We start from the raw sequence: 70,951 nt of genomic DNA, 5'->3' as shown, positions 1-70,951 counted from the left end.
TCGTCCCTGTGCTTTGGGGAGCCAGAGGGACACCTGAGGCCCTCGGCCCAGAGACCTCTTTGCAAAAAGCCGGCTTCCCACGGAAACAGTTTTCCTGAGGTACAGACCCTATCCCAAGAGGTTGTGGCAAGGTAAAGCAAATGCCCTCCACTTCTCTGGAAGAAACCACAGTGCCCAGCCATGTTCTAAGCCCTCTCATCCTCCCTGGGCTTCTGGCAGCAGGAGTGAAAAGAGAGGAGCAGAGCACTGGGACCTGTTTGACAAAGACCGGCTTCCCACGGGAAAGTCTTTCTCCACGTGCAGACATGCTCCCAGGTGCCTTTGGCAAGGGGAAGGAAATGCCATACACTGACCTGGAAGAGACCACAGGGCCCAGGCACAGTCTGAACACTTCCCTCATCCCGGCGGTTTTGCTAGCAGGCGTTCAACCCCAACGAACACAGCCCGGAGACCCCTGGGGTAAAAACGGCTTCCGACGAACAATAGGTGCTTGCTGTGGAACACCTATCCCAAGTGGGGGTAGCCAGGTAAACTATGCCACACACCCAGGTGTAAGAAACAACATTGCCCAGGCATGGTCTAAGCCCCTCACCTCGTCCCTGTGCTTTGGGGAGCCGGAGGGACACCCGAGGCCCTGGGCCCAGAGTCCCCTTTGCAAAAAGCCGGCTTCCCACGGAAACAGATTTCCTGATGTGCAGACCCTATCCCAAGTGGTTGTGGCAAGGTAATGCAAATGCCCTCCACTTCTCTGGAAGAAACCACAGTGCCCAGCCATGTTCTAAGCCCTCCCATCCTCCCTGGGCTTCTGGCAGCAGGAGTGAAAACAGAAGAGCAGAGCACTGGGACCCGTTTGACAAAAACCGGCTTCCCACGGGAAAGTCTTTCTCCACGTGCAGACATGCTCCCAGGTGCCTGTGGCAAGGGGAAGGAAATGCCATACACTGACATGGAAGAGACCACAGGGCCCAGGCACTCTCTGAACCCTTCCCTCAACCCGGCGGTTTTGCTAGCAGGAGTTCAACCCCAAGGAACACAGCCCGGAGATCCCTGGGGCAAAAACGGCTTCTGACGAACAATAGGTGCTTGCTGTGGAACACCTATCCCAAGTGGGGGTAGCCAGGTAAACTATGCCACACACCCAGGTGTAAGAAACAACATTGCCCAGGCACGGTCTAAGCCCCTCACCTCGTCCCTTGCTTTGGGTAGCCGGAGGGACACCCGAGGCCCTGGGCCCAGAGACCCCTTTGCAAAAAGCCGGCTTCCCACGGAAACAGATTTCCTGAGGTGCAGACCCTATCCCAAGTGGTTGTGGCAAGGTAATGCAAATGCCCTCCACTTCTCTGGAAGAAACCACAGTGCCCAGCCATGTTCTAAGCCCTCCCATCCTCCCTGGGCTTCTGGCAGCAGGAGTGAAAAGAGAGGAGCAGAGCACTGGGACCCGTTTGACAAAAACCGGCTTCCCACGGGAAAGTCTTTCTCCACGTGCAGACATGCTCCCAGGTGCCTGTGGCAAGGGGAAGGAAATGCCATACACTGACCTGGAAGAGACCACAGGGCCCAGGCACAGTCTGAACCCTTCCCTCAACCCGGCGGTTTTGCTAGCAGCAGTTCAAACCCAACGAACACAGCCCGGAGAACACTGAGGCAAAAACGGCTTCCGACGAACAATAGGCGCTTGCTGTGGAAAACCTATCCCAAGTGGGGGTAGCCAGGTAAACAAAATGCCGCACACCCAGGTGTAAGAAACAACATTGCCCAGGCATGGTCTAAGCCCGTCACCTCGTCCCTGTGCTTTGGGGAGCCGGAGGGACACCCGAGGCCCTGGGCCCAGAGACCCCTTTGCAAAAAGCCGGCTTCCCACGTAAACAGATTTCCTGAGGTGCAGACCCTATCCCAAGTGGTTGTGACAAGGTAAAGCAAATGCCCTCCACTTCTCTGGAAGAAACCACAGTGCCCAGCCATGTTCTAAGCCCTCCCATCCTCCCTGGGCTTCTGGCAGCAGGAGTGAAAAGAGAGGAGCAGAGCACTGGGACCCGTTTGACAAAAACCGGCTTCCCACGGGAAAGTCTTTCTCCACGTGCAGACATGCTCCCAGGTGTCTGTGGCAAGGGGAAGGAAATGCCATACACTGACCTGGAAGAGACCACAGGGCCCAGGCAGAGTCTGAACCCTTCCCTCAGCCCGGCGGTTTTGCTAGCAGGAGTTCAACCCCAACGAACACACCCCGGAGAACACTGAGGCAAAAACGGCTTCCGACAAACAATAGGCGCTTGCTGTGGAACACCTATCCCAAGTGGGGGTAGCCAGGTAAACTATGCCACACACCCAGGTGTAAGAAACAACATTGCCCAGGCATGGTCTAAGCCCCTCACCTCGTCCCTGTGCTTTGGGGAGCCGGAGGGACACCTAAGGCCCTCGGCCCAGAGACCTCTTTGGAAAAAGCCGGCTTCCCACGGAAACACTTTTCCTGAGGTGCAGATCCTCTCACTAGTGGTTGTGGCAAGGTAAAGCAAATGCCCTCCACTTCTCTGGAAGAAACCACAGTGCCCAGCCATGTTCTAAGCCCTCCCATCCTCCCTGGGCTTCTGGCAGCAGGAGTGAAAATAGAGGAGCAGAGCACTGGGACCTGTTTGACAAAAACCGGCTTCCCACGGGAAAGTCTTTCTCCACGTGCAGACATGCTCCCAGGTGCCTTTGGCAAGGGGAAGGAAATGCCATACACTGACCTGGAAGAGACCACAGGGCCCAGGCACAGTCTGAACACTTCCCTCATCCCGGCGGTTTTGCTAGCAGGAGTTCAACCCCAACGAACACAGCCCGGAGAACACTGAGGCAAAAACGGCTTCCGACAAACAATAGGCGCTTGCTGTGGAAAACCTATCCCAAGTGGGGGTAGCCAGCTCAACAAAATGCCGCACACCCAGGTGTAAGAAACAACATTGCCCAGGCATGGTCTAAGCCCCTCACCTCGTCCCTGTGCTTTGGGGAGCCGGAGGGACACCTGAGGCCCTCGGCCCAGAGACCTCTTTGCAAAAAGCCGGCTTCCCACGGAAACAGTTTTCCTGAGGTGCAGACCCTATCCCAAGTGGTTGTGGCAAGGTAAAGCAAATGCCCTCCACTTCTCTGGAAGAAACCACAGTGCCCAGCCATGTTCTAAGCCCTCCCATCCTCCCTGGGCTTCTGGCAGTAGGAGTGAAAAGAGAGGGGCAGAGCACTGGGACCCGTTTGACAAAAAACGGCTTCCCACGGGATAGTCTTTCTCCACGTGCAGACATGCTCCCAGGCGCCTGTGGCAAGGGGAAGGAAATGCCATACACTGACCTGGAAGAGACCACAGGGCCCAGGCACTCTCTGGACCCTTCCCTCAACCCGGCGGTTTTGCTAGCAGGCGTTCAACCCCAACGAACACAGCCCGGAGACCCCTGGGGCAAAAACGGCTTCCGACGAACAGTAGGTGCTTGCTGTGGAACACCTATCCCAAGTGGGGGTAGCCAGGTAAATTATGCCACACACCCAGGTGTAAGAAACAACATTGCCCAGGCATGGTCTAAGCCCCTCACCTCGTCCCTGTCCTTTGGGGAGCCGGAGGGACACCCGAGTCCCTGGGCCCAGAGACCCCTTTGCAAAAAGCCGGCTTCCCACGGAAACAGATTTCCTGAGGTGCAGACCCTATCCCAAGTGGTTCTGGCAAGGTAAAGCAAATGCCCTCCACTTCTCTGGAAGAAACCACAGTGCCCAGCCATGTTCTAAGCCCTCCCATCCTCCCTGGGCTTCTGGCAGCAGGAGTGAAAAGAGAGGAGCAGAGCACTGGGACCTGTTTGACAAAAACCGGCTTCCCTTGGGAAAGTCTTTCTCCACGTGCAGACATGCTCCCAGGTGCCTTTGGCAAGGGGAAGGAAATGTCATACACTGACCTGGAAGAGACCACAGGGCCCAGGCACAGTCTGAACCTTTCCCTCAACCCGGCGGTTTTGCTAGCAGGAGTTCAACCCCAACGAACACAGCCCGGAGACCCCTGGGGCAAAAACGGCTTCCGACGAACAATAGGCGCTTGCTGTGGAAAACCTATCCCAAGTGGGGGTAGCCAGCTCAACAAAATGCCACACACCCAGGTGTAAGAAACAACATTGCCCAGGCATGGTCTAAGCCCCTCACCTCGTCCCTGTGCTTTGGGGAGCCGGAGGGACACCCGAGGCCCTGGGCCCAGAGTCCCCTTTGCAAAAAGCCGGCTTCCCACGGAAACAGATTTCCTGATGTGCAGACCCTATCCCAAGTGGTTGTGGCAAGGTAATGCAAATGCCCTCCACTTCTCTGGAAGAAACCACAGTGCCCAGCCATGTTCTAAGCCCTCCCATCCTCCCTGGGCTTCTGGCAGCAGGAGTGAAAAGAGAGGAGCAGAGCACTGGGACCCGTTTGACAAAAACCGGCTTCCCACGGGAAAGTCTTTCTCCACGTGCAGACATGCTCCCAGGTGCCTGTGGCAAGGGGAAGGAAATGCCATACACTGACCTGGAAGAGACCACAGGGCCCAGGCACAGTCTGAACCCTTCCCTCAACCCGGCGGTTTTGCTAGCACCAGTTCAACCCCAACGAACACAGCCCGGAGAACACTGAGGCAAAAACGGCTTCCGACGAACAATAGGTGCTTGCTGTGGAAAACCTATGCCAAGTGGGGGTAGCCAGGTCAACAAAATGCCACACACCCAGGTGTAAGAAACAACATTGCCCAGGCACGGTCTAAGCCCCTCACCTCGTCCCTGTGCTTTGGGTAGCCGGAGGGACACCCGAGGCCCTGGGCCCAGAGACCCCTTTGCAAAAAGCCGGCTTCCCACGGAAACAGATTTCCTGAGGTGCAGACCCTATCCCAAGTGGTTGTGGCAAGGTAATGCAAATGCCCTCCACTTCTCTGGAAGAAACCACAGTGCCCAGCCATGTTCTAAGCCCTCCCATCCTCCCTGGGCTTCTGGCAGCAGGAGTGAAAAGAGAGGAGCAGAGCACTGGGACCTGTTTGACAAATCCGGCTTCCCACGGGAAAGTCTTTCTCCACGTGCAGACATGCTCCCAGGTGCCTGTGGCAAGGGGAAGGAAATGCCATACACTGACCTGGAAGAGACCACAGGGCCCAGGCACAGTCTGAACCCTTCCCTCAACCCAGCGGTTTTGCTTGCAGGAGTTCAACCCCAACCAACACAGTCCGGAGGACCCTGGGGCAAAAACGGCTTCCGACGAACAATAGGTGCTTGCTGTGGAACACCTATCCCAAGTGGGGGTAGCCAGGTAAACTATGCCACACACCCAGGTGTAAGAAACAACATTGCCCAGGCACGGTCTAAGCCCCTCACCTTGTCCCTGTGCTTTGGGGAGCCGGAGGGAAACCCGAGTCCCTGGGCCCAGAGACCCCTTTGCAAAAAGCCGGCTTCCCACGGAAACAGATTTCCTGAGGTGCAGACCCTATCCCAAGTGGTTGTGGCAAGGTAAAGCAAATGCCCTCCCCTTCTCAGGAAGAAACCACAGTGCCCAGCCATGTTCTAAGCCCTCCCATCCTCCCTGGGCTTCTGGCAACAGGAGTGAAAAGAGAGGAGCAGAGCACTGGGACCTGTTTGACAAAAACCGGCTTCCCACGGGAAAGTCTTTCTCCACGTGCAGACATGCTCCCAGGTGCCTGAGGCAAGGGGAAGGAAATGCCATACACTGACCTGGAAGAGACCACAGGACCCAGGCACAGTCTGAACCCTTCCCTCATCCCGGCGGTTTTGCTAGCAGGAGTTCAACACCAACGAACACAGCCCGGAGACCCCTGGGGCAAAAACGGCTTCCGACGAACAATAGGCGCTTGCTGTGGAAAACCTATCCCAAGTGGGGGTAGCCAGCTCAACAAAATGCCACACACCCAGGTGTAAGAAACAACATTGCTCAGGCATGTTCTAAGCCCCTCACCTTGTCCCTGTGCTTTGGGGAGCCGGAGGGACACCTGAGGCCCTCGGCCCAGAGACCCCTTTGCAAAAAGCCGGCTTCCCACGGGAACAGTTTACCTGAGGTGCAGACCCTATCCTAAGTGGTTGTGGCAAGGTAAAGCAAATGCCCTCCACTTCTCTGGAAGAAACCACAGTGCCCAGCCATGTTCTAAGCCCTCCCATCCTCCCTGGGCTTCTGGCAGCAGGAGTGAAAAGAGAGGAGCAGAGCACTGGGACCCGTTTGACAAAAACCGGCTTCCCACGGGAAAGTCTTTCTCCACGTGCAGACATGCTCCCAGGTGCCTATGGCAAGGGGAAGGAAATGCCATACACTGACCTGGAAGAGACCACAGGGCCCAGGCACTCTCTGAACCCTTCCCTCAACCCGGCGGTTTTGCTAGCAGGAGTTCAACCCCAACGAACACAGCCCGGAGACCCCTGGGGCAAAAACGGCTTCCGAAGAACAATAGGTGCTTGCTGTGGAACACTTATCCCAAGTGGGGGTAGCCAGGTAAACTATGCCACACACCCAGGTGTAAGAAACAACATTGCCCAGGCATGGTCTAAGCCCCTCACCTCGTCCCTGTGCTTTGGGGAGCCGGAGGGACAGCCGAGGCCCACGGCCCTGAGACCCCTTTGCAAAAAGCCGGCTTCCCTGGGTAACAGATTTCCTGAGGTGCAGACCCTATCCCAAGTGGTTGTGGCAAGGTAATGCAAATGCCCTCCACTTCTCTGGAAGAAACCACAGTGCCCAGCCATGTTCTAAGCCCTCCCATCCTCCCTGGGCTTCTGGGAGCAGGAGTGAAAAGAGAGGAGTAGAGCACTGGGACCCTTTTGACAAAAACCGGCTTCCCACGGGAAAGTCTTTCTCCACGTGCAGACATGCTCCCAGGTGCCTGTGGCAAGGGGAAGGAAATGCCATACACTGACCTGGAAGAGACCACAGGGCCCAGGCACAGTCTGAACCCTTCCCTCATCCCGGCGGTTTTGCTAGCAGGAGTTCAACCCCAACGAACACAGCCCGGAGACCCCTGGGGCAAAAACGTCTTCCGACAAACAATAGGTGCTTGCTGTGGAACACCTATCCCAAGTGGGGGTAGCCAGGTAAACTATGCCACACACCCAGGTGTAAGAAACAACATTGCCCAGGCACGGTCTAAGCCCCTCACCTCGTCCCTGTGCTTTGGGGAGCCGGAGGGACACCCGAGGCCCTGGGCCCAGAGACCCCTTTGCAAAAAGCCGGCTTCCCACAGAAACAGATTTCCTGAGGTGCAGACCCTATCCCAAGTGGTTGTGGCAAGGTAATGCAAATGCCCTCCACTTCTCTGGAAGAAACCACAGTGCCCAGCCATGTTCTAAGCCCTCCCATCCTCCCTGGGCTTCTGGCAGCAGGAGTGAAAAGAGAGGAGCAGAGCACTGGGACCCGTTTGACAAAAACCGGCTTCCCACGGGAAAGTCTTTCTCCACGTGCAGACATGCTCCCAGGTGCCTGTGGCAAGGGGAAGGAAATGCCATACACTGACCTGGAAGAGACCACAGGGCCCAGGCACAGTCTGCACACTTCCCTCATCCCGGCGGATTTGCTAGCAGGAGTTCAACCCCAACGAACAGAACCCGGAGAACAGTGAGGCAAAAACGGCTTCCGAAGAACAATAGGCGCTTGCTGTGGAAAACCTATCCCAAGTGGGGGTAGCCAGGTCAACAAAATGCCACACACCCAGGTGTAAGAAACAACATTGCCCAGGCATAGTCTAAGCCCCTCACCTCGTCCCTGTGCTTTGGGGAGCCAGAGGGACACCTGAGGCCCTGGGCCCAGAGACCTCTTTGCAAAAAGCCGGCTTCCCACGGAAACAGTTTTCCTGAGGTGCAGACCCTATCCCCAGTGGTTTGGCAAGGTAAAGCAAATGACCTCCACTTCTCTGGAAGAAACCACAGTGCCCAGCCATGTTCTAAGCCCTCCCATCCTCCCTAGGCTTCTGGCAGCAGGAGTGAAAAGAGAGGAGCAGAGCACTGGGACCTGTTTGACAAAAACCGGCTTCCCACGGGAAAGTCTTTCTCCACGTGCAGACATGATCCCAGGTGCCTGAGGCAAGGGGAAGGAAATGCCATACACTGACCTGGAAGAGACCACAGGGCCCAGGCACAGTCTGAACCCTTACCTCATCCCGGCGGTTTTGCTAGCAGGAGTTCAACCCCAACGAACACAGCCCGGAGACCCCTGGGGCAAAAACGGCTTCCGACGAACAATAGGCGCTTGCTGTGGAAAACCTATCCCAAGTGGGGGTAGCCAGCTCAACAAAATGCCACACACCCAGGTGTAAGAAACAACATTGCCCAGGCATTATCTAACCCCTCACCTCGTCCCTGTGCTTTGGGGAGCCGGAGGGACAGCCCAGGCCCACGGCCCTGAGACTCCTTTGCAAAAAGCCGGCTTCCCACGGGAACAGTTTTCCTGAGGTGCAGACCCTCTCACAAGTGGTTGTGGCAAGGTAAAGCAAATGCCCTCCACTTCTCTGGAAGAAACCACAGTGCCAGCCATGTTCTAAGCCCTCCCATCCTCCCTGGGCTTCTGGCAGCAGGAGTGAAAAGAGAGGAGCAGAGCACTGGGACCCGTTGGACAAAAACCGGCTTCCCACGGGAAAGTCTTTCTCCACGTGCAGACATGCTCCCAGGTGCCTGTGGCAAGGGGAAGGAAATGCCATACACTGACCTGGAAGAGACCACAGGGCCCAGGCACAGTCTGAACCCTTCCCTCATCCCGGCGGTTTTGCTAGCAGGAGTTCAACCCCAATGAACACAGCCCGGAGACCCCTGGGGCAAAAACGTCTTCCGACAAACAATAGGTGCTTGCTGTGGAACACCTATCCCAAGTGGGGGTAGCCAGGTAAACTATGCCACACACCCAGGTGTAAGAAACAACATTGCCCAGGCACGGTCTAAGCCCCTCACCTCGTCCCTGTGCTTTGGGGAGCCGGAGGGACACCCGAGGCCCTGGGCCCAGAGACCCCTTTGCAAAAAGCCGGCTTCCCACAGAAACAGATTTCCTGAGGTGCAGACCCTATCCCAAGTGGTTGTGGCAAGGTAATGCAAATGCCCTCCACTTCTCTGGAAGAAACCACAGTGCCCAGCCATGTTCTAAGCCCTCCCATCCTCCCTGGGCTTCTGGCAGCAGGAGTGAAAAGAGAGGAGCAGAGCACTGGGACCCGTTTGACAAAAACCGGCTTCCCACGGGAAAGTCTTTCTCCACGTGCAGACATGCTCCCAGGTGCCTGTGGCAAGGGGAAGGAAATGCCATACACTGACCTGGAAGAGACCACAGGGCCCAGGCACAGTCTGCACACTTCCCTCATCCCGGCGGATTTGCTAGCAGGAGTTCAACCCCAACGAACAGAACCCGGAGAACAGTGAGGCAAAAACGGCTTCCGAAGAACAATAGGCGCTTGCTGTGGAAAACCTATCCCAAGTGGGGGTAGCCAGGTCAACAAAATGCCACACACCCAGGTGTAAGAAACAACATTGCCCAGGCATAGTCTAAGCCCCTCACCTCGTCCCTGTGCTTTGGGGAGCCAGAGGGACACCTGAGGCCCTGGGCCCAGAGACCTCTTTGCAAAAAGCCGGCTTCCCACGGAAACAGTTTTCCTGAGGTGCAGACCCTATCCCCAGTGGTTTGGCAAGGTAAAGCAAATGACCTCCACTTCTCTGGAAGAAACCACAGTGCCCAGCCATGTTCTAAGCCCTCCCATCCTCCCTAGGCTTCTGGCAGCAGGAGTGAAAAGAGAGGAGCAGAGCACTGGGACCTGTTTGACAAAAACCGGCTTCCCACGGGAAAGTCTTTCTCCACGTGCAGACATGCTCCCAGGTGCCTGAGGCAAGGGGAAGGAAATGCCATACACTGACCTGGAAGAGACCACAGGGCCCAGGCACAGTCTGAACCCTTACCTCATCCCGGCGGTTTTGCTAGCAGGAGTTCAACCCCAACGAACACAGCCCGGAGACCCCTGGGGCAAAAACGGCTTCCGACGAACAATAGGCGCTTGCTGTGGAAAACCTATCCCAAGTGGGGGTAGCCAGCTCAACAAAATGCCACACACCCAGGTGTAAGAAACAACATTGCCCAGGCATTATCTAACCCCTCACCTCGTCCCTGTGCTTTGGGGAGCCGGAGGGACAGCCCAGGCCCACGGCCCTGAGACTCCTTTGCAAAAAGCAGGCTTCCCACGGGAACAGTTTTCCTGAGGTGCAGACCCTCTCACAAGTGGTTGTGGCAAGGTAAAGCAAATGCCCTCCACTTCTCTGGAAGAAACCACAGTGCCAGCCATGTTCTAAGCCCTCCCATCCTCCCTGGGCTTCTGGCAGCAGGAGTGAAAAGAGAGGAGCAGAGCACTGGGACCCGTTGGACAAAAACCGGCTTCCCACGGGAAAGTCTTTCTCCACGTGCAGACATGCTCCCAGGTGCCTGTGGCAAGGGGCAGGAAATGCCATACACTGACCTGGAAGAGACCACAGGGCCCAGGCACTCTCTGAACCCTTCCCTCAACCCGGCGGTTTTGCTAGCAGGCATTCAACCGCAACGAACACAGCCCGGAGACCCCTGGGGCAAAACCGGCTTCCGACGAACAATAGGCGCTTGCTGTGGAAAACCTATCCCAAGTGGGGGTAGCCAGCTCAACAAAATGCCACACACCCAGGTGTAAGAAACAACATTGCCCAGGCATGGTCTATGCCCCTCACCTCGTCCCTGTGCTTTGGGGAGCCGGAGGGACAGCCGAGGCCCACGGCACTGAGACCCCTTTGCAAAAAGCAGGCTTCCCACGGAAACAGTTTTCCTGAGGTGCAGACCCTATCCCAAGTGGTTGTGGCAAGGTAAAGCAAATGCCCTCCACTTCTCTGGAAGAAACCACAGTGCCCAGCCATGTTCTAAGCCCTCCCATCCTCCCTGGGCTTCTGGCAGCAGGAGTGAAAAGAGAGGAGCAGAGCACTGGGACCCGTTTGACAAAAACCGGCTTCCAACGGGAAAGTCTTTCTCCACGTGCAGACATGCTCCCAGGTGCCTGTGGCAAGGGGAAGGAAATGCCATACACTGACCTGGAAGAGACCACAGGGCCCAGCCACAGTCTGAACACTTCCCTCATCCCGGCGGTTTTGCTAGCAGGAGTAAAACCCCAACGAACACAGCCCGGAGAACAGTGAGGCAAAAACGGCTTCCGACGAACAATAGGCGCTTGCTGTGGAAAACCTATCCCAATTGGGGGTAGCCAGCTCAACAAAATGCCGCACACTCAGGTGTAAGAAACAACATTCCCCAGGCATTGTCTAAGCCCCTCACCTCGTCCCTGTGCTTTGGGGAGCCGGAGGGACACCCGAGGCCCTGGGCCCAGAGACCCCTTTGCAAAAAGCCGGCTTCCCACGGAAACCGATTTCCTGAGGTGCAGACCCTATCCCAAGTGGTTGTGGCAAGGTAATGCAAATGCCCTCCACTTCTCTGGAAGAAACCACAGTTCCCAGCCAAGTTCTAAGCCCTCCCATCCTCCCTGGGCGTCTGGCAGCAGGAGTGAAAAGAGAGGAGCAGAGCACTGGGACCCGTTTGACAAAAACCGGCTTCCCACGGGAAAGTCTTTCTCCACGTGCAGACATGCTCCCAGGTGCCTGTGGCAAGGGGAAGGAAATGCCATACACTGACCTGGAAGAGACCACAGGGCCCAGGCACAGTCTGAACCCTTCCCTCAACCCGGCGGTTTTGCTAGCAGGAGTTCAACCCCAACGAACACAGCCCGGAGAACACTGAGGCAAAAACGGCTTCCGAAGAACAATAGGCGCTTGCTCTGGAAAACCTATCCCAAGTGGGGGTAGCCAGGTCAACAAAATGCCACACACCCAGGTGTAAGAAACAACATTGCCCAGGCATGGTCTAAGCCCCTCACCTCGTCCCTGTGCTTTGGGGAGCCGGAGGGACACCTGAGGCCCTCGGCCCAGAGACCTCTTTGGAAAAAGCCGGCTTCCCACGGAAACAGTTTTCCTGAGGTGCAGACCCTATCCCAAGTGGTTGTGGCAAGGTAAAGCAAATGCCCTCCACTTCTCTGGAAGAAACCACAGTGCCCAGCCATGTTCTAAGCTCTCCCATCCTCCCTGGGCTTCTGGCAGTCGGAGTGAAAAGAGAGGGGCAGAGCACTGGGACCCGTTTGACAAAAACCGGCTTCCCACGGGATACTCTTTCTCCACGTGCAGACATGCTCCCAGGTGCCTTTGGCAAGGGGAAGGAAATGCCATACACTGACCTGGAAGAGACCACAGGGCCCAGGCACTCTCTGAACCCTTCCCTCAACCCGGCGGTTTTGCTAGCAGGAGTTCAACCCCAACGAACACAGCCCGGAGACCCCTGGGGCAAAAACGGCTTCCGACGAACAATAGGCGCTTGCTGTGGAACACCTATCCCAAGTGGGGGTAGCCAGGTAAACTATGCCACACACCCAGGTGTAAGAAACAACATTGCCCAGGCATGGTCTAAGCCCCTCACCTCGTCCCTGTGCTTTGGGGAGCCGGGGGGAAACCCGAGTCCCTGGGCCCAGAGACCCCTTTGCAAAAAGCCGGCTTCCCACGGAAACAGATTTCCTGAGGTGCAGACCCTATCCCAAGTGGTTGTGGCAAGGTAAAGCAAATGCCCTCCAATTCTCTGGAAGAAACCACAGTGACCAGCCATGTTCTAAGCCCTCCCATCCTCCCTGGGCTTCGGGCAGCAGGAGTGAAAAGAGAGGAGCAGAGCACTGGGACCTGTTTGACAAAAACCAGCTTCCCACGGGAAAGTCTTTCTCCACGTGCAGACATGCTCCCAGGTGCCTGAGGCAAGGGGAAGGAAATGCCATACACTGACCTGGAAGAGACCACAGGGCCCAGGCACAGTCTGAACCCTTCCCTCAACCCGGCGGTTTTGCTAGCAGGAGTTCAACCCCAATGAACACAGCCCGGAGACCCCTGGGGAAAAACGGCTTCCGACGAACAATAGGCGCTTGCTGTGGAAAACCTATCCCAAGTGGGGGTAGCCAGCTCAACAAAATGCCACACACCCAGGTGTTAGAAGCAACATTGCCCAGGCATGGTCTAAGCCCCTCACCTCGTCCCTGTGCTTTGGGGAGCCTGAGGGACAGCCGAGGCCCACGGCCCTGAGACCCCTTTGCAAAAAGCAGGCTTCCCACGGGAACAGTTTTCCTGAGGTGCAGACCCTCTCACAAGTGGTTGTGGCAAGGTAAAGCAAATGCCCTCCACTTCTCTGGAAGAAACCAAAGTGCCCAGCCATGTTCTGAGCCCTCCCATCCTCCCTGGGCTTCTGGCAGCAGGAGTGAAAAGAGAGGAGCAGAGCACTGGGACCCGTTTGACAAAAACCGGCTTCCCACGGGAAAGTCTTTCTCCACGTGCAGACATGCTCCCAGGTGCCTTTGGCAAGGGGAAGGAAATGCCATACACTGACCTGGAAGAGACCACAGGGCCCAGGCACAGTCTGAACCCTTCCCTCATCCCGGCGGTTTTGCTAGCCGGAGTTCAACCCCAACGAACACAGCCTGGAGAACACTGAGGCAAAAACGGCTTCCGACAAACAATAGGCGCTTGCTGTGGAAAACCTATCCCAAGTGGGGGTAGCCAGCTCAACAAAATGCCACAAACCCAGGTGTAAGAAACAACATTTCCCAGGCATGGTCTAAGCCCCTCACCTCGTCCCTGTGCTTTGGGGAGCCGGAGGACACCCGAGGCCCTGGGCCCAGAGACCCCTTTGCAAAAAGGCGGCTTCCAACGTACACAGATTTCCTGAGGTGCAGACCCTATCCCAAGTGGTTGTGGCAAGGTAATGCAAATGCCCTCCTCTTCTCTGGAAGAAACCACAGTGCCCAGCCATGTTCTAAGCCCTCCCATCCTCCCTGGGCTTCTGGCAGCAGGAGTGAAAAGAGAGGAGCAGAGCACTGGGACCCGTTTGACAAAAACCGGCTTCCCACGGGAAAGTCTTTCTCCACGTGCACACATGCTCCCAGGTGCCTATGGCAAGGGGAAGGAAATGCCATACACTGACCTGGAAGAGACCACAGGGCCCAGGCACAGTCTGCACACTTCCCTCATCCCGGCGGATTTGCTAGCAGGAGTTCAACCCCAACGAACACAGCCCGGAGACCCCTGGGGCAAAAACCGCTTCCGACGAACAATAGGTGCTTGCTGTGGAACACCTATCCCAAGTGGGGGTAGCCAGGTAAACTATGCCACACACCCAGGTGTAAGAAACAACATTGCCCAGGCATGGTCTAAGCCCCTCACCTCGTCCCTGTGCATTGTGGAGCTGGAGGGACAGCCGAGGCCCTCGGCCCTGAGACCCCTTTGCAAAAAGCAGGCTTTCCACGGAAACAGTTTTCCTGATTTACAGACCCTCTCACAAGTGGTTGTGGCAAGGTAAAGCAAATGCCCTCCACTTCTCTGGAAGAAACCACAGTGCCCAGCCATGTTCTAAGCCCTCCCATCCTCCCTGGGCTTCTGGCAGCAGGAGTGAAAAGAGAGGAGCAGAGCACTGGGACCCGTTTGACAAAAACCGGCTTCCCACCAGAAAGTCTTTCTCCACGTGCAGACATGCTCCCAGGTGCCTGTGGCAAGGGGAAGGAAATGCCATACACTGACCTGGAAGAGACCACAGGGCCCAGGCACAGTCTGAACCCTTCCCTCATCCCGGCGGTTTGCTAGCAGGAGTTCAACCCCAACGAACACAGCCCGGAGACCCCTGGGGCAAAAACGGCTTCCGATGAACAATAGGCGCTTGCTGTGGAAAACCTATCCCAAGTGGGGGTAGCCAGCTCAACAAAATGCCACATACCCAGGTGTAAGAAACAGCATTGCCCAGGCATGGTCTAAGCCCCTCACCTCGTCCCTGTGCTTTGGGGAGCCAGAGGGACACCTGAGGCCCTCGGCCCAGAGACCTCTTTGCAAAAAGCCGGCTTCCCACGGAAACAGTTTTCCTGAGGTGCAGACCCTATCCCAAGTGGTTGTGGCAAGGTAAAGCAAATGCCCTCCACTTCTCTGGAAGAAACCACAGTGCCCAGCCATGTTCTAAGCCCTCCCATCCTCCCTGGGCTTCTGGCAGTAGGAGTGAAAAGAGAGGGGCAGAGCACTGGGACCCGTTTGACAAAAACCGGCTTCCCACGGGAAAGTCTTTCTCCACATGCAGACATGCTCCCAGGTGCCTGAGGCAAGGGGAAGGAAATGCCATACACTGACCTGGAAGAGACCACAGGGCGCAGGCACAGTCTGAACCCTTCCCTCATCCCGGCGGTTTTGCTAGCAGGAGTTCAACCCCCTACGAAAACAGCCCGGAGACCCCTGGGGCAAAAACGGCTTCCAACGAACAATAGGCGCTTGCTGTGGAAAACCTATCCCAAGTGGGGGTAGCCAGCTCAACAAAATGCCACACACCCAGGTGTAAGAAACAACATTGCCCAGGCATGGTCTAAGCCCCTCACCTCGTCCCTGTGCTTTGGGGATCCGGAGGGACACCCGAGGCCCTGGGCCCAGAGTCCCCTTTGCAAAAAGCCGGCTTCCCACGGAAACAGATTTCCTGAGGTGCAGACCCTATCCCAAGTGGTTGTGGCAAGGTAAAGCAAATGCCCTCCACTTCTCTGGAAGAAACCACAGTGCCCAGCCATGTTCTAAGCCCTCCCATCCTCCCTGGGCTTCTGGCAGCAGGAGTGAAAAGGGAGGAGCAGAGCACTGGGACCCGTTTGACAAAAACCGGCTTCCCACGGGAAAGTCTTTCTCCACGTGCAGACATGCTCCCAGGTGCATGTGGCAAGGGGAAGGAAATGCCATACACTGACCTGGAAGAGACCACAGGGCCCAGGCACAGTCTGAACCCTTCCCTCATCCCGGCGGTTTTGCTAGCCGGAGTTCAACCCCAACGAACACAGCCTGGAGAACACTGAGGCAAAAACGGCTTCCGACAAACAATAGGCGCTTGCTGTGGAAAACCTATCCCAAGTGGGGGTAGCCAGCTCAACAAAATGCCACAAACCCAGGTGTAAGAAACAACATTTCCCAGGCATGGTCTAAGCCCCTCACCTCGTCCCTGTGCTTTGGGGAGCCGGAGGACACCCGAGGCCCTGGGCCCAGAGACCCCTTTGCAAAAAGGCGGCTTCCAACGTACACAGATTTCCTGAGGTGCAGACCCTATCCCAAGTGGTTGTGGCAAGGTAATGCAAATGCCCTCCTCTTCTCTGGAAGAAACCACAGTGCCCAGCCATGTTCTAAGCCCTCCCATCCTCCCTGGGCTTCTGGCAGCAGGAGTGAAAAGAGAGGAGCAGAGCACTGGGACCCGTTTGACAAAAACCGGCTTCCCACGGGAAAGTCTTTCTCCACGTGCACACATGCTCCCAGGTGCCTATGGCAAGGGGAAGGAAATGCCATACACTGACCTGGAAGAGACCACAGGGCCCAGGCACAGTCTGCACACTTCCCTCATCCCGGCGGATTTGCTAGCAGGAGTTCAACCCCAACGAACACAGCCCGGAGACCCCTGGGGCAAAAACCGCTTCCGACGAACAATAGGTGCTTGCTGTGGAACACCTATCCCAAGTGGGGGTAGCCAGGTAAACTATGCCACACACCCAGGTGTAAGAAACAACATTGCCCAGGCATGGTCTAAGCCCCTCACCTCGTCCCTGTGCATTGTGGAGCTGGAGGGACAGCCGAGGCCCTCGGCCCTGAGACCCCTTTGCAAAAAGCAGGCTTTCCACGGAAACAGTTTTCCTGAGGTGCAGACCCTCTCACAAGTGGTTGTGGCAAGGTAAAGCAAATGCCCTCCACTTCTCTGGAAGAAACCACAGTGCCAGCCATGTTCTAAGCCCTCCCATCCTCCCTGGGCTTCTGGCAGCAGGAGTGAAAAGAGAGGAGCAGAGCACTGGGACCCGTTGGACAAAAACCGGCTTCCCACGGGAAAGTCTTTCTCCACGTGCAGACATGCTCCCAGGTGCCTGTGGCAAGGGGAAGGAAATGCCATACACTGACCTGGAAGAGACCACAGGGCCCAGGCACTCTCTGAACCCTTCCCTCAACCCGGCGGTTTTGCTAGCAGGCATTCAACCGCAACGAACACAGCCCGGAGACCCCTGGGGCAAAACCGGCTTCCGACGAACAATAGGCGCTTGCTGTGGAAAACCTATCCCAAGTGGGGGTAGCCAGCTCAACAAAATGCCACACACCCAGGTGTAAGAAACAACATTGCCCAGGCATGGTCTATGCCCCTCACCTCGTCCCTGTGCTTTGGGGAGCCGGAGGGACAGCCGAGGCCCACGGCACTGAGACCCCTTTGCAAAAAGCAGGCTTCCCACGGAAACAGTTTTCCTGAGGTGCAGACCCTATCCCAAGTGGTTGTGGCAAGGTAAAGCAAATGCCCTCCACTTCTCTGGAAGAAACCACAGTGCCCAGCCATGTTCTAAGCCCTCCCATCCTCCCTGGGCTTCTGGCAGCAGGAGTGAAAAGAGAGGAGCAGAGCACTGGGACCCGTTTGACAAAAACCGGCTTCCAACGGGAAAGTCTTTCTCCACGTGCAGACATGCTCCCAGGTGCCTGTGGCAAGGGGAAGGAAATGCCATACACTGACCTGGAAGAGACCACAGGGCCCAGCCACAGTCTGAACACTTCCCTCATCCCGGCGGTTTTGCTAGCAGGAGTAAAACCCCAACGAACACAGCCCGGAGAACAGTGAGGCAAAAACGGCTTCCGACGAACAATAGGCGCTTGCTGTGGAAAACCTATCCCAATTGGGGGTAGCCAGCTCAACAAAATGCCGCACACTCAGGTGTAAGAAACAACATTCCCCAGGCATTGTCTAAGCCCCTCACCTCGTCCCTGTGCTTTGGGGAGCCGGAGGGACACCCGAGGCCCTGGGCCCAGAGACCCCTTTGCAAAAAGCCGGCTTCCCACGGAAACCGATTTCCTGAGGTGCAGACCCTATCCCAAGTGGTTGTGGCAAGGTAATGCAAATGCCCTCCACTTCTCTGGAAGAAACCACAGTTCCCAGCCAAGTTCTAAGCCCTCCCATCCTCCCTGGGCGTCTGGCAGCAGGAGTGAAAAGAGAGGAGCAGAGCACTGGGACCCGTTTGACAAAAACCGGCTTCCCACGGGAAAGTCTTTCTCCACGTGCAGACATGCTCCCAGGTGCCTGTGGCAAGGGGAAGGAAATGCCATACACTGACCTGGAAGAGACCACAGGGCCCAGGCACAGTCTGAACCCTTCCCTCAACCCGGCGGTTTTGCTAGCAGGAGTTCAACCCCAACGAACACAGCCCGGAGAACACTGAGGCAAAAACGGCTTCCGAAGAACAATAGGCGCTTGCTCTGGAAAACCTATCCCAAGTGGGGGTAGCCAGGTCAACAAAATGCCACACACCCAGGTGTAAGAAACAACATTGCCCAGGCATGGTCTAAGCCCCTCACCTCGTCCCTGTGCTTTGGGGAGCCGGAGGGACACCTGAGGCCCTCGGCCCAGAGACCTCTTTGGAAAAAGCCGGCTTCCCACGGAAACAGTTTTCCTGAGGTGCAGACCCTATCCCAAGTGGTTGTGGCAAGGTAAAGCAAATGCCCTCCACTTCTCTGGAAGAAACCACAGTGCCCAGCCATGTTCTAAGCTCTCCCATCCTCCCTGGGCTTCTGGCAGTCGGAGTGAAAAGAGAGGGGCAGAGCACTGGGACCCGTTTGACAAAAACCGGCTTCCCACGGGATACTCTTTCTCCACGTGCAGACATGCTCCCAGGTGCCTTTGGCAAGGGGAAGGAAATGCCATACACTGACCTGGAAGAGACCACAGGGCCCAGGCACTCTCTGAACCCTTCCCTCAACCCGGCGGTTTTGCTAGCAGGAGTTCAACCCCAACGAACACAGCCCGGAGACCCCTGGGGCAAAAACGGCTTCCGACGAACAATAGGCGCTTGCTGTGGAACACCTATCCCAAGTGGGGGTAGCCAGGTAAACTATGCCACACACCCAGGTGTAAGAAACAACATTGCCCAGGCATGGTCTAAGCCCCTCACCTCGTCCCTGTGCTTTGGGGAGCCGGGGGGAAACCCGAGTCCCTGGGCCCAGAGACCCCTTTGCAAAAAGCCGGCTTCCCACGGAAACAGATTTCCTGAGGTGCAGACCCTATCCCAAGTGGTTGTGGCAAGGTAAAGCAAATGCCCTCCAATTCTCTGGAAGAAACCACAGTGACCAGCCATGTTCTAAGCCCTCCCATCCTCCCTGGGCTTCGGGCAGCAGGAGTGAAAAGAGAGGAGCAGAGCACTGGGACCTGTTTGACAAAAACCAGCTTCCCACGGGAAAGTCTTTCTCCACGTGCAGACATGCTCCCAGGTGCCTGAGGCAAGGGGAAGGAAATGCCATACACTGACCTGGAAGAGACCACAGGGCCCAGGCACAGTCTGAACCCTTCCCTCAACCCGGCGGTTTTGCTAGCAGGAGTTCAACCCCAATGAACACAGCCCGGAGACCCCTGGGGAAAAACGGCTTCCGACGAACAATAGGCGCTTGCTGTGGAAAACCTATCCCAAGTGGGGGTAGCCAGCTCAACAAAATGCCACACACCCAGGTGTTAGAAGCAACATTGCCCAGGCATGGTCTAAGCCCCTCACCTCGTCCCTGTGCTTTGGGGAGCCTGAGGGACAGCCGAGGCCCACGGCCCTGAGACCCCTTTGCAAAAAGCAGGCTTCCCACGGGAACAGTTTTCCTGAGGTGCAGACCCTCTCACAAGTGGTTGTGGCAAGGTAAAGCAAATGCCCTCCACTTCTCTGGAAGAAACCAAAGTGCCCAGCCATGTTCTGAGCCCTCCCATCCTCCCTGGGCTTCTGGCAGCAGGAGTGAAAAGAGAGGAGCAGAGCACTGGGACCCGTTTGACAAAAACCGGCTTCCCACGGGAAAGTCTTTCTCCACGTGCAGACATGCTCCCAGGTGCCTTTGGCAAGGGGAAGGAAATGCCATACACTGACCTGGAAGAGACCACAGGGCCCAGGCACAGTCTGAACCCTTCCCTCATCCCGGCGGTTTTGCTAGCCGGAGTTCAACCCCAACGAACACAGCCTGGAGAACACTGAGGCAAAAACGGCTTCCGACAAACAATAGGCGCTTGCTGTGGAAAACCTATCCCAAGTGGGGGTAGCCAGCTCAACAAAATGCCACAAACCCAGGTGTAAGAAACAACATTTCCCAGGCATGGTCTAAGCCCCTCACCTCGTCCCTGTGCTTTGGGGAGCCGGAGGACACCCGAGGCCCTGGGCCCAGAGACCCCTTTGCAAAAAGGCGGCTTCCAACGTACACAGATTTCCTGAGGTGCAGACCCTATCCCAAGTGGTTGTGGCAAGGTAATGCAAATGCCCTCCTCTTCTCTGGAAGAAACCACAGTGCCCAGCCATGTTCTAAGCCCTCCCATCCTCCCTGGGCTTCTGGCAGCAGGAGTGAAAAGAGAGGAGCAGAGCACTGGGACCCGTTTGACAAAAACCGGCTTCCCACGGGAAAGTCTTTCTCCACGTGCACACATGCTCCCAGGTGCCTATGGCAAGGGGAAGGAAATGCCATACACTGACCTGGAAGAGACCACAGGGCCCAGGCACAGTCTGCACACTTCCCTCATCCCGGCGGATTTGCTAGCAGGAGTTCAACCCCAACGAACACAGCCCGGAGACCCCTGGGGCAAAAACCGCTTCCGACGAACAATAGGTGCTTGCTGTGGAACACCTATCCCAAGTGGGGGTAGCCAGGTAAACTATGCCACACACCCAGGTGTAAGAAACAACATTGCCCAGGCATGGTCTAAGCCCCTCACCTCGTCCCTGTGCATTGTGGAGCTGGAGGGACAGCCGAGGCCCTCGGCCCTGAGACCCCTTTGCAAAAAGCAGGCTTTCCACGGAAACAGTTTTCCTGATTTACAGACCCTCTCACAAGTGGTTGTGGCAAGGTAAAGCAAATGCCCTCCACTTCTCTGGAAGAAACCACAGTGCCCAGCCATGTTCTAAGCCCTCCCATCCTCCCTGGGCTTCTGGCAGCAGGAGTGAAAAGAGAGGAGCAGAGCACTGGGACCCGTTTGACAAAAACCGGCTTCCCACCAGAAAGTCTTTCTCCACGTGCAGACATGCTCCCAGGTGCCTGTGGCAAGGGGAAGGAAATGCCATACACTGACCTGGAAGAGACCACAGGGCCCAGGCACAGTCTGAACCCTTCCCTCATCCCGGCGGTTTGCTAGCAGGAGTTCAACCCCAACGAACACAGCCCGGAGACCCCTGGGGCAAAAACGGCTTCCGATGAACAATAGGCGCTTGCTGTGGAAAACCTATCCCAAGTGGGGGTAGCCAGCTCAACAAAATGCCACATACCCAGGTGTAAGAAACAGCATTGCCCAGGCATGGTCTAAGCCCCTCACCTCGTCCCTGTGCTTTGGGGAGCCAGAGGGACACCTGAGGCCCTCGGCCCAGAGACCTCTTTGCAAAAAGCCGGCTTCCCACGGAAACAGTTTTCCTGAGGTGCAGACCCTATCCCAAGTGGTTGTGGCAAGGTAAAGCAAATGCCCTCCACTTCTCTGGAAGAAACCACAGTGCCCAGCCATGTTCTAAGCCCTCCCATCCTCCCTGGGCTTCTGGCAGTAGGAGTGAAAAGAGAGGGGCAGAGCACTGGGACCCGTTTGACAAAAACCGGCTTCCCACGGGAAAGTCTTTCTCCACATGCAGACATGCTCCCAGGTGCCTGAGGCAAGGGGAAGGAAATGCCATACACTGACCTGGAAGAGACCACAGGGCGCAGGCACAGTCTGAACCCTTCCCTCATCCCGGCGGTTTTGCTAGCAGGAGTTCAACCCCCTACGAAAACAGCCCGGAGACCCCTGGGGCAAAAACGGCTTCCAACGAACAATAGGCGCTTGCTGTGGAAAACCTATCCCAAGTGGGGGTAGCCAGCTCAACAAAATGCCACACACCCAGGTGTAAGAAACAACATTGCCCAGGCATGGTCTAAGCCCCTCACCTCGTCCCTGTGCTTTGGGGATCCGGAGGGACACCCGAGGCCCTGGGCCCAGAGTCCCCTTTGCAAAAAGCCGGCTTCCCACGGAAACAGATTTCCTGAGGTGCAGACCCTATCCCAAGTGGTTGTGGCAAGGTAAAGCAAATGCCCTCCACTTCTCTGGAAGAAACCACAGTGCCCAGCCATGTTCTAAGCCCTCCCATCCTCCCTGGGCTTCTGGCAGCAGGAGTGAAAAGGGAGGAGCAGAGCACTGGGACCCGTTTGACAAAAACCGGCTTCCCACGGGAAAGTCTTTCTCCACGTGCAGACATGCTCCCAGGTGCATGTGGCAAGGGGAAGGAAATGCCATACACTGACCTGGAAGAGACCACAGGGCCCAGGCACAGTCTGAACCCTTCCCTCATCCCGGCGGTTTTGCTAGCAGGAGTTCAACCCCAACGAACACAGCCCGGAGAACACTGAGGCAAAAACGGCTTCCGACAAACAATAGGCGCTTGCTGTGGAAAACCTATCCCAAGTGGGGGTAGCCAGCTCAACAAAATGCCACACACCCAGGTGTAAGAAACAACATTGCCCAGGCATGGTCTAAGCCCCTCACCTCGTCCCTGTGCTTTGGGGAGCCGGAGGGACACCTGAGGCCCTCGGCCCAGAGACCCCTTTGCATAAGCCGGCTTCCAACGGGAACAGTTTTCCTGAGGTGCAGACCCTATCCCAAGTGGTTGTGGCAAGGTAAAGCAAATGCCCTCCTCTTCTCTGGAAGAAACCACAGTGCCCAGCCATGTTCTAAGCCCTCCCATCCTCCCTGGGCTTCTGGCAGCAGGAGTGAAAAGAGAGGATCAGAGCACTGTTACCTGTTTGACAAAAACCGGCTTCCCACGGGAAAGTCTTTCTCCACGTGCAGACATGCTCCCAGGTGCCTTTGGCAAGGGGAAGGAAATGCCATACACTGACCTGGAAGAGACCACAGGGCCCAGGCACAGTCTGAACCCTTCCCTCAACCCGGCGGTTTTGCTAGCAGGAGTTCAACCCCAACGAACACAGCCCGGAGACCCCTGGGGCAAAAACGGCTTCCGACGAACAATAGGCGCTTGCTGTGGAAAACCTATCCCAATTGGGGGTAGCCAGGAAAACAAAATGCCGCACACCCAGGTGTAAGAAACAACATTGCCCAGGCATGGTCTAAGCCCCTCACCTCGTCCCTGTGCTTTGGGGAGCCGGAGGGACAGCCGAGGCCCACGGCCCTGAGACCCCTTTGCAAAAAGCAGGCTTCCCACGGAAACAGTTTTCCTGAGGTGCAGACCCTCTCACAAGTGGTTGTGGCAAGGTAAAGCAAATGCCCTCCACTTCTCTGGAAGAAACCACAGTGCCCAGCCATGTTCTAAGCCCTCCCATCCTCCCTGGGCTTCTGGCAGCAGGAGTGAAAAGAGAGGAGCAGAGCACTGGGACCCGTTTGACAAAAACCGGCTTCCCACGGGAAAGTCTTTCTCCACGTGCAGACATGCTCCCAGCTGCCTGTGGCAAGGGGAAGGAAAGGCCATACACTGACCTGGAAGAGACCACAGGGCCCAGGCACAGTCTGAACCCTTCCCTCAACCCGGCGGTTTTGCTAGCAGGAGTTCAACCCCAATGAACACAGCCCGGAGACCCCTGGGGCAAAAACGGCTTCCGACGAACAATAGGCGCTTGCTGTGGAAAACCTATCCCAAGTGGGGGTAGCCAGCTCAACAAAATGCCACACACCCAGGTGTAAGAAACAACATTGCCCAGGCACGGTCTAAGCCCCTCACCTCGTCCCTGTGCTTTGGGGATCCGGAGGGCACCCGAGTCCCTGGGCCCAGAGTCCCCTTTGCAAAAAGCCGGCTTCCCACGGAAACAGATTTCCTGAGGTGCAGACCCTATCCCAAGTGGTTGTGGCAAGGTAAAGCAAATGCCCTCCACTTCTCTGGAAGAAACCACAGTGCCCAGCCATGTTCTAAGCCCTCCCATCCTCCCTGGGCTTCTGGCAGCAGGAGTGAAAAGAGAGGTGCAGAGCACTGGGACCCGTTTGACAAAAACCGGCTTCCCACGGGAAAGTCTTTCTCCACGTGCAGACATGCTCCCTGGTGCCTTTGGCAAGGGGAAGGAAATGCCATACACTGACCTGGAAGAGACCACAGGGCCCAGGCACAGTCTGAACCCTTCTCTCAACCCGGCGGTTTTGCTAGCAGGAGTTCAACCCCAACGAACACAGCCCGGAGACCCCTGGGGCAAAAACAGCTTCCGACAAACAATAGGCGCTTGCTTTGGAAAACCTATCCGAAGTGGGGGTAGCCAGCTCAACAAAATGCCACACCCCCAGGTGTAAGAAACAACATTGCCCAGGCATGGTCTAAGCCCCTCACCTCGTCCCTGTGCTTTGGGGAGCTGGAGGGACACCTGAGGCCCTCGGCCCAGAGACCCCTTGGCAAAAAGCCGGCTTCCAACGGGAACAGTTTTCCTGAGGTGCAGACCCTATCCCAAGTGGTTGTGGCAAGGTAAAGCAAATGCCCTCCACTTCTCTGGAAGAAACCACAGTGCCCAGCCATGTTCTAAGCCCTCCCATCCTCCCTGGACTTCTTGCAGTATGAGTGAAAAGAGAGGAGCAGAGCACTGGGACCCGTTTGACAAAAACCGACTTCCCACGGGAAAGTCTTTCTCCACGTGCAGACATGCTCCCAGGTGCCTGTGGCAAGGGGAAGGAAATGCCATACACTGACCTGGAAGAGACCACAGGGCCCAGGCACTGTATGAACCCCTCCCTCAACCCGGCGGATTTGCTAGCAGGAGTTCAACCCCAACGAACACAGCCCAGAGACCCCTGGGCAAAAACGGCTTCCGACGAACAATAGGTGCTTGCTGTGGAACACCTATCCCAAGTGGGGGTAGCCAGGTAAACAAAATGCCACACACCCAGGTGTAAGAAACAACATTGCCCAGGCATGTTCTAAGCCCCTCACCTTGTCCCTGTGCTTTGGGGAGCCGGAGGGACACCTGAGGCCCTCGGCCCAGAGACCCCTTTGCAAAAAGCCGGCTTCCCACGGAAACAGTTTTCCTGAGTTGCAGACCCTATCCCAAGTGGTTGTGGCAAGGTAAAGCAAATGCCCTCCACTTCTCTGGAAGAAACCACAGTGCCCAGCCATGTTCTAAGCCCTCCCATCCTCCCTGGGCTTCTGGCAGCAGGAGTGAAAAGAGAGGAGCAGAGCACTGGGACCCGTTTGACAAAAACCGGCTTCCCACGGGAAAGTCTTTCTCCACGTGCAGACATGCTCCCAGGTGCCTGTGGCAAGGGGAAGGAAATGCCATACACTGACCTGGAAGAGACCACAGGGCCCAGGCACAGTCTGAACCCTTCCCTCAACCCGGCGGTTTTGCTAGCAGCAGTTCAACCCCAACGAACACAGCCCGGAGACCCCTGGGGCAAAAACGGCTTCCGACGAACAATAGGTGCTTGCTGTGGAACACCTATCCCAAGTGGGGGTAGCCAGGTAAACTATGCCACACACCCAGGTGTAAGAAACAACATTGTCCAGGCACGGTCTAAGCCCCTCACCTCGTCCCTGTGCTTTGGGGAGCCGGAGGGACACCCGAGGCCCTGGGCCCAGAGACCCCTTTGCAAAAAGCCGGCTTCCCACGGAAACAGATTTCCTGAGGTGCAGACCCTATTCCAAGTGGTTGTGGCAAGGTAATGCAAATGTCCTCCACTTCTCTGGAAGAAACCACAGTGCCCAGCCATGTTCTAAGCCCTCCCCTCCTCCCTGGGCTTCTGGCAGCAGGAGTGAAAAGAGAGGAGCAGAGCACTGGGACCTGTTTGACAAAAACCGGCTTCCCACGGGAAAATCTTTCTCCACGTGCAGACATGCTCCCAGGTGCCTGAAGCAAGGGGAAGGAAATGTCATACACTGACCTGGAAGAGACCACAGGGCCCAGGCACAGTCTGAACGCTTCCCACAGCCCGGCGGTTTTGCTAGCAGGAGTTCAACCCCAAGGAACACAGCCCGGAGACCCCTGGGGCAAAAACGGCTTCCGAGGAACAGTAGGCGCTTGCTGTGGAAAACCTATCCCAAGTGGGGGTAGCCAGCTCAACAAAATGCCACACACCCAGGTGTTAGAAACAACATTGCCCAGGCATGGTCTAAGCCCCTCACCTCGTCCCTGTGCTTTGGGGAGCCTGAGGGACAGCCGAGGCCCACGGCCCTGAGACCCCTTTGCAAAAAGCAGGCTTCCCACGGGAACAGTTTTCCTGAGGTGCAGACCCTCTCACAAGTGTTTGTGGCAAGGTAAAGCAAATGCCCTCCACTTCTCTGGAAGAAACCACAGTGCCCAGCCATGTTCTAAGCCCTCCCATCCTCCCTGGGCTTCTGGCAGCAGGAGTGAAAAGAGAGGAGCAGAGCACTGGGACCCGTTGGACAAAAACCGGCTTCCCACGGGAAAGTCTTTCTCCACGTGCAGACATGCTCCCAGGTGCCTGTGGCAAGGGGAAGGAAATGCCATACACTGACCTGGAAGAGACCACAGGGCCCAGGCACCAGTCTGAACCCTTCCCTCATCCCGGCGGTTTTGCTAGCAGGAGTTCAACCCCAACGAACACAGCCCGGAGAACACTGAGGCAAAAAAGGATTCCGACAAACAATAGGTGCTTGCTGTGGAACACCTATCGCAAGTGGGGGTAGCCAGGTAAACTATGCCACACACCCAGGTGTAAGAAACAACATTGCCCAGGCATGGTCTAAGCCCCTCACCTCGTCCCTGTGCTTTGGGGAGCCGGAGGGACACCTGAGGCCCTCGGCCCAGAGACCTCTTTGGAAAAAGCCGGCTTCCCACGGAAACAGTTTTCCTGAGGTGCAGACCCTATCCCAAGTGGTTGTGGCAAGGTAAAGCAAATGCCCTCCACTTCTCTGGAAGAAACCACAGTGCCCAGCCATGTTCTAAGCTCTCCCATCCTCCCTGGGCTTCTGGCAGTCGGATTGAAAAGAGAGGGGCAGAGCACTGGGACCCGTTTGACAAAAACCGGCTTCCCACGGGATACTCTTTCTCCACGTGCAGACATGCTCCCAGGTGCCTTTGGCAAGGGGAAGGAAATGCCATACACTGACCTGGAAGAGACCACAGGGCCCAGGCACTCTCTGAACCCTTCCCTCAACCCGGCGGTTTTGCTAGCAGGAGTTCAACCCCAACGAACACAGCCCGGAGACCCCTGGGGCAAAAACGGCTTCCGGCGAACAATAGGCGCTTGCTGTGGAACACCTATCCCAAGTGGGGGTAGCCAGGTAAACTATGCCACACACCCAGGTGTAAGAAACAACATTGCCCAGGCATGGTCTAAGCCCCTCACCTCGTCCCTGTGCTTTGGGGAGCCGGGGGGAAACCCGAGTCCCTGGGCCCAGAGACCCCTTTGCAAAAAGCCGGCTTCCCACGGAAACAGATTTCCTGAGGTGCAGACCCTATCCCAAGTGGTTGTGGCAAGGTAAAGCAAATGCCCTCCACTTCTCTGGAAGAAACCACAGTGACCAGCCATGTTCTAAGCCCTCCCATCCTCCCTGGGCTTCTGGCAGCAGGAGTGAAAAGAGAGGAGCAGAGCACTGGGACCTGTTTGACAAAAACCGGCTTCCCACGGGAAAGTCTTTCTCCACGTGCAGACATGCTCCCAGGTGCCTGAGGCAAGGGGAAGGAAATGCCATACACTGACCTGGAAGAGACCACAGGGCCCAGGCACAGTCTGAACCCTTCCCTCAACCCGGCGGTTTTGCTAGCAGGAGTTCAACCCCAATGAACACAGCCCGGAGCCCCCTGGGGCAAAAACGGCTTCCGACGAACAATAGGCGCTTGCTGTGGAAAACCTATCCCAAGTGGGGGTAGCCAGCTCAACAAAATGCCACACACCCAGGTGTTAGAAGCAACATTGCCCAGGCATGGTCTAAGCCCCTCACCTCGTCCCTGTGCTTTGGGGAGCCTGAGGGAAAGCCGAGGCCCACGGCCCTGAGACCCCTTTGCAAAAAGCAGGCTTCCCACGGGAACAGTTTTCCTGAGGTGCAGACCCTCTCACAAGTGGTTGTGGCAAGGTAAAGCAAATGCCCTCCACTTCTCTGGAAGAAACCACAGTGCCCAGCCATGTTCTGAGCCCTCCCATCCTCCCTGGGCTTCTGGCAGCAGGAGTGAAAAGACAGGAGCAGAGCACTGGGACCCGTTTGACAAAAACCGGCTTCCCACGGGAAAGTCTTTCTCCACGTGCAGACATGCTCCCAGGTGCCTTTGGCAAGGGGAAGGAAATGCCATACACTGACCTGGAAGAGACCACAGGGCCCAGGCACAGTCTGAACCCTTCCCTCATCCCGGCGGTTTTGCTAGCCGGAGTTCAACCCCAACGAACACAGCCTGGAGAACACTGAGGCAAAAACGGCTTCCGACAAACAATAGGCGCTTGCTGTGGAAAACCTACCCCAAGTGGGGGTAGCCAGCTCAACAAAATGCCACAAACCCAGGTGTAAGAAACAACATTTCCCAGGCATGGTCTAAGCCCCTCACCTCGTCCCTGTGCTTTGGGGAGCCGGAGGACACCCGAGGCCCTGGGCCCAGAGACCCCTTTGCAAAAAGGCGGCTTCCAACGTACACAGATTTCCTGAGGTGCAGACCCTATCCCAAGTGGTTGTGGCAAGGTAATGCAAATGCCCTCCACTTCTCTGGAAGAAACCACAGTGCCCAGCCATGTTCTAAGCCCTCCCATCCTCCCTGGGCTTCTGGCAGCAGGAGTGAAAAGAGAGGAGCAGAGCACTGGGACCCGTTTGACAAAAACCGGCTTCCCACGGGAAAGTCTTTCTCCACGTGCACACATGCTCCCAGGTGCCTGTGGCAAGGGGAAGGAAATGCCATACACTGACCTGGAAGAGACCACAGGGCCCAGGCACAGTCTGAACCCTTCCCTCATCCCGGCGGTTTGCTAGCAGGAGTTCAACCCCAACGAACACAGCCCGGAGACCCTTCGGGCAAAAACGGCTTCCGACGAACAATAGGTGCTTGCTGTGGAACACTTATCCCAAGTGGGGGTAGCCAGGTAAACTATGCCACACACCCAGGTGTAAGAAACAACATTGCCCAGGCATGGTCTAAGCCCCTCACCTCGTCCCTTTGCTTTGGGGAGCCGGAGGGACACGCGAGTCCCTGGGCCCAGAGACCGTTTTGCAAAAACCCGGCTTCCCACGGAAACAGATTTTCTGAGGTGCAGACCCTATCCCAAGTGGTTGTGGCAAGGTAAAGCAAATGCCCTCCACTTCTCTGGAAGAAACCACAGTGCCCAGCCATGTTCTAAGCCCTCCCATCCTCCCTGGGCTTCTGGCAGCAGGAGTGAAAAGAGAGGAGCAGAGCACTGGGACCTGTTTGACACAAACCGGCTTCCCACGGGAAAGTCTTTCTCCACGTGCAGACATGCTCCCAGGTGCCTTTGGCAAGGGGAAGGAAATGCCATACACTGACCTGGAAGAGACCACAGGGCCCAGGCACAGTCTGAACCCTTCCCTCAACCCGGCGGTTTTGCTAGCAGGAGTTCAACCCCAAGGAACACAGCCCGGAGACCCCTGGGGCAAAAACGGCTTCTGACGAACAATAGGCGCTTGCTGTGGAAAACCTATCCAGTGAGGGTAACCAGCTCAACAAAATGCCACAAACCCAGGTGTAAGAAACAACATTTCCCAGGCATGGTCTAAGCCCCTCACCTCGTCCCTGTGCTTTGGGGAGCCGGAGGGAAACCCGAGTCCCTGGGCCCAGAGACCCCTTTGCAAAAGGCCGGCTTCCCACGGAAACAGATTTCCTGAGGTGCAGACCCTCCCAAGTGGTTGTGGCAAGGTAATGCAAATGCTCTCCACTTCTCTGGAAGAAACCACAGTGCCCAGCCATGTTCTAAGCCCTCCCATCCTCCCTGGGCTTCTGGCAGCAGGAGTGAAAAGAGAGGAGCAGAGCACTGGGACCCGTTTGACAAAAACCGGCTTCCCACGGGAAAGTCTTTCTCCACATGCAGACATGCTCCCAGGTGCCTGAGGCAAGGGGAAGGAAATGCCATACACTGACCTGGAAGAGACCACAGGGCGCAGGCACAGTCTGAACCCTTCCCTCATCCCGGCGGTTTTGCTAGCAGGAGTTCAACCCCAACGAAAACAGCCCGGAGACCCCTGGGGCAAAAACGGCTTCCAACGAACAATAGGCGCTTGCTGTGGAAAACCTATCCCAAGTGGGGGTAGCCAGCTCAACAAAATGCCACACACCCAGGTGTAAGAAACAACATTGCCCAGGCATGGTCTAAGCCACTCACCTCGTCCCTGTGCTTTGGGGATCCGGAGGGACACCCGAGGCCCTGGGCCCAGAGTCCCCTTTGCAAAAAGCCGGCTTCCCACGGAAACAGATTTCCTGAGGTGCAGACCCTATCCCAAGTGGTTGTGGCAAGGTAAAGCAAATGCCCTCCACTTCTCTGGAAGAAACCACAGTGCCCAGCCATGTTCTAAGCCCTCCCATCCTCCCTGGGCTTCTGGCAGCAGGAGTGAAAAGAGAGGAGCAGAGCACTGGGACCCGTTTGACAAAAACCGGCTTCCCACGGGAAAGTCTTTCTCCACGTGCAGACATGCTCCCAGGTGCATGTGGCAAGGGGAAGGAAATGCCATACACTGACCTGGAAGAGACCACAGGGCCCAGGCACAGTCTGAACACTTCCCTCATCCCGGCGGTTTTGCTAGCAGGAGTTCAACCCCAACGAACACAGCCCGGAGAACACTGAGGCAAAAACGGCTTCCGACACACAATAGGCGCTTGCTGTGGAAAACCTATCCCAAGTGGGGGTAGCCAGCTCAACAAAATGCCACACACCCAGGTGTAAGAAACAACATTGCCCAGGCATGGTCTAAGCCCCTCACCTCGTCCCTGTGCTTTGGGGAGCCGGAGGGACACCTGAGGCCCTCGGCCCAGAGACCCCTTTGCATAAGCCGGCTTCCAACGGGAACAGTTTTCCTGAGGTGCAGACCCTATCCCAAGTGGTTGTGGCAAGGTAAAGCAAATGCCCTCCACTTCTCTGGAAGAAACCACAGTGCCCAGCCATGTTCTAAGCCCTCCCATCCTCCCTGGGCTTCTGGCAGCAGGAGTGAAAAGAGAGGAGCAGAGCACTGTTACCTGTTTGACAAAAACCGGCTTCCCACGGGAAAGTCTTTCTCCACGTGCAGACATGCTCCCAGGTGCCTTTGGCAAGGGGAAGGAAATGCCATACACTGACCTGGAAGAGACCACAGGGCCCAGGCACAGTCTGAACCCTTCCCTCAACCCGGCGGTTTTGCTAGCAGGAGTTCAACCCCAACGAACACAGCCCGGAGACCCCTGGGGCAAAAACGGCTTCCGACGAACAATAGGCGCTTGCTGTGGAAAACCTATCCCAATTGGGGGTAGCCAGGTAAACAAAATGCCGCACACCCAGGTGTAAGAAACAACATTGCCCAGGCATGGTCTAAGCCCCTCACCTCGTCCCTGTGCTTTGGGGAGCCGGAGGGACAGCCGAGGCCCACGGCCCTGAGACCCCTTTGCAAAAAGCAGGCTTCCCACGGAAACAGTTTTCCTGAGGTGCAGACCCTCTCACAAGTGGTTGTGGCAAGGTAAAGCAAATGCCCTCCACTTCTCTGGAAGAAACCACAGTGCCCAGCCATGTTCTAAGCCCTCCCATCCTCCCTGGGCTTCTGGCAGCAGGAGTGAAAAGAGAGGAGCAGAGCACTGGGACCCGTTTGACAAAAACCGGCTTCCCACGGGAAAGTCTTTCTCCACGTGCAGACATGCTCCCAGGTGCCTGTGGCAAGGGGAAGGAAAGGCCATACACTGACCTGGAAGAGACCACAGGGCCCAGGCACAGTCTGAACCCTTCCCTCAACCCGGCGGTTTTGCTAGCAGGAGTTCAACCCCAATGAACACAGCCCGGAGACCCCTGGGGCAAAAACGGCTTCCGACGAACAATAGGCGCTTGCTGTGGAAAACCTATCCCAAGTGGGGGTAGCCAGCTCAACAAAATGCCACACACCCAGGTGTAAGAAACAACATTGCCCAGGCATGGTCTAAGCCCCTCACCTCGTCCCTGTGCTTTGGGGATCCGGAGGGCACCCGAGTCACTGGGCCGAGAGTCCCCTTTGCAAAAAGCCGGCTTCCCACGGAAACAGATTTCCTGAGGTGCAGACCCTATCCCAAGTGGTTGTGGCAAGGTAAAGCAAATGCCCTCCACTTCTCTGGAAGAAACCACAGTGCCCAGCCATGTTCTAAGCCCTCCCATCCTCCCTGGGCTTCTGGCAGCAGGAGTGAAAAGAGAGGAGCAGAGCACTGGGACCCGTTTGACAAAAACCGGCTTCCCACGGGAAAGTCTTTCTCCACGTGCAGACATGCTCCCTGGTGCCTTTGGCAAGGGGAAGGAAATGCCATACACTGACCTGGAAGAGACCACAGGTCCCAGGCACAGTCTGAACCCTTCCCTCAACCCGGCGGTTTTGCTAGCAGGAGTTCAACCCCAAGGAACACAGCCCGGAGACCCCTGGGGCAAAAACAGCTTCCCACAAACAATAGGCGCTTGCTTTGGAAAACCTATCCGAAGTGGGGGTAGCCAGCTCAACAAAATGCCACACACCCAGGTGTAAGAAACAACATTGCCCAGGCATGGTCTAAGCCCCTCACCTCGTCCCTGTGCTTTGGGGAGCCGGAGGGACACCTGAGGCCCTCGGCCCAGAGACCCCTTGGCAAAAAGCCGGCTTCCCACAGGAACAGTTTTCCTGAGGTGCAGACCCTATCCCAAGTGGTTGTGACAAGGTAAAGCAAATGCCCTCCACTTCTCTGGAAGAAACCACAGTGCCCAGCCATGTTCTAAGCCCTCCCATCCTCCCTGGACTTCTTGCAGTATGAGTGAAAAGAGAGGAGCAGAGCACTGGGACCCGTTTGACAAAAACCGACTTCCCACGGGAAAGTCTTTCTCCACGTGCAGACATGCTCCCAGGTGCCTGTGGCAAGGGGAAGGAAATGCCATACACTGACCTGGAAGAGACCACAGGGCCCAGGCACTGTATGAACCCCTCCCTCAACCCGGCGGATTTGCTAGCAGGAGTTCAACCCCAACGAACACAGCCCAGAGACCCCTGGGCAAAAACGGCTTCCGACGAACAATAGGTGCTTGCTGTGGAACACCTATCCCAAGTGGGGGTAGCCAGGTAAACAAAATGCCACACACCCAGGTGTAAGAAACAACATTGCCCAGGCATGGTCTAAGCCCCTCACCTCGTCCCTGTGCTTTGGGGAGCCAGAGGGACACCCGAGGCCCTGGGCCCAGAGTCCCCTTTGCAAAAAGCCGGCTTCCCACGGAAACAGATTTCCTGATGTGCAGACCCTATCCCAAGTGGTTGTGGCAAGGTAATGCAAATGCCCTCCACTTCTCTGGAAGAAACCACAGTGCCCAGCCATGTTCTAAGCCCTCCCATCCTCCCTGGGCTTCTGGCAGCAGGAGTGAAAAGAGAGGAGCAGAGCACTGGGACCCGTTTGACAAAAACCGGCTTCCCACGGGAAAGTCTTTCTCCACGTGCAGACATGCTCCCAGGTGCCTGTGGCAAGGGGAAGGAAATGCCATACACTGACCTGGAAGAGACCACAGGGCCCAGGCACTCTCTGAACCCTTCCCTCAACCCGGCGGTTTTGCTAGCAGGAGTTCAACCCCAACGAACACAGCCCGGAGATCCCTGGGGCAAAAACGGCTTCTGACGAACAATAGGTGCTTGCTGTGGAACACCTATCCCAAGTGGGGGTAGCCAGGTAAACTATGCCACACACCCAGGTGTAAGAAACAACATTGCCCAGGCATGTTCTAAGCCCCTCACCTTGTCCCTGTGCTTTGGGGAGCCGGAGGGACACCTGAGGCCCTCGGCCCAGAGACCCCTTTGCAAAAAGCCGGCTTCCCACGGGAACAGTTTTCCTGAGTTGTAGACCCTATCCCAAGTGGTTGTGGCAAGGTAAAGCAAATGCCCTCCACTTCTCTGGAAGAAACCACAGTGCCCAGCCATGTTCTAAGCCCTCCCATCCTCCCTGGGCTTCTGGCAGCAGGAGTGAAAAGAGAGGAGCAGAGCACTGGGACCCGTTTGACAAAAACCGGCTTCCCACGGGAAAGTCTTTCTCCACGTGCAGACATGCTCCCAGGTGCCTGTGGCAAGGGGAAGGAAATGCCATACACTGACCTGGAAGAGACCACAGGGCCCAGGCACAGTCTGAACCCTTCCCTCAACCCGGCGGTTTTGCTAGCAGCAGTTCAACCCCAACGAACACAGCCCGGAGACCCCTGGGGCAAAAACGGCTGCCGACGAACAATAGGTGCTTGCTGTGGAACACCTATCCCAAGTGGGGGTAGCCAGGTAAACTATGCCACACACCCAGGTGTAAGAAACAACATTGTCCAGGCATGGTCTAAGCCCCTCACCTCGTCCCTGTGCTTTGGGGAGCCGGAGGGACACCCGAGGCCCTGGGCCCAGAGACCCCTTTGCAAAAAGCCGGCTTCCCACGGAAACAGATTTCCTGAGGTGCAGACCCTATTCCAAGTGGTTGTGGCAAGGTAATGCAAATGTCCTCCACTTCTCTGGAAGAAACCACAGTGCCCAGCCATGTTCTAAGTCCTCCCCTCCTCCCTGGGCTTCTGGCAGCAGGAGTGAAAAGAGAGGAGCAGAGCACTGGGACCTGTTCGACAAAAACCGGCTTCCCACGGGAAAGTCTTTCTCCACGTGCAGACATGCTCCCAGGTGCCTGAGGCAAGGGGAAGGAAATGCCATACACTGACCTGGAAGAGACCACAGGGCCCAGGCACAGTCTGAACGCTTCCCTCAGCCCGGCGGTTTTGCTAGCAGGAGTTCAACCCCAATCAACACAGCACGGAGACCCCTGGGGCAAAAACGGCTTCCGAGGAACAGTAGGCGCTTGCTGTGGAAAACCTATCCCAAGTGGGGGTAGCCAGCTCAACAAAATGCCACACACCCAGGTGTTAGAAACAACATTGCCCAGGCATGGTCTAAGCCCCTCACCTCGTCCCTGTGCTTTGGGGAGCCTGAGGGACAGCCGAGGCCCACGGCCCTGAGACCCCTTTGCAAAAAGCAGGCTTCCCACGGGAACAGATTTCCTGAGGTGCAGACCCTGTCACAAGTGGTTGTGGCAAGGTAAAGCAAATGCCCTCCACTTCTCTGGAAGAAACCACAGTGCCCAGCCATGTTCTAAGCCCTCCCATCCTCCCTGGGCTTCTGGCAGCAGGAGTGAAAAGAGAGGAGCAGAGCACTGGGACCCGTTGGACAAAAACCGGCTTCCCACGGGAAAGTCTTTCTCCACGTGCAGACATGCTCCCAGGTGCCTGTGGCAAGGGGAAGGAAATGCCATACACTGACCTGGAAGAGACCACAGGGCCCAGGCACAGTCTGAACCCTTCCCTCATCCCGGCGGTTTTGCTAGCAGGAGTTCAACCCCAACGAACACAGCCCGGAGAACACTGAGGCAAAACAGGCTTCCGACAAACAATAGGCGCTTGCTGTGGAAAACCTATCCCAAGTGGGGGTAGCCAGCTCAACAAAATGCCACACACCCAGGTGTAAGAAACAACATTGCCCAGGCATGTTCTAAGCCCCTCACCTTGTCCCTGTGCTTTGGGGAGCCGGAAGGACACCTGAGGCCCTCGGCCCAGAGACCCCTTTGCAAAAAGCCGGGTTCCCACGGGAACAGTTTACCTGAGGTGCAGACCCTATCCTAAGTGGTTGTGGCAAGGTAAAGCAAATGCCCTCCACTTCTCTGGAAGAAACCACAGTGCCCAGCCATGTTCTAAGCCCTCCCATCCTCCCTGGGCTTCTGGCAGCAGGAGTGAAAAGAGAGGAGCAGAGCACTGGGACCCGTTTGACAAAAACCGGCTTCCCACGGGAAAGTCTTTCTCCACGTGCAGACATGCTCCCAGGTGCCTGTGGCAAGGGGAAGGAAATGCCATACACTGACCTGGAAGAGACCACAGGGCCCAGGCACTCTCTGAACCCTTCCCTCAACCCGGCGGTTTTGCTAGCAGGAGTTCAACCCCAACGAACACAGCCCGGAGAACACTGAGGCAAAAACGGCTTCCGACGAACAATAGGTGCTTGCTGTGGAACACCTATGCCAAGTGGGGGTAGCCAGGTAAACTATGCCACACACCCAGGTGTAAGAAACAACATTGCCCAGGCATGGTCTAAGCCCCTCACCTCGTCCCTGTGCTTTGGGGAGCCGGGGGGAAACCCGAGTCCCTGGGCCCAGAGACCTCTTTGCAAAAAGCCGGCTTCCCACGGAAACAGATTTCCTGAGGTGCAGACCTTATCCCAAGTGGTTGTGGCAAGGTAAAGCAAATGCCCTCCACTTCTCTGGAAGAAACCACAGTGCCCAGCCATGTTCTAAGCCCTCCCATCCTCCCTGGGCTTCTGGCAGCAGGAGTGAAAAGAGAGGAGCAGAGCACTGGGACCTGTTTGACAAAAACCGGCTTCCCACGGGAAAGTCTTTCTCCACGTGCAGACATGCTCCCAGGTGCCTGAGGCAAGGGGAAGGAAATGCCATACACTGACCTGGAAGAGACCACAGGGCCCAGGCACAGTCTGAACGCTTCCCTCAGCCCGGCGGTTTTGCTAGCAGGAGTTCAACCCCAATCAACACAGCCCGGAGACCCCTGGGCAAAAACGGCTTCCGAAGAACAATAGGTGCTTGCTGTGGAAAACCTATCCCAAGTGGGGGTAGCCAGCTCAACAAAATGCCACACACCCAGGTGTTAGAAGCAACATTGCCCAGGCATGGTCTAAGCCCCTCACCTCGTCCCTGTGCTTTGGGGAGCCGGAGGGACAGCCGAGGCCCACGGCCCTGAGACCCCTTTGCAAAAAGCAGGCTTCCCACGGAAACAGTTTTCCTGAGGTGCAGACCCTCTCACAAGTGGTTGTGGCAAGGTAAAGCAAATGCCCTCCACTTCTCTGGAAGAAACCACAGTGCCCAGCCATGTTCTAAGCCCTCCCATCCTCCCTGGGCTTCTGGCAGCAGGAGTGAAAAGAGAGGAGCAGAGCACTGGGACCCGTTGGACAAAAACCGGCTTCCCACGGGAAAGTCTTTCTCCACGTGCAGACATGCTCCCAGGTGCCTGTGGCAAGGGGAACGAAATGCCATACACTGACCTGGAAGAGACCACAGGGCCCAGGCACTCTCTGAACCCTTCCCTCAACCCGGCGGTTTTGCTAGCAGGAGTTCAACCCCAAAGAACACAGCCCAGAGACCCCTGGGGCAAAAACGGCTTCCGACGAACAATAGGTGCTTGCTGTGGAATACTTATCCCAAGTGGGGGTAGCCAGGTAAACTATGCAACACACCCAGGTGTAAGAAACAACATTGCCCAGGCATGGTCTAAGCCCCTCACCTCGTCCCTTTGCTTTGGGGAGCCGGAGGGACACGCGAGTCCCTGGGCCCAGAGACCCCTTTGCAAAAAGCCGGCTTCCCACGGAAACAGATTTCCTGAGGTGCAGACCCTATCCCAAGTGGTTGTGGCAAGGTAAAGCAAATGCCCTCCACTTCTCTGGAAGAAACCACAGTGCCCAGCAATGTTCTAAGCCCTCCCATCCTCCCTGGGCTTCTGGCAGCAGGAGTGAAAAGAGAGGAGCAGAGCACTGGGACCTGTTTGACAAAAACCGGCTTCCCACGGGAAAGTCTTTCTCCACGTGTAGACATGCTCCCAGGTGCCTTTGGCAAGGGGAAGGAAATGCCATACACTGACCTGGAAGAGACCACAGGGCCCAGGCACAGTATGAACCCTTCTCTCAACCCGGCGGTTTTGCTAGCAGGAGTTCAACCCCAACGAACACAGCCCGGAGACCCCTGGGGCAAAAACGGCTTCCGACGAACAATAGGCGCTTGCTGTGGAAAACCTATCCCAAGTGGGGGTAGGCAGCTCAACAAAATGCCACACACCCAGGTGTAAGAAACAACATTGCCCAGGCATGGTCTAAGCCCCTCACCTCGTCCCTGTGCTTTGGGGAGCCGGAGGGACACCCGAGGCCCTGGGCCCAGAGACCCCTTTGCAAAAAGCCGGATTCCCACGGAAACCGATTTCCTGAGGTGCAGACCCTATCCCAAGTGGTTGTGGCAAGGTAATGCAAATGCCCTCCACTTCTCTGGAAGAAACCACAGTGCCCAGCCATGTTCTAAGCCCTCCCATCCTCCCTGGGCTTCTGGCAGCAGGAGTGAAAAGAGAGGAGCAGAGCACTGGGACCCGTTTGACAAAAACCGGCTTCCCATGGGAAAGTCTTTCTCCACGTGCAGACATGCTCCCAGGTGCCTGTGGCAAGGGGAAGGAAATGCCATACACTGACCTGGAAGAGACCACAGGGCCCAGGCACAGTCTGAACCCTTCCCTCATACCGGCGGTTTGCTAGCAGGAGTTCAACCCCAACGAACACAGCCCGGAGACCCCTGGGGCAAAAACGGCTTCAGATGAACAATAGGCGCTTGCTGTGGAAAACCTATCCCAAGTTGGGGTAGCCAGCTCAACAAAATGCCACACACCCAGGTATAAGAAACAACATTGCCCAGGCATGGTCTAAGCCCCTCACCTCGTCCCTGTGCTTTGGGGAGCCGGAGGGACAGCCGAGGCCCTCGGCCCAGAGACCTCTTTGCAAAAAGCCGGCTTCCCACGGAAACAGTTTTCCTGAGGTGCAGACCCTATCCCAAGTGGTTGTGGCAAGGTAAAGCAAATGCCCTCCACTTCTCTGGAAGAAACCACAGTGCCCAGCCATGTTCTAAGCCCTCCCATCCTCCCTGGGCTTCTGGCAGTCGGAGTGAAAAGAGAGGGGCAGAGCACTGGGACCCGTTTGACAAAAACCGGCTTCCCACGGGATACTCTTTCTCCACGTGCAGACATGCTCCCAGGTGCCTTTGGCAAGGGGAAGGAAATGCCATACACTGACCTGGAAGAGACCACAGGGCCCAGGCACTCTCTGAACCCTTCCCTCAACCCGGCGGTTTTGCTAGCAGGAGTTCAACCCCAAGGAACACAGCCCGGAAACACCTGGGGCAAAAACGGCTTCCGACGAACAATAGGTGCTTGCTGTGGAACACCTATCCCAAGTGGGGGTAGCCAGGTAAACTATGCCACACACCCAGGTGTAAGAAACAACATTGCCCAGGCATGGTCTAAGCCCCTCACCTCGTCCCTGTGCTTTGGGGAGCCGGGGGGAAACCCGAGTCCCTGGGCCCAAAGACCCCTTTGCAAAAAGCCGGCTTCCCACGGAAACAGAATTCCTGAGGTGCAGACCCTATCCCAAGTGGTTGTAGCAGGGTAAAGCAAATGCCCTCCACTTCTCTGGAAGAAACTACAGTGCCCAGCCATGTTCTAAGCCCTCTCATCCTCCCTGGGCTTCTGGCAGCAGGAGTGAAAAGAGAGGAGCAGAGCACTGGGACCTGTTTGACAAAAACCGGCTTCCCACGGGAAAGTCTTTCTCCACGTGCAGACATGCTCCCAGGTGCCTGAGGCAAGGGGAAGGAAATGCCATACACTGACCTGGAAGAGACCACAGGGCCCAGGCACAGTCTGAACCCTTCCCTCAGCCCGGCGGTTTTGCTAGCAGGAGTTCAACCCCAATGAACACAGCCCGGAGACCCCTGGGGCAAAAACGGCTTCCGACGAACAGTAGGCGCTTGCTGTGGAAAACCTATCCCAAGTGGGGGTAGCCAGCTCAACAAAATGCCACACACCCAGGTGTTAGAAGCAACATTGCCCAGGCATGGTCTAAGCCCCTCACCTCGTCCCTGTGCTTTGGGGAGCCTGAAGGACAGCCGAGGCCCACGGCCCTGAGACCCCTTTGCAAAAAGCAGGCTTCCCACGGGAACAGATTTCCTGAGGTGCAGACCCTCTCACAAGTGGTTGTGGCAAGGTAAAGCAAATGCCCTCCACTTCTCTGGAAGAAACCACAGTGCCCAGCCATGTTCTAAGCCCTCCCATCCTCCCTGGGCTTCTGGCAGCAGGAGTGAAAAGAGAGGAGCAGAGCACTGGGACCCGTTGGACAAAAACCGGCTTCCCACGGGAAAGTCTTTCTCCACGTGCAGACATGCTCCCAGGTGCCTGTGGCAAGGGGAAGGAAATGCCATACACTGACCTGGAAGAGACCACAGGGCCCAGGCACAGTCTGAACCCTGCCCTCAATACGGCGGTTTTGCTAGCAGGAGTTCAACCCCAAGGAACACAGCCCGGAGACCCCTGGGGCAAAAACGGCTTCCGACGAACAATAGGCGCTTGCTGTGGAACACCTATCCCAAGTGGGGGTAGCCAGGTAAACTATGCCACACACCCAGGTGTAAGAAACAACATTGCCCAGGCATGGTCTAAGCCCCTCACCTCGTCCCTGTGCATTGGGGAGCTGGAGGGACAGCCGAGGCCCAGGGCCCTGAGACCCCTTTGCAAAAAGCAGGCTTCCCACGGAAACAGTTTTCCTGAGGTGCAGACCCTCTCACAAGTGGTTGTGGCAAGGTAAAGCAAATGCCCTCCACTTCTCTGGAAGAAACCACAGTGCCCAGCCATGTTCTAAGCCCTCCCATCCTCCCTGGGCTTCTGGCAGCCGGAGTGAAAAGAGAGGAGCAGAGCACTGGGACCCGTTGGACAAAAACCGGCTTCCCACGGGAAAGTCTTTCTCCACGTGCAGACATGCTCCCAGGTGCCTGGGGTAAGGGGAAGGAAATGCCATACACTGACCTGGAAGAGACCACAGGGCCCAGGCACAGTCTGAACCCTTCGCTCATCCCGGCGGTTTGCTAGCAGGAGTTCAACCCCAACGAACACAGCCCGGAGACCCCTGGGGCAAAAACGGCTTCTAACGGACAATAGGTGCTTGCTTTGGAACACCTATCCCAAGTGGGGGTAGCCAGGTAAACTATGCCACACACCGAGGTGTAAGAAACAACATTGCCCAGGCATGGTCTAAGCCCCTCACCTCGTCCCTGTGCTTTGGGGAGCCTGAGGGAAACCCGAGTCCCTGGGCCCAGAGACCCCTTTGCAAAAAGCCGGCTTCCCACGGAAACAGATATACTGAGGTGCAGACCCTATCCCAAGCGGTTGTGGCAAGGTAAAGCAAATGCCCTCCACTTCTCTGGAAGAAACCACAGTGCCCAGCCATGTTCTAAGCCCTCCCATCCTCCCTGGGCTTCTGGCAGCAGGAGTGAAAAGAGAGGAGCAGAGCACTGGGACCCGTTTGACAAAAACCGGCTTCCCACGGGAAAGTCTTTCTCCACGTGCAGACATGCTCCCAGGTGCCTTTGGCAAGGGGAAGGAAATGCCATACACTGACCTGGAAGAGACCACAGGGCCCAGGCACAGTCTGAACCCTTCTCTCAACCCGGCGGTTTTGCTAGCAGGAGTTCAACCCCAAGGAACACAGCCCGGAGACCCCGAGGGCAAAAACGGCTTCTGACGAACAATAGGCGCTTGCTGTGGAAAACCTATCCCAAGTGGGGGTAGCCAGGTCAACAAAATGCCACACACCCAGGTGTAAGAAACAACATTGCCCAGGCATGGTCTAAGCCCCTCACCTCGTCCCTGTGCTTTGGGGAGCCGGAGGACACCCGAGGCCCTGGGCCCAGAGACCCCTTTGCAAAAAGGCGGCTTCCAACGTAAACAGATTTCCTGAGGTGCAGACCCTATTCCAAGTGGTTGTGGCAAGGTAATGCAAATGCCCTCCACTTCTCTGGAAGAAACCACAGTGCCCAGCCATGTTCTAAGCCCTCCCATCCTCCCTGGGCTTCTGGCAGCAGGAGTGAAAAGAGAGGAGCAGAGCACTGGGACCTGTTTGACAAAAAACGGCTTCCCACGGGAAAGTCTTTCTCCACGTGCAGACATGCTCCCAGGTGCCTGAGGCAAGGGGAAGGAAATGCCATACACTGACCTGGAAGAGACCACAGGGCCCAGGCACAGTCTGAACCCTTCCCTCATCCCGGCGGTTTTGCTAGCAGGAGTTCAACCCCAATGAACACAGCCCGGAGACCCCTGGGGCAAAAACGGCTTCCGACGAACAGTAGGCGCTTGCTGTGGAAAACCTATCCCAAGTGGGGGTAGCCAGCTCAACAAAATGCCACACACCCAGGTGTAAGAAACAACATTGCCCAGGCATGGTCTAAGCCCCTCACCTCGTCCCTGTGCTTTGGTGAGCCGGAGGGACAGCCGAGGCCCTCGGCCCAGAGACCTCTTTGCAAAAAGCCGGCTTCCCACGGAAACAGTTTTCCTGAGGTGCAGACCCTATCCCAAGTGGTTGTGGCAAGGTAAAGCAAATGCCCTCCACTTCTCTGGAAGAAACCACAGTGCCCAGCCATGTTCTAAGCCCTCCCATCCTCCCTGGGCTTCTGGCAGTCGGAGTGAAAAGAGAGGGGCAGAGCACTGGGACCCGTTTGACAAAAACCGGCTTCCCACGGGATACTCTTTCTCCACGTGCAGACATGCTCCCAGGTGCCTTTGGCAAGGGGAAGGAAATGCCATACACTGACCTGGAAGAGACCACAGGGCCCAGGCACTCTCTGAACCCTTCCCTCAACCCGGCGGTTTTGCTAGCAGGAGTTCAACCCCAACGAACACAGCCCGGAGACCCCTGGGGCAAAAAGGGCTTCCGACGAACAATAGGTGCTTGCTGTGGAACACCTATCCCAAGTGGGGGTAGCCAGGTAAACTATGCCACACACCCAGGTGTAAGAAACCACATTGCCCAGGCATGGTCTAAGGCCCTCACCTCGTCCCTGTGCTTTGGGGAGCCGGAGGGACACCCGAGGCCCTGGGCCCAGAGTCCCCTTTGCAAAAAGCCGGCTTCCCTGGGAAACAGATTTCCTGAGGTGCAGACAATATCCCAAGTGGTTGTGGCAAGGTAATGCAAATGCCCTCCACTTCTCTGGAAGAAACCACAGTGCCCAGCCATGTTCTAAGCCCTCCCATCCTCCCTGGGCTTCTGGCAGCAGGAGTGAAAAGAGAGGAGCAGAGCACTGGGACCTGTTTGACAAAAAACGGCTTCCCACGGGAAAGTCTTTCTCCACGTGCAGATATGCTCCCAGGTGCCTTTGGCAAGGGGAAGGAAATGCCATACACTGACCTGGAAGAGACCACAGGGCCCAGGCACAGTCTGAACCCTTCCCTCATCCCGGCGGTTTTGCTAGCAGGAGTTCAACCCCAACGAACACAGCCCGGAGACCCCTGGGGCAAAAACGGCTTCCGACGAACAATAGGCGCTTGCTGTGGAAAACCTATCCCAAGTGGGGATAGCCAGCTCAACAAAATGCCACACACCCAGGTGTAAGAAACCACATTGCCCAGGCATGGTCTAAGGCCCTCACCTCGTCCCTGTGCTTTGGGGAGCTGGAGGGACACCCGAGGCCATGGGCCCAGAGTCCCCTTAGCAAAAAGCCGGCTTACCTGGGAAACAGATTTCCGGAGGTGCAGACACTATCCCAAGTGGTTGTGGCAAGATAATGCAAATGCCCTCCACTACTCTGGAAGAAACCACAGTGCCCAGCCATGTTCTAAGCCCTCCCATCCTCCCTGGGCTTCTGGGAACAGGAGTGAAAAGAGAGGAGCAGAGCACTGGGACCCGTTGGACAAAAACCGGCTTCCCACGGGAAAGTCTTTCTCCACGTGCAGACATGCTCCCAGGTGCCTGTGGCAAGGGGAAGGAAATGCCATACACTGACCTGGAAGAGACCACAGGGCACAGGCACAGTCTGAACCCTTCCCTCATCCCGTCGGTTTTGCTAGCAGGAGTTCAACCCCAACGAACACAGCCCGGAGACCCCTGGGGCAAAAACGGCTTTCGATGAACAATAGGCGCTTGCTGTGGAAAACCTATGCCAAGTGGGGGTAGCCAGCTCAACAAAATGCCACACATCCAGGTATAAGAAACAACATTGCCCAGGCATGGTCTAAGCCCCTCACCTCGTCCCTGTGCTTTGGGGAGCCGGAGGGACAGCCTAGGCCCACGGCCCTGAGACCACTTTGCAAAAAGCCGGCTTCCCACGGAAACAGTTTTCCTGAGGTGCAGACCCTCTCACAAGTGGTTGTGGCAAGGTAAAGCAAATGCCCTCTACTTCTCTGGAAGAAACCACAGTGCCCAGCCATGTTCTAAGCCCTCCCATCCTCCCTGGGCTTCTGGCAGCAGGAGTGAAAAGAGAGGAGCAGAGCACTGGGACCCGTTTGACAAAAACCGGCTTCCCACGGGAAAGTCTTTCTCCACGTGCAGACATGCTCCCAGGTGCCTGAGGCAAGGGGAAGGAAATGCCATACACTGACCTGGAAGAGACCACAGGGCCCAGGCACAGTCTGAACCCTTCCCTCAACCGGGCGGTTTTGCTAGCAGGAGTTCAACCCCAAGGAACACAGCCCGGGGACCCTGGGGCAAAAAAGTCTTCCGACAAACAATAGGTGCTTGCTGTGGAACACCAATCCCAAGTGGGGGTAGCCAGGTAAACTATGCCACACACCCAGGTGTAAGAAACAACATTGCCCAGGCATGGTCTAAGCCCCTCACCTCGTCCCTGTGCTTTGGGTAGCCGGAGGGACACCCGAGGCCCTGGGCCCAGAGACCCCTTTGCAAAAAGCCGGCTTCCCACGGAAACAGATTTCCTGAGGTGCAGACCCTATCCCAAGTGGTTGTGGCAAGGTAATGCAAATGCCCTCCACTTCTCTGGAAGAAACCACAGTGCCCAGCCATGTTCTAAGCCCTCCCATCCTCCCTGGGCTTCTGGCAGCAGGAGTGAAAAGAGAGGAGCAGAGCACTGGGACCCGTTTGACAAAAACCGGCTTCCCACGGGAAAGTCTTTCTCCACGTGCAGACATGCTCCCAGGTGCCTTTGGCAAGGGGAAGGAAATGCCATACACTGACCTGGAAGAGACCACAGGGCCCAGGCACAGTCTGAACCCTTCTCTCAACCCGGCGGTTTTGCTAGCAGGAGTTCAACCCCAAGGAACACAGCCCGGAGACCCCTAGGGCAAAAACGGCTTCTGACGAACAATAGGCGCTTGCTGTGGAAAACCTATCCCAAGTGGGGGTAGCCAGCTCAAGAAAATGCCACACACCCAGGTGTAAGAAACAACATTGCCCAGGCATGGTCTAAGCCCCTCACCTCGTCCCTGTGCTTTGGGGAGCCGGAGGACACCCGAGGCCCTGGGCCCAGAGACCCCATTGCAAAAAGGCGGCTTCCAACGTAAACAGATTTCCTGAGGTGCAGACCCTATTCCAAGTGGTTGTGGCAAGGTAATGCAAATGCCCTCCTCTTCTCTGGAAGAAACCACAGTGCCCAGCCATGTTCTAAGCCCTCCCATCCTCCCTGGGCTTCTGGCAGCAGGAGTGAAAAGAGAGGAGCAGAGCACTGGGACCCGTTTGACAAAAACCGGCTTCCCACGGGAAAGTCTTTCTCCACGTGCAGACATGCTCCCAGGTGCCTATGGCAAGGGGAAGGAAATGCCATACACTGACCTGGAAGAGACCACAGGGCCCAGGCACAGTCTGAACACTTCCCTCATCCCGGCGGTTTTGCTAGCAGGAGTTCAACCCCAACGAACACAGCCCGGAGACCCCTGGGGCAAAAACGGCTTCCGACGAACAATAGGCGCTTGCTGTGGAAAACCTATCCCAAGTGGGGGTAGCCAGCTCAACAAAATGCCACACACCCAGGTGTAAGAAACAACATTGCCCAGGCATGGTCTAAGCCCCTCACCTCGTCCCTGTGCTTTGGGGATCCGGAGGGCACCCGAGTCCCTGGGCCCAGAGTCCCATTTGCATAAAGCCGGCTTCCCACGGAAACAGATTTCCTGAGGTGCAGACCCTATCCCAAGTGGTTGTGGCAAAGTAAAGCAAATGCCCTCCACTTCTCTGGAAGAAACCTCAGTGCCCACCCATGTTCTAAGCCCTCCCATCCTCCCTGGGCTTCTGGCAGCAGGAGTGAAAAGAGAGGAGCAGAGCACTGGGACCCGTTTGACAAAAACCGGCTTCCCACGGGAAAGTCTTTCTCCACGTGCAGACATGCTCCCAGGTGTCTATGGCAAGGGGAAGGAAATGCCATACACTGACCTGGAAGAGACCACAGGGCCCAGGCACAGTCTGAACACTTCCCTCATCCCGGCGGTTTTGCTAGCAGGAGTTCAACCCCAACGAACACAGCCCGGAGAACACTGAGGCAAAAACGGCTTCCGACAAACAATAGGCGCTTGCTGTGGAAAACCTATCCCAAGTGGGGGTAGCCAGCTCAACAAAATGCCACACACCCAGGTGTAAGAAACAACATTGCCCAGGCATGGTCTAAGCCCCTCACCTCGTCCCTGTGCTTTGGGGATCCGGAGGGACACCTGAGGCCCTCGGCCCAGAGACCCCTTTGCAAAAAGCCGGCTTCCCACGGGAACAGTTTTCCTGAGGTGCAGACCCTATCCCAAGTGGTTGTGGCAAGGTAAAGCAAATGCCCTCCACTTCTCTGGAAGAAACCACAGTGCCCAGCCATGTTCTAAGCCCTCCCATCCTCCCTGGGCTTCTGGCAGCAGGAGTGAAAAGAGAGGAGCAGAGCACTGTTACCTGTTTGACAAAAACCGGCTTCCCACGGGAAAGTCTTTCTCCACGTGCAGACATGCTCCCAGGTGCCTTTGGCAAGGGGAAGGAAATGCCATACACTGACCTGGAAGAGACCACAGGGCCCAGGCACAGTCTGAACCCTTCCCTCAACCCGGCGGTTTTACTAGCAGGAGTTCAACCCCAACGAACACAGCCCGGAGACCCCTGGGGCAAAAACGGCTTCCGACGAACAATAGGCGCTTGCTGTGGAAAACCTATCCCAATTGGGGGTAGCCAGGTAAACAAAATGCCGCACTCCCAGGTGTAAGAAACAACATTGCCCAGGCATGGTCTAAGCCCCTCACCTCGTCCCTGTGCTTTGGGGAGCCGGAGGGACAGCCGAGGCCCACGGCCCTGAGACCCCTTTGCAAAAAGCAGGCTTCCCACGGAAACAGTTTTCCTGAGGCGCAGACCCTATCCCAAGTGGTTGTGGCAAGGTAATGCAAATGCCCTCCACTTCTCTGGAAGAAACCACAGTGCCCAGCCATGTTCTAAGCCCTCCCATCCTCCCTGGGCTTCTGGCAGCAGGAGTGAAAAGAGAGGAGCAGAGCACTGGGACCCGTTTGACAAAAACCGGCTTCCCACGGGAAAGTCTTTCTCCACGTGCAGACATGCTCCCAGGTGCCTTTGGCAAGGGGAAGGAAATGCCATACACTGACCTGGAAGAGACCACAGGGCCCAGGCACAGTCTGAACCCTTCTCTCAACCCGGCGGTTTTGCTAGCAGGAGTTCAACCCCAAGGAACACAGCCCGGAGACCCCTAGGGCAAAAACGGCTTCTGACGAACAATAGGCGCTTGCTGTGGAAAACCTATCCCAAGTGGGGGTAGCCAGCTCAAGAAAATGCCACACACCCAGGTGTAAGAAACAACATTGCCCAGGCATGGTCTAAGCCCCTCACCTCGTCCCTGTGCTTTGGGGAGCCGGAGGACACCCGAGGCCCTGGGCCCAGAGACCCCATTGCAAAAAGGCGGCTTCCAACGTAAACAGATTTCCTGAGGTGCAGACCCTATTCCAAGTGGTTGTGGCAAGGTAATGCAAATGCCCTCCTCTTCTCTGGAAGAAACCACAGTGCCCAGCCATGTTCTAAGCCCTCCCATCCTCCCTGGGCTTCTGGCAGCAGGAGTGAAAAGAGAGGAGCAGAGCACTGGGACCCGTTTGACAAAAACCGGCTTCCCACGGGAAAGTCTTTCTCCACGTGCAGACATGCTCCCAGGTGCCTATGGCAAGGGGAAGGAAATGCCATACACTGACCTGGAAGAGACCACAGGGCCCAGGCACAGTCTGAACACTTCCCTCATCCCGGCGGTTTTGCTAGCAGGAGTTCAACCCCAAGGAACACAGCCCGGAGACCCCTGGGGCAAAAACGGCTTCCGACGAACAATAGGCGCTTGCTGTGGAAAACCTATCCCAAGTGGGGGTAGCCAGCTCAACAAAATGCCACACACCCAGGTGTAAGAAACAACATTGCCCAGGCATGGTCTAAGCCCCTCACCTCGTCCCTGTGCTTTGGGGATCCGGAGGGCACCCGAGTCCCTGGGCCCAGAGTCCCATTTGCATAAAGCCGGCTTCCCACGGAAACAGATTTCCTGAGGTGCAGACCCTATCCCAAGTGGTTGTGGCAAGGTAAAGCAAATGCCCTCCACTTCTCTGGAAGAAACCTCAGTGCCCAGCCATGTTCTAAGCCCTCCCATCCTCCCTGGGCTTCTGGCAGCAGGAGTGAAAAGAGAGGAGCAGAGCACTGGGACCCGTTTGACAAAAACCGGCTTCCCACGGGAAAGTCTTTCTCCACGTGCAGACATGCTCCCAGGTGCCTATGGCAAGGGGAAGGAAATGCCATACACTGACCTGGAAGAGACCACAGGGCCCAGGCACAGTCTGAACACTTCCCTCATCCCGGCGGTTTTGCTAGCAGGAGTTCAACCCCAACGAACACAGCCCGGAGAACACTGAGGCAAAAACGGCTTCCGACAAACAATAGGCGCTTGCTGTGGAAAACCTATCCCAAGTGGGGGTAGCCAGCTCAACAAAATGCCACACACCCAGGTGTAAGAAACAACATTGCCCAGGCATGGTCTAAGCCCCTCACCTCGTCCCTGTGCTTTGGGGATCCGGAGGGACACCTGAGGCCCTCGGCCCAGAGACCCCTTTGCAAAAAGCCGGCTTCCCACGGGAACAGTTTTCCTGAGGTGCAGACCCTATCCCAAGTGGTTGTGGCAAGGTAAAGCAAATGCCCTCCACTTCTCTGGAAGAAACCACAGTGCCCAGCCATGTTCTAAGCCCTCCCATCCTCCCTGGGCTTCTGGCAGCAGGAGTGAAAAGAGAGGAGCAGAGCACTGGGACCCGTTTGACAAAAACCGGCTTCCCACGGGAAAGTCTTTCTCCACGTGCAGACATGCTCCCAGGTGCCTTTGGCAAGGGGAAGGAAATGCCATACACTGACCTGGAAGAGACCACAGGGCCCAGGCACAGTCTGAACCCTTCCCTCAACCCGGCGGTTTTACTAGCAGGAGTTCAACCCCAACGAACACAGCCCGGAGACCCCTGGGGCAAAAACGGCTTCCGACGAACAATAGGCGCTTGCTGTGGAAAACCTATCCCAATTGGGGGTAGCCAGGTAAACAAAATGCCGCACACCCAGGTGTAAGAAACAACATTGCCCAGGCATGGTCTAAGCCCCTCACCTCGTCCCTGTGCTTTGGGGAGCCGGAGGGACAGCCGAGGCCCACGGCCCTGAGACCCCTTTGCAAAAAGCAGGCTTCCCACGGAAACAGTTTTCCTGAGGCGCAGACCCTCTCACAAGTGGTTGTGGCAAGGTAAAGCAAATGCCCTCCACTTCTCTGGAAGAAACCACAGTGCCCAGCCATGTTCTAAGCCCTCCCATCCTCCCTGGGCTTCTGGCAGCAGGAGTGAAAAGAGAGGAGCAGAGCACTGGGACCCGTTTGACAAAAACCGGCTTCCCACGGGAAAGTCTTTCTCCACGTGCAGACATGCTCCCAGCTGCCTGTGGCAAGGGGAAGGAAAGGCCATACACTGACCTGGAAGAGACCACAGGGCCCAGGCACAGTCTGAACACTTCCCTCATCCCGGCGGTTTTGCTAGCAGGAGTTCAAACCCCAACGAACACAGCCCGGAGACCCCTGGGGTAAAAACGGCTTCCGACGAACAATAGGCGCTTGCTGTGGAACACCTATCCCAAGTGGGGGTAGCCAGGTAAACTATGCCACACACCCAGGTGTAAGAAACAACATTACCCAGGCATGGTCTAAGCCCCTGACCTCGTCCCTGTGCTTTTGGGAGCCGGAGGGACACCCGAGTCCCTGGGCCCAGAGACCCCTTTGCAAAAAGCCGGCTTCCAACGGAAACAGATTTCCTGAGGTGCAGACCCTATCCCAAGTGGTTGTGGCAAGGTAATGCAAATGCCCTCCACTTCTCTGGAAGAAACCACAGTGCCCAGCCATGTTCTAAGCCCTCCCATCCTCCCTGGGCTTCTGGCAGCAGGAGTGAAAAGAGAGGAGCAGAGCACTGGGACCCATTTGAAAAAACCGGCTTCCCACAGGAAAGTCTTTCTCCACGTGCAGACATGCTCCCAGGTGCCTGTGGCAAGGGGAAGGAAATGCCATACACTGACCTGGAAGAGACCACAGGGCCCAGGCACAGTCTGAACCCTTCCCTCATCCCGGCGGGTTTGCTAGCAGGAGTTCAAACCCCAAAGAATACAGCCCGGAGAACACTGAGGCAAAAACGGCTTCCGACAAACAATAGGCGCTTGCTGTGGAAAACCTATCCCAAGTGGGGGTAGCCAGCTCAACAAAATGCCGCACACCCAGGTGTAAGAAACAACATTGCCCAGGCATGGTCTAAGCCCCTCACCTCGTCCCTGTGCTTTGGGGAGCCGGAGGGACAGCCGAGGTCCACGGCCCTGAGACCCCTTTGCAAAAAGCAGGCTTCCCACGGAAACAGTTTTCCTGAGGTGCAGACCCTCTCACAAGTGGTTGTGGCAAGGTAAAGCAAATGCCCTCCACTTCTCTGGAAAAAACCTCAGTGCCCAGCCATGTTCTAAGCCCTCCCATCCTCCCTGGGCTTCTGGCAGCAGGAGTGAAAAGAGAGGAGCAGAGCACTGGGACCCGTTTGACAAAAACCGGCTTCCCACGGGAAAGTCTTTCTCCACGTGCAGACATGCTCCCAGGTGCCTATGGCAAGGGGAAGGAAATGCCATACACTGACCTGGAAGAGACCACAGGGCCCAGGCACAGTCTGAACACTTCCCTCATCCCGGCGGTTTTGCTAGCAGGAGTTCAACCCCAACGAACACAGCCCGGAGAACACTGAGGCAAAAACGGCTTCCGACAAACAATAGGCGCTTGCTGTGGAAAACCTATCCCAAGTGGGGGTAGCCAGCTCAACAAAATGCCACACACCCAGGTGTAAGAAACAACATTGCCCAGGCATGGTCTAAGCCCCTCACCTCGTCCCTGTGCTTTGGGGATCCGGAGGGACACCTGAGGCCCTCGGCCCAGAGACCCCTTTGCAAAAAGCCGGCTTCCCACGGGAACAGTTTTCCTGAGGTGCAGACCCTATCCCAAGTGGTTGTGGCAAGGTAAAGCAAATGCCCTCCACTTCTCTGGAAGAAACCACAGTGCCCAGCCATGTTCTAAGCCCTCCCATCCTCCCTGGGCTTCTGGCAGCAGGAGTGAAAAGAGAGGAGCAGAGCACTGTTACCTGTTTGACAAAAACCGGCTTCCCACTGGAAAGTCTTTCTCCACGTGCAGACATGCTCCCAGGTGCCTTTGGCAAGGGGAAGGAAATGCCATACACTGACCTGGAAAAGACCACAGGGCCCAGGCACAGTCTGAACCCTTCCCTCAACCCGGCGGTTTTGCTAGCAGGAGTTCAACCCCAACGAACACAGCCCGGAGACCCCTGGGGCAAAAACGGCTTCCGACGAACAATAGGCGCTTGCTGTGGAAAACCTATCCCAATTGGGGGTAGCCAGGTAAACAAAATGCCGCACACTCAGGTGTAAGAAACAACATTGCCCAGGCATGGTCTAAGCCCCTCACCTCGTCCCTGTGCTTTGGGGAGCCGGAGGGACAGCCGAGGCCCACGGCCCTGAGACCCCTTTGCAAAAAGCAGGCTTCCCACGGAAACAGTTTTCCTGAGGCGCAGACCCTCTCACAAGTGGTTGTGGCAAGGTAAAGCAAATGCCCACCACTTCTCTGGAAGAAACCACAGTGCCCAGCCATGTTCTAAGCCCTCCCATCCTCCCTGGGCTTCTGGCAGCAGGAGTGAAAAGAGAGGAGCAGAGCACTGGGACCCGTTTGACAAAAACCGGCTTCCCACGGGAAAGTCTTTCTCCACGTGCAGACATGCTCCCAGCTGCCTGTGGCAAGGGGAAGGAAAGGCCATACACTGACCTGGAAGAGACCACAGGGCCCAGGCACAGTCTGAACACTTCCCTCATCCCGGCGGTTTTGCTAGCAGGAGTTCAAACCCCAACGAACACAGCCCGGAGACCCCTGGGGTAAAAACGGCTTCCGACGAACAATAGGCGCTTGCTGTGGAAAACCTATCCCAAGTGGGGGTAGCCAGGTAAACTATGCCACACACCCAGGTGTAAGAAACAACATTGACCAGGCATGGTCTAAGCCCCTCACCTCGTCCCTGTGCTTTGGGGAGCCGGAGGGACACCCGAGTCCCTGGGCCCAGAGACCCCTTTGCAAAAAGCCGGCTTCCCACGGAAACAGATTTCCTGAGGTGCAGACCCTATCCCAAGTGGTTGTGGCAAGGTAAAGCAAATGCCCTCCACTTCTCTGGAAGAAACCACAGTGCCCAGCCATGTTCTAAGCCCTCCCATCCTCCCTGGGCTTCTGGCAGCAGGAGTGAAAAGAGAGGAGCAGAGCACTGGGACCTGTTTGACAAAAACCGGCTTCCCACGGGAAAGTCTTTCTCCACGTGCAGACATGCTCCCAGGTGCCTTTGGCAAGGGGAAGGAAATGCCATACACTGACCTGGGAGAGAGCACAGGGCCCAGGCACAGTCTGAACCCTTCCCTCAACCCGGCGGTTTTGCTAGCAGGAGTTCAGCCCCAAGGAACACAGCCTCTAGACCCCTGGGGCAAAAATGGCTTCGGACGAACAATAGGTGCTTGCTGTGGAACACCTATCCCAAGTGGGGGTAGCCAGGTAAACTATGCCACACACCCAGGTGCAAGAAACAACATTGCCTAGGCACGGTCTAAGCCCCTCACCTCGTCCCTGTGCTTTGGGGAGCCGGAGGGACACCCGAGGCCCTGGGCCCAGAGACCCCTTTGTAAAAAGCCGGCTTCCGACGGAAACAGATTTCCTGAGGTGCAGACCCTATCCCAAGTGGTTGTGGCAAGGTAATGCAAATGCCCTCCACTTCTCTGGAAGAAACCACAGTGCCCAGCCATGTTCTACGCCCTCCCATCCTCCCTGGGCTTCTGGCAGCAGGAGTGAAAAGAGAGGAGCAGAGCACTGGGACCCGTTTGACAAAAACCGGCTTCCCACGGGAAAGTCTTTCTCCACGTGCAGACATGCTCCCAGGTGCCTTTGGCAAGGGGAAGGAAATGCCATACACTGACCTGGGAGAGACCACAGGGCCCAGGCATAGTCTGAACCCTTCCCTCAACCCGGCGGTTTTGCTAGCAGGAGTTCAACCCCAACGAACACAGCCCGGAGACCCCTGGGGCAAAAACGGCTTCCGACGAACAATAGGCGCTTGCTGTGGAAAACCTATCCCAAGTGGGGGTAGCCAGCTCAACAAAATGCCACACACCCAGGTGTAAGAAACAACATTGCCCAGGCATGGTCTAAGCCCCTCACCTCGTCCCTGTGCTTTGGAGAGCCGGAGGGACACCCGAGGCCATGGGCCCAGAGTCCCCTTTGCAAAAAGCCGGCTTCCCACGGAAACAGATTTCCTGAGGTGCAGACCCTATCCCAAGTGGTTGTGGCAAGGTAAAGCAAATGCCCTCCACTTCTCTGGAAGAAACCACATTGCCCAGCCATGTTCTAAGCCCTCCCATCCTCCCTGGGCTTCTGGCAGCAGGAGTGAAAAGAGAGGAGCAGAGCACTGGGACCCGTTTGACAAAAACCGGCTTCCCACGGGAAAGTCTTTCTCCACGTGCAGACATGCTCCCAGGTGCCTGTGGCAAGGGGAAGGAAATGCCATACACTGACCTGGAAGAGACCACAGGGTGCAGGCACAGTCTGAACCCTTCCCTCACCCCGGCGGTTTTGCTAGCAGGAGTTCAACCCCAACGAACACAGCCCGGAGACCCCTGGGGCAAAAACGGCTTCCGACGAACAATAGGCGCTTGCTGTGGAAAACCTATCCCAAGTGGGGGTCGCCAGCTCAACAAAATGCCACACACCCAGGTGTAAGAAACAACATTGCCCAGGCATGGTCTAAGCCCCTCACCTCGTCCCTGTGCTTTGGGGATCCGGAGGGACACCCGAGGCCCTGGGCCCAGAGTCCCCTTTGCAAAAAGCCGGCTTCCCACGGAAACAGTTTTCCTGAGGTGCAGACCCTATCCCAAGTGGTTGTTGCAAGGTAAAGCAAATGCCCTCCACTTCTCTGGAAGAAACCACAGTGCCCAGCCATGTTCTAAGCCCTCCCATCCTCCCTGGGCTTCTGGCAGCAGGAGTGAAAAGAGAGGAGCAGAGCACTGGGACCCGTTTGACAAAAACCGGCTTCCCACGGGAAAGTCTTTCTCCACGTGCAGACATGCTCCCAGGTGCCTGTGGCAAGGGGAAGGAAATGCCATACACTGACCTGGAAGAGACCACAGAGCCCAGGCACATTCTGAACACTTCCCTCATCCCGGCGGTTTTGCTAGCAGGAGTTCAACCCCAACGAACAGAGCCCGGAGAACACTGAGGCAAAAACGGCTTCCGACAAACAATAGGCGCTTGCTGTGGAAAACCTATCCCAAGTGGGGGTAGCCAGCTCAACAAAATGCCACACACCCAGGTGTAAGAAACAACATTGCCCAGGCATGGTCTAAGCCCCTCACCTCGTCCCTGTGCTTTGGGGATCCGGAGGGACACCCGAGGCCCTGGGACCAGAGTCCCCTTTGCAAAAAGCCGGCTTCCCACGGAAACAGATTTCCTGAGGTGCAGACCCTATCCCAAGTGGTTGTGGCAAGGTAAAGCAAATGCCCTCCACTTCTCTGGAAGAAACCACAGTGCCCAGCCATGTTCTAAGCCCTCCCATCCTCCCTGGGCTTCTGGCAGCAGGAGTGAAAAGAGAGGAGCAGAGCACTGGGACCCGTTTGACAAAAACCGGCTTCCCACGGGAAAGTCTTTCTCCACGTGCAGACATGCTCCCAGGTGCTGTGGCAAGGGGAAGGAAATGCCATACACTGACCTGGAAGAGACCACAGGGCCCAGGCACAGTCTGAACCCTTCTCTCATCCCGGCGGTTTTGCTAGCAGGAGTTCAACCCCAATGAACACAGCCCGGAGACCCCTGGGGCAAAAACGGCTTCCGACGAACAATAGGCGCTTGCTGTGGAAAACCTATCCCAAGTGGGGGTAGCCAGCTCAACAAAATGCCACACACCCAGGTATAAGAAACAACATTGCCCAGGCATGGTCTAAGCCCCTCACCTCGTCCCTGTGCTTTGGGGATCCGGAGGGACACCTGAGGCCCTCGGCCCAGAGACCCCTTTGCAAAAAGCCGGCTTCCCACGGGAACAGTTTTCCTGAGGTGCAGACCCTATCCCAAGTGGTTGTGGCAAGGTAAAGCAAATGCCCTCCACTTCTCTGGAAGAAACCACAGTGCCCAGCCATGTTCTAAGCCCTCCCATCCTCCCTGGGCTTCTGGCAGCAGGAGTGAAAAGAGAGGAGCAGAGCACTGTTACCTGTTTGACAAAAACCGGCTTCCCACTGGAAAGTCTTTCTCCACGTGCAGACATGCTCCCAGGTGCCTTTGGCAAGGGGAAGGAAATGCCATACACTGACCTGGAAAAGACCACAGGGCCCAGGCACAGTCTGAACCCTTCCCTCAACCCGGCGGTTTTGCTAGCAGGAGTTCAACCCCAACGAACACAGCCCGGAGACCCCTGGGGCAAAAACGGCTTCCGACGAACAATAGGCGCTTGCTGTGGAAAACCTATCCCAATTGGGGGTAGCCAGGTAAACAAAATGCCGCACACTCAGGTGTAAGAAACAACATTGCCCAGGCATGGTCTAAGCCCCTCACCTCGTCCCTGTGCTTTGGGGAGCCGGAGGGACAGCCGAGGCCCACGGCCCTGAGACCCCTTTGCAAAAAGCAGGCTTCCCACGGAAACAGTTTTCCTGAGGCGCAGACCCTCTCACAAGTGGTTGTGGCAAGGTAAAGCAAATGCCCACCACTTCTCTGGAAGAAACCACAGTGCCCAGCCATGTTCTAAGCCCTCCCATCCTCCCTGGGCTTCTGGCAGCAGGAGTGAAAAGAGAGGAGCAGAGCACTGGGACCCGTTTGACAAAAACCGGCTTCCCACGGGAAAGTCTTTCTCCACGTGCAGACATGCTCCCAGCTGCCTGTGGCAAGGGGAAGGAAAGGCCATACACTGACCTGGAAGAGACCACAGGGCCCAGGCACAGTCTGAACACTTCCCTCATCCCGGCGGTTTTGCTAGCAGGAGTTCAAACCCCAACGAACACAGCCCGGAGACCCCTGGGGTAAAAACGGCTTCCGACGAACAATAGGCGCTTGCTGTGGAAAACCTATCCCAAGTGGGGGTAGCCAGGTAAACTATGCCACACACCCAGGTGTAAGAAACAACATTGACCAGGCATGGTCTAAGCCCCTCACCTCGTCCCTGTGCTTTGGGGAGCCGGAGGGACACCCGAGTCCCTGGGCCCAGAGACCCCTTTGCAAAAAGCCGGCTTCCCACGGAAACAGATTTCCTGAGGTGCAGACCCTATCCCAAGTGGTTGTGGCAAGGTAAAGCAAATGCCCTCCACTTCTCTGGAAGAAACCACAGTGCCCAGCCATGTTCTAAGCCCTCCCATCCTCCCTGGGCTTCTGGCAGCAGGAGTGAAAAGAGAGGAGCAGAGCACTGGGACCTGTTTGACAAAAACCGGCTTCCCACGGGAAAGTCTTTCTCCACGTGCAGACATGCTCCCAGGTGCCTTTGGCAAGGGGAAGGAAATGCCATACACTGACCTGGGAGAGAGCACAGGGCCCAGGCACAGTCTGAACCCTTCCCTCAACCCGGCGGTTTTGCTAGCAGGAGTTCAGCCCCAAGGAACACAGCCTCTAGACCCCTGGGGCAAAAATGGCTTCGGACGAACAATAGGTGCTTGCTGTGGAACACCTATCCCAAGTGGGGGTAGCCAGGTAAACTATGCCACACACCCAGGTGCAAGAAACAACATTGCCTAGGCACGGTCTAAGCCCCTCACCTCGTCCCTGTGCTTTGGGGAGCCGGAGGGACACCCGAGGCCCTGGGCCCAGAGACCCCTTTGTAAAAAGCCGGCTTCCGACGGAAACAGATTTCCTGAGGTGCAGACCCTATCCCAAGTGGTTGTGGCAAGGTAATGCAAATGCCCTCCACTTCTCTGGAAGAAACCACAGTGCCCAGCCATGTTCTACGCCCTCCCATCCTCCCTGGGCTTCTGGCAGCAGGAGTGAAAAGAGAGGAGCAGAGCACTGGGACCCGTTTGACAAAAACCGGCTTCCCACGGGAAAGTCTTTCTCCACGTGCAGACATGCTCCCAGGTGCCTTTGGCAAGGGGAAGGAAATGCCATACACTGACCTGGGAGAGACCACAGGGCCCAGGCATAGTCTGAACCCTTCCCTCAACCCGGCGGTTTTGCTAGCAGGAGTTCAACCCCAACGAACACAGCCCGGAGACCCCTGGGGCAAAAACGGCTTCCGACGAACAATAGGCGCTTGCTGTGGAAAACCTATCCCAAGTGGGGGTAGCCAGCTCAACAAAATGCCACACACCCAGGTGTAAGAAACAACATTGCCCAGGCATGGTCTAAGCCCCTCACCTCGTCCCTGTGCTTTGGAGAGCCGGAGGGACACCCGAGGCCATGGGCCCAGAGTCCCCTTTGCAAAAAGCCGGCTTCCCACGGAAACAGATTTCCTGAGGTGCAGACCCTATCCCAAGTGGTTGTGGCAAGGTAAAGCAAATGCCCTCCACTTCTCTGGAAGAAACCACATTGCCCAGCCATGTTCTAAGCCCTCCCATCCTCCCTGGGCTTCTGGCAGCAGGAGTGAAAAGAGAGGAGCAGAGCACTGGGACCCGTTTGACAAAAACCGGCTTCCCACGGGAAAGTCTTTCTCCACGTGCAGACATGCTCCCAGGTGCCTGTGGCAAGGGGAAGGAAATGCCATACACTGACCTGGAAGAGACCACAGGGTGCAGGCACAGTCTGAACCCTTCCCTCACCCCGGCGGTTTTGCTAGCAGGAGTTCAACCCCAACGAACACAGCCCGGAGACCCCTGGGGCAAAAACGGCTTCCGACGAACAATAGGCGCTTGCTGTGGAAAACCTATCCCAAGTGGGGGTCGCCAGCTCAACAAAATGCCACACACCCAGGTGTAAGAAACAACATTGCCCAGGCATGGTCTAAGCCCCTCACCTCGTCCCTGTGCTTTGGGGATCCGGAGGGACACCCGAGGCCCTGGGCCCAGAGTCCCCTTTGCAAAAAGCCGGCTTCCCACGGAAACAGTTTTCCTGAGGTGCAGACCCTATCCCAAGTGGTTGTTGCAAGGTAAAGCAAATGCCCTCCACTTCTCTGGAAGAAACCACAGTGCCCAGCCATGTTCTAAGCCCTCCCATCCTCCCTGGGCTTCTGGCAGCAGGAGTGAAAAGAGAGGAGCAGAGCACTGGGACCCGTTTGACAAAAACCGGCTTCCCACGGGAAAGTCTTTCTCCACGTGCAGACATGCTCCCAGGTGCCTGTGGCAAGGGGAAGGAAATGCCATACACTGACCTGGAAGAGACCACAGGGCCCAGGCACATTCTGAACACTTCCCTCATCCCGGCGGTTTTGCTAGCAGGAGTTCAACCCCAACGAACAGAGCCCGGAGAACACTGAGGCAAAAACGGCTTCCGACAAACAATAGGCGCTTGCTGTGGAAAACCTATCCCAAGTGGGGGTAGCCAGCTCAACAAAATGCCACACACCCAGGTGTAAGAAACAACATTGCCCAGGCATGGTCTAAGCCCCTCACCTCGTCCCTGTGCTTTGGGGATCCGGAGGGACACCCGAGGCCCTGGGACCAGAGTCCCCTTTGCAAAAAGCCGGCTTCCCACGGAAACAGATTTCCTGAGGTGCAGACCCTATCCCAAGTGGTTGTGGCAAGGTAAAGCAAATGCCCTCCACTTCTCTGGAAGAAACCACAGTGCCCAGCCATGTTCTAAGCCCTCCCATCCTCCCTGGGCTTCTGGCAGCAGGAGTGAAAAGAGAGGAGCAGAGCACTGGGACCCGTTTGACAAAAACCGGCTTCCCACGGGAAAGTCTTTCTCCACGTGCAGACATGCTCCCAGGTGCCTGTGGCAAGGGGAAGGAAATGCCATACACTGACCTGGAAGAGACCACAGGGCCCAGGCACATTCTGAACACTTCCCTCATCCCGGCGGTTTTGCTAGCAGGAGTTCAACCCCAACGAACAGAGCCCGGAGAACACTGAGGCAAAAACGGCTTCCGACAAACAATAGGCGCTTGCTGTGGAAAACCTATCCCAAGTGGGGGTAGCCAGCTCAACAAAATGCCACACACCCAGGTGTAAGAAACAACATTGCCCAGGCATGGTCTAAGCCCCTCACCTCGTCCCTGTGCTTTGGGGATCCGGAGGGACACCCGAGGCCCTGGGACCAGAGTCCCCTTTGCAAAAAGCCGGCTTCCCACGGAAACAGATTTCCTGAGGTGCAGACCCTATCCCAAGTGGTTGTGGCAAGGTAAAGCAAATGCCCTCCACTTCTCTGGAAGAAACCACAGTGCCCAGCCATGTTCTAAGCCCTCCCATCCTCCCTGGGCTTCTGGCAGCAGGAGTGAAAAGAGAGGAGCAGAGCACTGGGACCCGTTTGACAAAAACCGGCTTCCCACGGGAAAGTCTTTCTCCACGTGCAGACATGCTCCCAGGTGCTGTGGCAAGGGGAAGGAAATGCCATACACTGACCTGGAAGAGACCACAGGGCCCAGGCACAGTCTGAACCCTTCTCTCATCCCGGCGGTTTTGCTAGCAGGAGTTCAACCCCAATGAACACAGCCCGGAGACCCCTGGGGCAAAAACGGCTTCCGACGAACAATAGGCGCTTGCTGTGGAAAACCTATCCCAAGTGGGGGTAGCCAGCTCAACAAAATGCCACACACCCAGGTATAAGAAACAACATTGCCCAGGCATGGTCTAAGCCCCTCACCTCGTCCCTGTGCTTTGGGGATCCGGAGGGACACCTGAGGCCCTCGGCCCAGAGACCCCTTTGCAAAAAGCCGGCTTCCCACGGGAACAGTTTTCCTGAGGTGCAGACCCTATCCCAAGTGGTTGTGGCAAGGTAAAGCAAATGCCCTCCACTTCTCTGGAAGAAACCACAGTGCCCAGCCATGTTCTAAGCCCTCCCATCCTCCCTGGGCTTCTGGCAGCAGGAGTGAAAAGAGAGGAGCAGAGCACTGTTACCTGTTTGACAAAAACCGGCTTCCCACGGGAAAGTCTTTCTCCACGTGCAGACATGCTCCCAGGTGCCTTTGACAAGGGGAAGGAAATGCCATACACTGACCTGGAAGAGACCACAGGGCCCAGGCACAGTCTGAACCCTTCCCTCATCCCGGCGGTTTTGCTAGCAGGAGTTCAACTCCAACGAATACAGCCCGGAGAACACTGAGGCAAAAACGGCTTCCGACAAACAATAGGCGCTTGCTGTGGAAAACCTATCCCAAGTGGGGGTAGCCAGCTCAACAAAATGCCGCACACCCAGGTGTAAGAAACAACATTGCCCAGGCATGGTCTAAGCCCCTCACCTCGTCCCTGTGCTTTGGGGAGCCGGAGGGACAGCCGAGGCCCACGGCCCTGAGACCCCTTTGCAAAAAGCAGGCTTCCCACGGAAACAGTTTTCCTGAGGTGCAGACCCTCTCACAAGTGGTTGTGGCAAGGTAAAGCAAATGCCCTCCACTTCTCTGGAAGAAACCACAGTGCCCAGCCATGTTCTAAGCCCTCCCATCCTCCCTGGGCTTCTGGCAGCAGGAGTGAAAAGAGAGGAGCAGAGCACTGGGACCCGTTTGACAAAAACCGGCTTCCCACGGGAAAGTCTTTCTCCACGTGCAGACATGCTCCCAGCTGCCTGTGGCAAGGGGAAGGAAATGCCATACACTGACCTGGAAGAGACCACAGGGCCCAGGCACAGTCTGAACACTTCCCTCATCCCGGCGGTTTTGCTAGCAGGAGTTCAAACCCCAACGAACACAGCCCGGAGACCCCTGGGGTAAAAACGGCTTCCGACGAACAATAGGCGCTTGCTGTGGAAAACCTATCCCAAGTGGGGGTAGCCAGGTAAACTATGCCACACACCCAGGTGTAAGAAACAACATTGCCCAGGCATGGTCTAAGCCCCTCACCTCGTCCCTGTGCTTTGGGGAGCCGGAGGGACACCCGAGTCCCTGGGCCCAGAGACCCCTTTGCAAAAAGCCGGCTTCCCACGGAAACAGATTTCCTGAGGTGCAGACCCTATCCCAAGTGGTTGTGGCAAGGTAAAGCAAATGCCCTCCACTTCTCTGGAAGAAACCACAGTGCCCAGCCATGTTCTAAGCCCTCCCATACTCCCTGGGCTTCTGGCAGCAGGAGTGAAAAGAGAGGAGCAGAGCACTGGGACCTGTTTGACAAAAACCGGCTTCCCACGGGAAAGTCTTTCTCCACATGCAGACATGCTCCCAGGTGCCTTTGGCAAGGGGAAGGAAATGCCATACACTGACCTGGGAGAGACCACAGGGCCCAGGCATAGTCTGAACCCTTCCCTCAACCCGGAGGTTTTGCTAGCAGGAGTTCAACCCCAAGGAACACAGCCCGGAGACCCCTGGGGCAAAAACGGCTTCCGACGAACAATAGGTGCTTCCTGTGGAAAACCTATCCCAAGTGGGGGTAGCCAGCTCAACAAAATGCCACACACCCAGGTGTAAGAAACAACATTGCCCAGGCATGGTCTAAGCCCCTCACCTCGTCCCTGTGCTTTGGGGATCCGGAGGGCACCCGAGTCCCTGGGCCCAGAGTCCCCTTTGCAAAAAGCCGGCTTCCCACGGTAACAGATTTCCTGAGGTGCAGACCCTAACCCAAGTGGTTGTGGTAAGGTAAAGCAAATGCCCTCCACTTCTCTGGAAGAAACCACAGTGCCCAGCCATGTTCTAAGCCCTCCCATCCTCCCTGGGCTTCTGGCAGCAGGAGTGAAAAGAGAGGAGCAGAGCACTGGGACCCGTTTGACAAAAACCGGCTTCCCACGGGAAAGTCTTTCTCCACGTGCAGACATGCTCCCAGGTGCCTGTGGCAAGGGGAAGGAAAGGCCATACACTGACCTGGAAGAGACCACAGGGCCCAGGCACAGTCTGAACACTTCCCTCATCCCGGCGGTTTTGCTAGCAGGAGTTCAACCCCAACGAACACAGCCCGGAGAACACTGAGGCAAAACGGCTTCCGACAAACAATAGGCGCTTGCTGTGGAAAACCTATCCCAAGTGGGGGTAGCCAGTTCAACAAAATGCCACACACCCAGGTGTAAGAAACAACATTGCCCAGGCATGGTCTAAGCCCCTCACCTCGTCCCTGTGCTTTGGGGATCCGGAGGGACACCTGAGGCCCTCGGCCAAGAGACCCCTTTGCAAAAAGCCGGCTTCCCACGGGAACAGTTTTCCTGAGGTGCAGACCCTATCCCAAGTGGTTGTGGCAAGGTAAAGCAAATGCCCTCCACTTCTCTGGAAGAAACCACAGTGCCCAGCCATGTTCTAAGCCCTCCCATCCTCCCTGGGCTTCTGGCAGCAGGAGTGAAAAGAGAGGAGCAGAGCACTGTTACCTGTTTGACAAAAACCGGCTTCACACTGGAAAGTCTTTCTCCACGTGCAGACATGCTCCCAGGTGCCTTTGGCAAGGGGAAGGAAATGCCATACACTGACCTGGAAGAGACCACAGGGCCCAGGCACAGTCTGAACCCTTCCCTCAACCCGGCGGTTTTGCTAGCAGGAGTTCAACCCCAACGAACACAGCCCGGAGACCCCTGGGGTAAAACCGGCTTCCGACGAACAATAGGCGCTTGCTGTGGAAAACCTATCCCAAGTGGGGGTAGCCAGGTAAACTATGCCACACACCCAGGTGTAAGAAACAACATTGCCCAGGCATGGTCTAAGCCCCTCACCTCGTCCCTGTGCTTTGGTGAGCCGGAGGGACACCCGAGTCCCTGGGCCCAGAGACCCCTTTGCAAAAAGCCGGCTTCCCACGGAAACAGATTTCCTGAGGTGCAGACCCTATCCCAAGTGGTTGTGGCAAGGTAAAGCAAATGCCCTCCACTTCTCTGGAAGAAACCACAGTGCCCAGCCATGTTCTAAGCCCTCCCATCCTCCCTGGGCTTCTGGCAGCAGGAGTGAAAAGAGAGGAGCAGAGCACTGGGACCCGTTTGACAAAAACCGGCTTCCCACGGGAAAGTCTTTCTCCACGTGCAGACATGCTCCCAGGTGCCTTTGGCAAGGGGAAGGAAATGCCATACACTGACCTGGGAGAGACCACAGGGCCCAGGCATAGTCTGAACCCTTCCCTCAACCCGGCGGTTTTGCTAGCAGGAGTTCAACCCCAATGAACACAGCCCGGAGACCCCTGGGGCAAAAACGGCTTCCGACGAACAATAGGCGCTTGCTGTGGAAAACCTATCCCAAGTGGGGGTAGCCAGCTCAACAAAATGCCACACACCCAGGTGTAAGAAACAACATTGCCCAGGCATGGTCTAAGCCCCTCACCTCGTCCCTGTGGTTTGGGGATCCGGAGGGACACCCGAGGCCCTGGGCCCAGAGTCCCCTTTGCAAAAAGCCCGCTTGCCACGGAAACAGATTTCCTGAGGTGCAGACCGTATCCCAAGTGGTTGTGGCAAGGTAAAGCAAATGCCCTCCACTTCTCTGGAAGAAACCACAGTGCCCAGCCATGTTCTAAGCCCTCCCATCCTCCCTGGGCTTCTGGCAGTATGAGTGAAAAGAGAGGAGCAGAGCACTGGGACCCGTTTGACAAAAACCGACTTCCCACGGGAAAGTCTTTCTCCAGGTGCAGACATGCTCCCAGGTGCCTGTGGCAAGGGGAAGGAAATGCCATACACTGACCTGGAAGAGACCACAGGGCCCAGGCACTGTATGAACCCCTCCCTCAACCCGGCGGATTTGCTAGCAGGAGTTCAACCCCAATGAACACAGCCCAGAGACCCCTGGGGCAAAAACGGCTTCCGACGAACAATAGGTGCTTGCTGTGGAACACCTATCCCAAGTGGGGGTAGCCAGGTAAACAAAATGCCACACACCCAGGTGTAAGAAACAACATTGCCCAGGCATGGTCTAAGCCCCTCACCTCGTCCCTGTGCTTTGGGGAGCCGGAGGGACACCCGAGGCCCACGGCCCTGAGACCCCTTTGCAAAAAGCAGGCTTCCCACGGAAACAGTTTTCCTGAGGCGCAGACCCTCTCACAAGTGGTTGTGGCAAGGTAAAGCAAATGCCTTCCACTTCTCTGGAAGAAACCACAGTGCCCAGCCATGTTCTAAGCCCTCCCATCCTCCCTGGGCTTCTGGCAGCAGGAGTGAAAAGAGAGGAGCAGAGCACTGGGACCCGTTTGACAAAAACCGGCTTCCCACGGGAAAGTCTTTCTCCACGTGAAGACATGCTCCCAGCTGCCTGTGGCAAGGGGATGGAAATGCCATACACTGACCTGGAAGAGACCACAGGGCCCAGGCACAGTCTGAACCCTGACCTCATCCCGGCGGTTTTGCTAGCAGGAGTTCAACCCCAACGAACACAGCCCGGAAAACACTGAGGCAAAAACGGCTTCCGACAAAAAATAGGCGCTTGCTGTGGAACACCTATCCCAAGTGGGGGTAGCCAGGTAAACTATGCCACACACCCAGGTGGAAGAAACAACATTGCCCAGGCATGGTCTAAGCCCCTCACCTTGTCCCTGTGCTTTGGGGAGCCGGAGGGACACCTGAGGCCCTCGGACCAGAGACCCCTTTGCAAAAAGCCGGCTTCCCATGGAAACAGTTTTCCTGAGGTGCAGACCCTATCCCAAGTGGTTGTGGCAAGGTAAAGCAAATGCCCTCCACTTCTCTGGAATAAACCACAGTGCCCAGCCATGTTCTAAGCCCTCCCATCCTCCCTGGGCTTCTGGCAGCAGGAGTGAAAAGAGAGGAGCAGAGCACTGGGACCCGTTTGACAAAAACCGGCTTCCCACGGGAAAGTCTTTCTCCACGTGCAGACATGCTCCCAGGTGCCTGAGGCAAGGGGAAGGAAATGCCATACACTGACCTGGAAGAGACCACAGGGCCCATGCACAGTCTGAACCCTTCCCTCATCCCGGCGGTTTTGCTAGCAGGAGTTCAACCCCAACGAACACAGCCCGGAGACCCCTGGGGCTAAACGGCTTCCGACGAACAATAGGTGCTTGCTGTGGAACACCTATCCCAAGTGGGGGTAGCCAGGTAAACTATGCCACACACCCAGGTGTAAGAAACAACATTACCCAGGCATGGTCTAAGCCCCTCACCTCGTCCCTGTGCTTTGGGGAGCCGGAGGGACACCCGAGGCCCTGGGCCCAGAGACCCATTTGCAAATGACGGCTTCCCAGGGAAACAGATTTCCTGAGGTGCAGACCCTATCCCAAGTAGTTGTGGCAAGGTAATGCAAATGCCCTCCACTTCTCTGGAAGAAACCACAGTGCCCAGCCATGTTCTAAGCCCTCCCATCCTCCCTGGGCTTCTGGCAGCAGGAGTGAAAAGAGAGGAGCAGAGCACTGGGACCCGTTGGACAAAAACCGGCTTCCCACGGGAAAGACTTTCTCCACGTGCAGACATGCTCCCAGGTGCCTGTGGCAAGGGGAAGGAAATGCCATACACTGACCTGGAAGAGACCACAGGGCCCAGTCACAGTCTGAACCCTTCCCTCATCCCGGCGGTTTTGCTAGCAGGAGTTCAACCCCAACAAACACAGCCCGGAGAACTCTGAGGCAAAAACGGCTTCCGACAAACAATAGGCGCTTGCTGTGGAAAACCTATCCCAAGTGGGGTTAGCCAGCTCAACAAAATGCCACACACCCAGGTGTAAGAAACAACATTGCCCGGGCATGTTCTAAGCCCCTCACCTTGTCCCTGTGCTTTGGGGAGCCGGAGGGACACCTGAGACCCTCGGCCCAGAGACCCCTTTGCAAAAAGCCGGCTTCCCACGGGAACAGGTTTCCTGAGGTGCAGACCCTATCCCAAGTGGTTGTGGCAAGGTAAAGCAAATTCCCTCCACTTCTCTGGAAGAAACCACAGTGCCCAGCCATGTTCTAAGCCCTCCCATCCTCCCTGGGCTTCTGGCAGCAGGAGTGAATAGAGAGGAGCAGAGCACTGGTACCCGTTTGACAAAAACCGGCTTCCCACGGGAAAGTCTTTCTCCACGTGCAGACATGCTCCCAGGTGCCTGTGGCAAGGGGAAGGAAATGCCATACACTGACCTGGAAGAGATCACAGGGCCCAGTCACAGTCTGAACCCTTCCCTCATCCCGGCGGTTTTGCTAGCAGGAGTTCAACCCCAACGAACACAGCACGGAGAACACTGAGGCAAAAACGGCTTCCGACAAACAATAGGCGCTTGCTGTGGAAAACATATCCCAAGTGGGGTTAGCCAGCTCAACAAAATGCCACACACCCAGGTGTAAGAAACAACATTGCCCGGGCATGTTCTAAGCCCCTCACCTTGTCCCTGTGCTTTGGGGAGCCGGAGGGACACCTGAGGCCCTCGGCCCAGAGACCCCTTTGCAAAAAGCCGGCTTCCCACGGGAACAGGTTTCCTGAGGTGCAGACCCTATCCCAAGTGGTTGTGGCAAGGTAAAGCAAATGCCCTCCACTTCTCTGGAAGAAACCACAGTGCCCAGCCATGTTCTAAGCCCTCCCATCCTCTCTGGGCTTCTGGGAGCAGGAGTGAAAAGAGAGGAGCAGAGCACTGGGACCCGTTGGACAAAAACCGGCTTCCCACGGGAAAGTCTTTCTCCACGTGCAGACATGCTCCCAGGTGCCTGTGGCAAGGGGAAGGAAATGCCATACACTGACCTGGAAGAGACCACAGGGCCCAGGCACAGTCTGAACCTTACCCTCAACCCGGCGGTTTTGCTAGCAGGAGTTCAACCCCAACGAACACAGCCCCTAGACCCCTGGGGCAAAAACGGCTTCCGAGGAACAATAGGTGCTTGCTGTGGAACACCTATCCCAAGTGGGTGTAGCCAGGTGAACTATGCCACACACCCAGGTGTAAGAAACAACATTGCCCAGGCATGGTCTAAGCCCCTCACCTCGTCCCTGTGCTTTGGGGAGCCGGAGGGACAGCCGAGGCCCACGGCCCTGAGACCCCTTTGCAAAAAGCCGGCTTCCCACGGAAACAGTTTTCCTGAGGTGCAGACCCTCTCACAAGTGGTTGTGGCAAGGTAAAGCAAATGCCCTCCACTTCTCTGGAAGAAACCACAGTGCCCAGCCATGTTCTAAGCCCTCCCATCCTCCCTGGGCTTCTGGCAGCAGGAGTGAAAAGAGAGGAGCAGAGCACTGGGACCCGTTTGACAAAAACCGGCTTCCCACGGGAAAGTCTTTCTCCACGTGCACACATGCTCCCAGGTGCCTTTGGCAAGGGGAAGGAAATGCCATACACTGACCTGGAGGAGACCACAGGGCCCAGGCACAGTCTGAACACTTCCCTCATCCCGGCGGTTTTGCTAGCAGGAGTTCAACCCCAACGAACACAGCCCGGAGAACACTGAGGCAAAAACGGCTTCCGACAAACAATAGGCGCTTGCTGTGGAAAACCTATCCCAAGTGGGGGTAGCCAGCTCAACAAAATGCCACACACCCAGGTGTAAGAAACAACATTGCCCAGGCATGGTCTAAACCCCTCACCTCGTCCCTGTGCTTTGGGGAGCCGGAGGGACACCCGAGGCCCTGGGCCCAGAGACCCATTTGCAAAAATCCGGCTTCCCAGGGAAACAGATTTCCTGAGGTGCAGACCCTATCCCAAGTAGTTGTGGCAAGGTAATGCAAATGCCCTCCACTTCTCTGGAAGAAACCACAGTGCCCAGCCATGTTCTAAGCCCTCCCATCCTCCCTGGGCTTCTGGCAGCAGGAGTGAAAAGAGAGGAGCAGAGCACTGGGACCCGTTGGACAAAAACCGGCTTCCCACGGGAAAGTCTTTCTCCACGTGCAGACATGCTCCCAGGTGCCTTTGGCAAGGGGAAGGAAATGCCATACACTGACCTGGAAGAGACCACAGGGCCCAGGCACAGTCTGAACCCTTCCCTCATCCCGGCGGTTTTGCTAGCAGGAGTTCAACTCCAACGAATACAGCCCGGAGAACACTGAGGCAAAAACGGCTTCCGACAAACAATAGGCGCTTGCTGTGGAAAACCTATCCCAAGTGGGGGTAGCCAGCTCAACAAAATGCCGCACACCCAGGTGTAAGAAACAACATTGCCCAGGCATGGTCTAAGCCCCTCACCTCGTCCCTGTGCTTTGGGGAGCCGGAGGGACAGCCGAGGCCCACGGCCCTGAGACCCCTTTGCAAAAAGCAGGCTTCCCACGGAAACAGTTTTCCTGAGGTGCAGACCCTCTCACAAGTGGTTGTGGCAAGGTAAAGCAAATGCCCTCCACTTCTCTGGAAGAAACCACAGTGCCCAGCCATGTTCTAAGCCCTCCCATCCTCCCTGGGCTTCTGGCAGCAGGAGTGAAAAGAGAGGAGCAGAGCACTGGGACCCGTTTGACAAAAACCGGCTTCCCACGGGAAAGTCTTTCTCCACGTGCAGACATGCTCCCAGCTGCCTGTGGCAAGGGGAAGGAAATGCCATACACTGACCTGGAAGAGACCACAGGGCCCAGGCACAGTCTGAACACTTCCCTCATCCCGGCGGTTTTGCTAGCAGGAGTTCAAACCCCAACGAACACAGCCCGGAGACCCCTGGGGTAAAAACGGCTTCCGACGAACAATAGGCGCTTGCTGTGGAAAACCTATCCCAAGTGGGGGTAGCCAGGTAAACTATGCCACACACCCAGGTGTAAGAAACAACATTGCCCAGGCATGGTCTAAGCCCCTCACCTCGTCCCTGTGCTTTGGGGAGCCGGAGGGACACCTGAGTCCCTGGGCCCAGAGACCCCTTTGCAAAAAGCCGGCTTCCCACGGAAACAGATTTCCTGAGGTGCAGACCCTATCCCAAGTGGTTGTGGCAAGGTAAAGCAAATGCCCTCCACTTCTCTGGAAGAAACCACAGTGCCCAGCCATGTTCGAAGCCCTCCCATACTCCCTGGGCTTCTGGCAGCAGGAGTGAAAAGAGAGGAGCAGAGCACTGGGACCCGTTTGACAAAAACCGGCTTCCCACGGGAAAGTCTTTCTCCACGTGCAGACATGCTCCCAGGTGCCTTTGGCAAGGGGAAGGAAATGCCATACACTGACCTGGGAGAGACCACAGGGCCCAGGCATAGTCTGAACCCTTCCCTCAACCCGGCGGTTTTGCTAGCAGGAGTTCAACCCCAAGGAACACAGCCCGGAGACCCCTGGGGCAAAAACGGCTTCCGACGAACAATAGGTGCTTCCTGTGGAAAACCTATCCCAAGTGGGGGTAGCCAGCTCAACAAAATGCCACACACCCAGGTGTAAGAAACAACATTGCCCAGGCATGGTCTAAGCCCCTCACCTCGTCCCTGTGCTTTGGGGATCCGGAGGGCACCCGAGTCCCTGGGCCCAGAGTCCCCTTTGCAAAAAGCCGGCTTCCCACGGAAACAGATTTCCTGAGGTGCAGACCCTATCCCAAGTGGTTGTGGTAAGGTAAAGCAAATGCCCTCCACTTCTCTGGAAGAAACCACAGTGCCCAGCCATGTTCTAAGCCCTCCCATCCTCCCTGGGCTTCTGGCAGCAGGAGTGAAAAGAGAGGAGCAGAGCACTGGGACCCGTTTGACAAAAAGCGGCTTCCCACGGGAAAGTCTTTCTCCACGTGCAGACATACTCCCAGGTGCCTTTGGCAAGGGGAAGGAAATGCCATACACTGACCTGGAAGAGACCACAGGGCCCAGGCACAGTCTGAACCCTTCCCTCAACCCGGCGGTTTTGCTAGCAGGAGTTCAACCCCAACGAACACAGCCCGGAGACCCCTGGGGTAAAAACGGCTTCCGACGAACAATAGGCGCTTGCTGTGGAAAACCTATCCCAAGTGGGGGTAGCCAGGTAAACTATGCCACACACCCAGGTGTAAGAAACAACATTGCCCAGGCATGGTCTAAGCTCCTCACCTCGTCCCTGTGCTTTGGGGAGCCGGAGGGACACCCGAGTCCCTGGGCCCAGAGACCCCTTTGCAAAAAGCCGGCTTCCCACGGAAACAGATTTCCTGAGGTGCAGACCCTATCCCAAGTGGTTGTGGCAAGGTAAAGCAAATGCCCTCCACTTCTCTGGAAGAAACCACAGTGCCCAGCCATGTTCTAAGCCCTTCCATCCTCCCTGGGCTTCTGGCAGCAGGAGTGAAAAGAGAGGAGCAGAGCACTGGGACCTGTTTGACAAAAACCGGCTTCCCACGGGAAAGTCTTTCTCCACGTGCAGACATGCTCCCAGGTGCCTTTGGCAAGGGGAAGGAAATGCCATACACTGACCTGGGAGAGACCACAGGGCCCAGGCATAGTCTGAACCCTTCCCTCAACCCGGCGGTTTTGCTAGCAGGAGTTCAACCCCAATGAACACAGCCCGGAGACCCCTGGGGCAAAAACGGCTTCCGACGAACAATAGGCGCTTGCTGTGGAAAACCTATCCCAAGTGGGGGTAGCCAGCTCAACAAAATGCCACACACCCAGGTGTAAGAAACAACATTGCCCAGGCATGGTCTAAGCCCCTCACCTCGTCCCTGTGCTTTGGTGATCCGGAGGGACACCCGAGGCCCTGGGCCCAGAGTCCCCTTTGCAAAAAGCCGGCTTGCCACGGAAACAGATTTCCTGAGGTGCAGACCGTATCCCAAGTGGTTGTGGCAAGGTAAAGCAAATGCCCTCCACTTCTCTGGAAGAAACCACAGTGCCCAGCCATGTTCTAAGCCCTCCCATCCTCCCTGGGCTTCTGGCAGTATGAGTGAAAAGAGAGGAGCAGAGCACTGGGACCCGTT

This window comes from Ursus americanus, chromosome 25 (assembly GCF_024610735.1).
Source record: "Ursus americanus isolate L20-20 chromosome 25, mUrsAme1.1.p, whole genome shotgun sequence".
NCBI lineage: Eukaryota > Metazoa > Chordata > Mammalia > Carnivora > Ursidae > Ursus > Ursus americanus.
This window is presented reverse-complemented; position numbering follows the sequence as displayed.